The following is a 60,948-nucleotide window of genomic DNA, read 5'->3' as shown; positions in this document are numbered from 1 at the left end:
TGTGTGTGTGTGTGTGTTTGTGTGTGTGTGTGTGTGTGTGTGTATTAGTCATGTTGTAAGGACATAAAAAAGTAAGGGTGAGGCAAGTAGTGGTTATGATGAGAGTAAGTAAGGGTATACGTCTCCAGGATATGTATAAGTCAAAGTAATGTCCTCTAAAGTGATGGAATATGACTCTGTGTGTGTGTGTGTGTGTGTGTTTGTTTGGTAAGGTCAGTGGGCGGGCGAGACTTGAGCTCCATTTATAGACATACTGTACCAGGAGAGAGAGAGTGAATGTGAGTGCACATGTGCCCGTGAATACAGCTGCCACACAGTGGGAGGAAACCACGCGTTCAGTCCACACAGACTAAACTCTGAAACAGAATCAAACTGTCTCCTGTCAGTAAACAGAAGCGAAGATAACGTGTTGAATCATCACCTTATAAATAGAGATCATCTATCTGGAGGAGCTCAACTTGTAAAGTAAGTGACTTTAAACATGTTGCATAGTTTGGATTGAAGACAAACGTCCCCTCATAAAGCCTGCAGGGAGGATTTAGGACTCTTGAGGTAGTGCTGAGGTAGTGGTATGATGTCACAACTGTATTAGGATCAGTTAGTTCCCTCTCCTGTCAACCACAAGCTTGTCATCATTTTTTTATTTATTTTTTTTAACTTGGCCGATCCAAATCTTCCGCCACGTCCACCATTTGAAAGGCAGCTCTGATGATGAGGGATGGGTGTTAGGATTGTATCGATACCATTACTTATTGATACTACACGCTATAATTTGGTGCAATTATATTTTTGGTTTGTTTATAATGTCTTGCATGTTAACTTATATAATAGTGTATAATCATTTTCTCGTTCTCTGCTGCTGTAAAAAAGGAATTTTTATCTTAAAAGTTAAAGACATGACATACGAGATGTTTAGCTTTACAAAAGTTATTTTAGTACTGCTGCTAGCAGCTTACAGTTGGCACATAAAAACAGCAACCAAGTCAGTTGTGAACTTTCATACAAGCAATTGACACAAGTTGAACAAATTTAGTACTCACCAGCCTGCATGTGGTGAATCTGATCTGATGGGCCTGATGCTATTTAACCAGCAGCTAAACTTGCAATTACCAAACAGAAATAGATTCAATAGATTCCGTTGTTTCGAGTTAACTGAACTAATTAAAGACTTAGATATTTATAATGATGAGTTTTGCATTGACTTGACGAGGCTGAGACAGCCGAACGTCGGATTCAGAGCCGGGAGGCTGCACTGAAGACGTAACGTTGCTAACATTAGCTGCGTTGCTAACGCAGTCAACACGCCGCACTGCTTTAGATTTGTACTGTTTTATTTTAGTGTTTTGGTGTTACTCTCTTTCTTGCCGACTACATTTTTGCGATACCGTTTGTCCCGAAGCTTATCGGTACTCTGGTTCTGACCCAATCAGGTACCGCTACCAAACATTACCAGAACTCGATAATTACGATATAATTATATAAACATTTATCTATGGGTGAGTCTCACTTTGACTTGGAATTTATTTATTTATAAGAAACTGTATTAGAGTAACACTTCCTGTAGAGAGAAAGGTAGAATAATATGATGCCTTCGTGCTCACTGTGTTCATGGGAAGAATCCATTCCAACTGAAGTGGAATTCACAAACGGGATTAGTGGACACATCTATTTGTAATATCTCAGACTTTAAACAACGATGACGTATGTTAGTGCGCAAACGCTGTTTGGCAACAGAAGTACAGCAGGGTGCAATGTCTTTCTAGCTATGTAAGGACAAGAACCACCAACGGTGCTGAACGCAACCTAAACAAACTGACTTTCCATTAGCAAGACACATTGTCATAACCCGGCTGCAGACCGTGACACTTATGGAAAGGACCCAACAGAGAGAGAGAGCATGGTGTTGAGCTGTTTTTAAACCTCCAGAGCATTAAGCCCAGGTTTGGGCCCGCCGACACTGATCTCCATACAGGAAACAGGAAGCACAACTGGTCGTTGCAGCCTCAATACATGAACATTTACTTTGAAGAGAAGGTTTTCATGTTATCGGAACATGCTGAAGTCTGTGTTTTTACTATGACGATGCCTCTTCAGGCACATTGGTATTTCTTTTATTGTTGGTTTTGCCATGCTGGGAAGTAAATGTATCTGTTAATATAATGTTTTAAAAGTGGCTGGCAGTCACAGTGAGAAAAAAGAAATCATGTATAGAAACCAAATATTTAGATGCACTGAGATGGATCCATAATCGCTTTATAATCATATTATAGACCTCTGAATCGGATTGTGAGGAAGCGAGAGATTCACACCGCCAGTACAGCCAGTGACAAAGTGACAGTATTTGATTTGAGTTAGGAGAGTGTGTGTGTGTGTGTGTGTGTGTGTGTGTGTGTGTGTGTGTGTGTGTGTGTGTGTGTGTGCTTTTTCGGTGGTCAGCTGGACTCCCAGTGTGCAAACGTGCCTCAAACAGGTCGAGTCTTTCTAAAGCTTCTCTCACTCTCACACACACACACACACACACACACACACACACACACACACACACACACACACACACACACGTACACACACACACACACACACACACACACACACACACACACACACACACACACACACACACACACGTACACACACACACACACCCCACGGTTTTGAATTCAGTCCATCAAATATTTGTACACTCATAGCTGGGAAGGACACGGGGCCCATTGATTTGTAGTTGAACATGAAAGTTTCCATGTGTGTGCCTAAACGTGTGCACGTGGGTTGGATCAGTGTGTGACACTTGATAGCTGCAGCTACAGTCGAAGGTCAAGTGGGGTCTCGCTACACCCCCCCCCCGTTAACACTTGCTTCTTGTCAGCTCACAGCTGACACCACGTACAGCCTCAGCTTTACTGATGCAACACTGACTACGTTTACATCAGTAGATCAAATATTCTAGTTTCTGTCCATATTCCCATGAACGTTTTTTCTTACCATCTCAATGGAATCAGTGAATCCCACGTCGACGCCACTCTCTGCTGTGTTTGAGGGTCGATGTTCTAACACGTTAAAACAAATGGAACAACAGAAGCTGCCTGTCACATTTAGATACTTCACCTTTTCAAATTCCTCCAGCATGGTGATGTGTCAGACCGTGTGAACTCAGCTTCCCTCTTTCATTCCTTCAACCACCTTCGTGAAGAGGCTGGCATTTTATTATTTGTTCATATCCATAAACTCGTCGGTTCTCGTCCTCTTCGTCAGAGGAGAGTTCCTCGGAGCTGACGCCCAGACCGGTCAGCGGGAGGAGGTGGCTGAGGAGGCTGGTCCTGGTGAGCTGATCCTTACTGAAGTGGTCCACCACCGTCAGTATCGTGGTGACGAACACCTGAGGCATCAGGACCCTGCGATCCTACTCCGAACACCCTGCAAAGCGTGGTGATGAGGTGTGGAAGGAGGAACGGGCTGGCGTGAGTTGTTCCCACTCGGCCATCCCCCACAGCCAAGCACGACCCGTCAGATGGTTTATGGTGAACGCCATCCTGGCTTCCTCGGAGGCGAAGGTGTTTGGCTGGAGGGAGAAGAGGATGGAACAGTTCGTGAGGAATGAGTGACCCCGACCCAAGGCTCCGAGACGGGGCCCCGTTGGAGCCGGTGGAGGTGGTTCCGGGGAGGGTGGCAGAGCGATGGTCTGTGCGAGGGTGGTGGTGAGCTGCCCGACCTGGATGGCTAGTGTGGGGAACCCGTGCTCTTGGTTCACCACTGCTTGTCGAACCTCAGCTGTAATGGAGGCTAAGGCTTCAAGATGGCCTTGGAGTGGAGTCTCCGTCTGGCCCAGACGTGCCAGTGGATCGGTGGTGAGTGCTGGGTCCATGTCTGGCCAGTTTGTACTATAATGGGTGCGGGAGAGGACCAAAATGCAGCACACGCAGGCAGGCAAACACACTTGAGTTTACATGACAGATATATTTTAGAATTGTGTCTATGTTAATAAAAGGATGGAAAATGGAATATAAGGTCTCCAGTCTATCACAGGGCTGACACATAGACACAGACCACTCACATTCACACCTACAGGACATTTCAAGTCATCAGTTAACCTGCATGTCCTTGGACTGTGGGAGGAAGCCACGCTAACATGGTGAGAACATGCAAACTCCACACAGAAGGAACCCGGACCCAGATTTGAACCATCTTGCTCTGAGGCAATGGTGCTAACCACTACACCAGCATGCAGCCCAGGGCAGTGATTAGTCACACCTAAAAATCATATATTAAAATGGTATTACCACATTTTCTGCGAAAGTTTAAAACAGTGCTTTAGGGGCGGGGCCACCTTGTGATTGACAGGTTGCTACCTAACCAAGCAGTTAGCTACTAAGGTGACTTTAAGACTTAGCTGTAAAGTTGACCTTGAATTATGAAGCTAACTTTTCTAGCAGCTTCCAGATGGATCCAGATGGATCCGAATCTAAGGACCAAATATGGTCACTTCCAGTCACTGGTTACAAAAATTCCAAGATGGCAATGACCAAAATGCCAATCTCGAGGCTTCAAAACGTTGGTCCTCAAACCAACAGTGACTACTGGGAATTAACCCAACGTAAACGTTAGCGTTCCTTAAAATGGTCTGGCAATTTCAGCGTCGGCCATTACAAACAGAAGTTCCCGAATGCTATCATCTTAGCAGTTAGACCTTTCTGTCATCTTCATGTAAATGACCCCTCTTCTTCACCCTCGGATGATTGTTCTGGTTTCACACCAGCTGCATGATAGGGACATCATCATTCTGGAAAATGAGTGGCTCTATGGACTCAAACAGACTTTTTACTCAGTAGCTGGCAGGGCAACGTCCAGGTAATATGTCTGATAGGTTTAGGGTGGCATTGCATGTATGAAAGGTCCATAAGGTGCTACACGGTGCTACAAATGGAGAATATGTTGTTTCCAGCTGTTTTGTGGACTTATGTTTTCCTGTTCTTTGTGTCCTCAGCTGTCATGGCTCCCAGCTTGGCCCAAGCGTACAGGAGGAGGTGGTGGATGGCCATCACAGCTATTATAGAGAACCTGCTGTTCTCTGCGGTCCTGCTGGGCTGGGGCTCACTGCTCATCATGCTGAAGGGTGAAGGCTTCTACTCTTTCCTGTGCACGGGTAAGACCACCATCTCATACCTGGGCATGTTCAATGCATTTCTGGTGATACAGTAAATCTTCTGGCGCCTGACTTGTGAAGACGTGCTCTGACCAGGGTCCAGGTGGTGTTTCTGGGTTTTGGTGGATTTGTGAAGTCTTTATTCAAGGCTGATTTCACTGACGCATGTTACAACAACTCAATAATTAATTCAATAATAGATATGACTGTTATAGAAATAAACATTGCTGGATGTGTCTGGAAGTATTTGCTCCAGTCTTTGTATGTACCATTGTCCCTGAGCTTTTATTTAATTGTGTGTTCAAGCCACTTCATGAGGATTGAGGCCATTTTTCCATCTTCTCCCATCTTTGCATTGGTCAGACCACCGTTAAACATTTCCTTTATTTAGCTACAGAATTAAACTTGGGTCATTTTTAGTTTAGCAAACAAACACCATGTTTAAAGACCACGTCTTTATTATTTATGAGGTGTTACAATCACACACAATACAATCACCGGAAATATATGGTTAGGCTATAACATAAACAAACTGCAACATGGTTGAATATACTCAATACCACCCTGGAATCAGGAAAAAGATAACCGAACCGTGACTATGTCTCAATATTAAAGAAACATTATACTCAAATGCCAATAATTAATAACAATTAGGTGGAGGTCCCAGGAGAAAGAGAGAGAGTCACGGTTGGTCTGCTCAGTTAAAGAAGCAGAAATCAGCTCAGCCAGGTGCAACTTCTGAGTTCTACTGCAGTTGACCAATCACAGTGGAATCTGGATCCACAGGTGGATGTCGGAGATAGTGGGGCAGAGATCAGGCCAACAGGCAGATGGGGAGGGGGAGCCCCACACCCCCTGTACAGGAGTGTGACTGTGTTTTCACACAGAAGACTCTCCCATCTCAATATTCCCGAATAATTCAGTCTGCATCTGTGAATTATTTCATAGACACAAAACTTGAGGTCCCAACAGCGTCACTCATGCTAGATGCACCAGAGAGGAGGCGGGGCTTCCCTCCACATAGACACCAACCAGGTTTCCTCCATCACGGCTGAAATCACCACTATTGCTGCTTTGTACATGTTGAAGTCCCAGATCCACCAGGAAACCAAACACTGTCCTGTCTGGGTTATCTGGATCCACTGGATCTAGCTAGACCCACATGGGCTGGTTTACGACAGCTGGATAAACCCAAAATAAACGATTTAGCTGTGATTGAATAGCAATAAACAGATAATCATGATGCGATCGGTAAAAAGTCATGCTTTGTCAGGTCTGCCTGCAAGACGACAGGCAAACAACTTTTAAAATGCTTGTTTTCTGAATGGAGTCTGGATTGATGGGTGCTAGGCTATGCTAACATTATAGCTGCTCCATCAACACTCCAAATAAGGTCATCTTGGGCCATAGACAGTCTCTGGTTTCTCCACAAAGTCTGGTCTGGTCTCTGGACTCTGGTGGGAACTTGGGGACACAGACACAGGAGACAACATTTGTATTTAGGATTCAGCAACTTCAGGAGGACAATCTCAACGCTGAGAGGCTTTTATGCGTATTCATCTCATTTTCGCCAAATTTGTGTCTATTCATGTCCATAAGCATCTGTTACTTGACAAAATGTGCTTGGTGCTAACATTGACTTAGTTATCAGGGTCTCTCCTGTTAGTGGTATATTATGTTTATTTTCAGTGAGAGAGATTGGTTCTCTACTTGAACCTGTTGTTTTACGAACCCCTCCAGAAAACGTGACCGCTGACACCAACGTGACCTCCAGAGAGAGCGGTGATTGGCTCAGCTGTGTGGAACAGGAAGAGATGCTGAACCTTGGCTTCACCATTGGCTCGTTCCTCTTGAGTGCAGCCACTTTACCTCTGGGGATCCTGATGGACAGATACGGGCCACGCCCCCTGAGGCTCATTGGCAGGTGTGACAGACAGTTCTTTAATATTATAAATATTATTATTATTAGCTTTTCATCTGAATATCAGAGTTTAACATATATAATGAAAATAACATTAAAATCCGCACTCATGTGCTCTGTGTATATTTCAGTTCATGCTTCGCAGCCTCCTGTGCAATGATAGCTGCTGCTGCATACGACCCTGAAGGTATACAGTAATCAATATCATGAAACGCTTGCGTCTATTCAATCCTGCTACATATTCACAAAGATACAATACTTTAAGAAAAGGTGTGTAGTTTTACAATCATCAGTTTTAACATTAAAGAAATAGAAATTAAAACAAAATCATAATATTAACAAGAAATTCTGATGAGAAAATAAAATGTCTGATAAAGTGTTCTGTAAGTTGTAAAACAAAAAAATACTGAATGGATACGCATGGACTGGATGATTAGGTTCAGTATTTACATGTAACGATATCTCTGTACTGTAAATACAGTGTGTGTTATTTATGTTAAACTGACAGATGAAATATGCATATTTGGGAAAACAAGCAGTAGCACGACGCAACAGGCTTTGACTAATAAGAGAAGGAACAATTAACACCCACACTGTGTGTTGTTAAATTACATTTCATTACATTACATTGCATTAAGCTGACGATTTTATCCAAAGTGACTTCCAATAAGTGCATTCAACCTCAGGGTAACAAACCCAGAACAGCCAGAATCCTGTAAGTACCTTAGCTTTAAAGAAGCCAAACTTGTATTTGTTCCTAACTTGACTTCCTGGCTATTCGCTTTGATTATTTTTTCCAAGTAATCAGTGAAAGGAACTGACATGTTGGGGAGGTAGAAAAATGAACACCAACATTGTGAAGAAAACTGAATGTCATTAAAGTTTTGATGGTAATCTTGGTCTCCATGTGCTCCATCAGTGCTGTCCGGCCTCATCTTCCTTGCCGTGTCCTTCAACGGCTTCGGAGGAATCTGCCTGACCTTCACTTCACTCACGGTAAGATTCCCATTCACACACCGACGCAAACCAGCTGAGTGTCAAATGTGTTCATGAGCGAACCAGTGCTGAGAAGGGTTACTTTAACAATAGTTCCTCACACAGAACAATATACTTCCTGTTTGCCGGCCTAGTGCTGTATACATGCTTTGAAAGCATTAAAACATGAGTTTACAAGCCAGATGGATACAGGTGAAGAAAGGTTGCTGGAAAAAAGCCGAACACAAAAGTGAGAAACTGTAGTACACAAACCAATGGCTGAAGCCTCCATGACTACATCCACTTCTTCTACACGGTCTATGCTTAATACACAAGGAGGTGTCTACTCTGAACCTAACCCTGAACTCTGAACTCTGAACCCAACCCTGAACTCTGAACCTAACTCTGAGTTATGCGCGTGCCTGCCAACTATATAAAGCCATTATCGATGGAGCTCCAATACTACGAGTCATCATAGTAACCGAGGAAAAACAAGGTTGTCCTACTTCACGCCATTAGAGTTAGAAGCCCCTTTTAGACAGACGACCTCTGTTGCCTAATATTCAGTTGCCTTTCCGCCTCGGCGAGCGTTTAGACTGACGACGGGACGGAATAACGGCGGAATACTCGAACGAAAAGGCTGTCTGAAAAGGGGCTGTAGATAACAATACTTGTGTATGGAGAAATCAAGCTCATCCTTGGAAAGCAGAGCAACACAGCTGCATCTGCAAAAGAGAGACAGGTGATTTCCTCAATTGACTGAATGAAGTAGTCAATTAATATAACACTTCATAACATTTTCTTTTCAGCTACACAGTGAAGCACAGCGGTGTAATGGTTAGCAATGCTAATTCATGCACAGATGACTGGGGTTCAATTCCTGTTGTGCACAACTGGAAGTAGTGGAATGTAATTATGATGATTATTACGATGATGATTATTATTATTATTATTATTATTATTGATTTTGGTGCAATCCCACTGAGTATTGTTCAGATATATGATAGTTTGTTTGGACAAACAGTAACGTTCTATGAAGTAATCAACATCCTCTCGATGTCAGGCTGCTCCAATCATGTGCTTATAATAGTAAATGATGATTAAACAGCAGCTGTCTTTCAGCATGGATTTATCAACTAACTAACTAACTCTATCAACTAAAGTATTACTTGGAGGGTTAAGCATTTATAATTTGCAATGGTAAATAGAAAAGCCCAGAAACGATGCAACAAACAATGATATAATGTGAAAAGGCGCTATGGAGAAGGGACACAGGGGACACGGGACAAAGGTCTCTGCTGTCTGGACTTGAACAATATGCATCATTTGGTACTTTGCACAGACTGCTGCTAGGTCACCAGGTCGCCCCACATACCCACTTTTCCATCTGTCGACGCCAAAACACACCTGGTGTGACATCACAGTGTGGGGTGTGGCCAAAGGCTTGAGGGTTTCAGCAAGTCCTCTGACCGCTGTGATTGGCTGAGGCTGTCTCTGGAGTCCGGACCAGCTGTCTGCGGCTGTGAAGCACGTGTTGATCTGTGTGTGTTTCGCAGCACATGCTGTTCCACTCTTCTAAATTCTGCTGCAGCCTCTCAGCCAATCCAAAGAGAGGACGGTCAACACACCCACCTCTGTCTCTTGTCCTCCGACTTTCTGACCGAAACCATGTCCCGGTCTTGACATGGTCATTCCGGTCTCGCTGCTGTCAGGCCTGGTCTGGTGTGTATTATCTTGTTGATAAGCTCTTACACAACTGCTCGATGTAAACATTCCCAGCTAACCTAACCAGCTTCAAACAGGCACTCTGTGAACTTTGATAAGACAGTGAGAGTGAGCAGAGCCAGCAGTGTTGTTTAAAAGTGGCTTTAACTTATTACCATTAAGTAAATGTATGTACGTAAATTCCAAAGGGCCAACGGGGGGGTCGCAGGACATTTGATCAATCACCAAATACATTTGCAGAATTTCTCCTCTTTTATTTAAAGGAAAAGTTCGGAATTTTGGACATAGGACCTCATTTCCAACTTACCCGAGGTGATATAGGTCGGTGGAGACCGTTTTCAGCACAATTGGTCCAGTCCTTATAGTTGCACAAGTCACTGTTGCTAAACTGGTGTTGAGCTAGCGCACGTCAACGGTAACATCCAGCCTGTCTCTAAAAACAGCTTTAACTGCTCCGCAGAACACCCGAGACAAATGTATTATGACGTCGGACTATCGATGTACATGTCAGTGTTGGTAGAATCATTTAAAAAAATGTTTTAACGCTGCTACGAGTACTAGCTGTCACGACTGTAGGGCGCTTAGGTTTCGTTTTTACGCACTACTACTAACACGCAAAGTAAAATTCCGCTGCTGCTGAGAAACTAGTCCCTCAAAATGTTTTATCATTGAAAATGCAAGGTTGGTTTAATTTCTAAAATTATTCTACCAACACTGACATGTACATCGATAGTCCGACGTTATAATACATTTGTCTCGGGTGTTCTGCGGAGCAGTTAAAGCTGTTTTTAGAGACGGGCTGGATGTTACCGTTGACGTGCGCTAGCTCAACACCAGTTAAGCAACAGTGACTTGTGCAACTATAAGGACTGGACCAATTGTGCTGAAAACGGTCTCCACCGACCTATATCACCTCGGGTAAGTTGGAAATGAGGTCCTATGTCCAAAATTCCGAACTTTTCCTTTAACATTTCTATCTGCAGTTCACATTTGAGCCTCATGAGGGAGCCTGAACGCTCTGATAAGTACTAATAACATTGTGATAAGTAATTTGAAATGCTAGCATACATTCTGTTTGTTTTACTCATGAGCAGTGTTGTGCAAGTTACTCAGGAAGCGTAATAAGTTATTTTTTACTTAAAAGCAATAATATTACTTTACTTAGTATCGCAAGTAATGTGTTACATCACTTTCACTGAAAACGATGCTACAGAATAAACAGATCTCCACACACATCAGACTGGTCGGTTATAACTCTGTGCTTTGGTTGTTTGTGACCAAAAAAACCCTCTATTTATTAACAATCATAATAAATAATCTGCTAGAAAGAAGTGACAGGGTTTTATTTACGGTGGAGCTATAACAATTCTCAAACCACTTTTAGTTCTAAAAACTGTGTATAGTAAGAATAAAGGTGGTATGGACCCAAATGCAGATAAAAAAAGGTGAAAAAAAGGATTTATTCAAATAATAAGCAAACAAAAAATTCCATAAACTGGACAAAAGGGCAAAAACACGATACAAAAAAAAGGGAAACAAGATGATCCACAGAAAAACAAAATTTCCAAACAGTAATCCAGAAAAACTCCATGAGACAGACAGGCAGGACAGATCAGGGGCCTGTACTAAGAGGCGAGTTCAACATACCCAGGGTATCTTTCAGAGATCCAGCTTAAGTAACCCTAACAAACGCAATCGGAGATAAGCGGTCACACGAAGCTGGTTATCAACTCCTTAACTCAACCCAGGGTTTACCTGTCCAGCTATGAGCGCGTGCACATGAAAGAGGCGGGGTTTGCAGCATTTGACCAATCACAAACATGGATCAGTCTACGGCAGCGGAGCAGCGTATTTCACGTACGAGGAGCAAACCATAATCTTACAGAAACATCAACAACATCAACATCCCCATTGGGTACCATTAACCCACAGGTTAAAACAACTCTTTCCCAGCTTTGGGATTACACAGAGGGCCAAAACACACAAGCAGAGCACACAGAAAACTACTTGATTGTAGAGCCAAGTCTAACTGATGGGTTTTTGCCTGCGGCCCTGAGAGTCTTCGGTGTTTACAGAGGTGGAACAACACCGTGTTTGTCGAAAACAGTTGGTTTGTCATCAACAGAAAACTGTTCACCACATTTGCAATAAACCGTGACACTACAGATAGCAGCTAATTCAATATCTCTGAATATCATATTTACATATTTAGTCATATATACCAAAGAAATTACATTTTTTTTCTCACACTTCAATAAAATATCAGCTAGTACCAAACCATTTCACACAATAATATCATGACATCCATGCATCCATCAACCAATCAGAGATGGAGACGGTGGTGAGATAATCTATTCAATTCAATTTTATTTTATTTATAGTGTCATATCACAACAAACGTCATCTCAGGACACAGGACAACTAACCGATACAATCTACATAATAGGACCTCATGGTTAATGGTGTCAAATGCAGCACTTGCAGGACAGAAACCAGTCCTTTGTCAGAAGCAATTAGAAGGTAATTTGTCATTTTCACCAGCGCTGTCTGGGCTGCACGGTGGTGTAGTGGGTAACCAGGTCGCCTCACAGCAAGAGGGTCCTGGGTAGACTCCTGGTTCAGGTTCGGGTTTCTTCTGTGTGGAGTTTGCATGTTCTCCCCGTGTAAGCGTGGGTTCTCTCTGGGTTCTCCGGCTTCCTCCCACAGTCCAAAGACATGCAGGATGGACCTGTCTGCCTCTACATGTCTCCCTGTGATAGACTGGTTACCTGTCTGTCTCTACATGTCTCCCTGTGATAGACTGGTTACCTGTCTGTCTCTACATGTCAGCCCTGTGATAGACTGGTTACCTGTCTGTCTCTACATGTCAGCCCTGTGATAGACTGGTTACCTGTCTGTCTCTACATGTCAGCCCTGTGATAGACTGGTTACCTGTCTGTCTCTACATGTCTCCCTGTGATAGACTGGTTACCTGTCTGTCTCTACATGTCAGCCCTGTGATAGACTGGTTACCTGTCTGTCTCTACATGTCAGCCCTGTGATAGACTATTTACCTGTCTGTCTCTACATGTCGGCCCTGTGATAGACTGGTTACCTGTCTGTCTCTACATGTCTCCCTGTGATAGACTGGTTACCTGTCTGTCTCTACATGTCAGCCCTGTGATAGACTGGTTACCTGTCTGTCTCTACATGTCTCCCTGTGATAGACTGGTTACCTGTCTGTCTCTACATGTCAGCCCAGTGATAGACTGGTTACCTGTCTGTCTCTACATGTCTCCCTGTGATAGACTGGTTACCTGTCTGTCTCTACATGTCAGCCCAGTGATAGACTGGTTACCTGTCTGTCTCTACATGTCAGCCCTGTGATAGACTGGTTACCTGTCTGTCTCTACATGTCGGCCCTGTGATAGACTGGTTACCTGTCTGTCTCTACATGTCAGCCCTGTGATAGACTGGTTACCTGTCTGTCTCTACATGTCGGCCCTGTGATAGACTGGTTACCTGTCTGTCTCTACATGTCAGCCCTGTGATAGACTGGTTACCTGTCTGTCTCTACATGTCAGCCCTGTGATAGACTGGTTACCTGTCTGTCTCTATATGTCAGCCCTGTGATAGACTGGTTACCTGTCTGTCTCTACATGTCTCCCTGTGATAGACTGGTTACCTGTCTGTCTCTACATGTCAGCCCTGTGATAGACTGGTTACCTGTCTGTCTCTACATGTCTCCCTGTGATAGACTGGTTACCTGTCTGTCTCTACATGTCAGCCCTGTGATAGACTAGTTACCTGTCTGTCTCTACATGTCGGCCCTGTGATAGACTGGTTACCTGTCTGTCTCTACATGTCTCCCTGTGATAGACTGGTTACCTGTCTGTCTCTACATGTCAGCCCAGTGATAGACTGGTTACCTGTCTGTCTCTACATGTCAGCCCTGTGATAGACTGGTTACCTGTCTGTCTCTACATGTCAGCCCTGTGATAGACTGGTTACCTGTCTGTCTCTACATGTCAGCCCTGTGATAGACTGGTTACCTGTCTGTCTCTACATGTCTCCCTGTGATAGACTGGTTACCTGTCTGTCTCTACATGTCAGCCCAGTGATAGACTGGTTACCTGTCTGTCTCTACATGTCAGCCCTGTGATAGACTGGTTACCTGTCTGTCTCTACATGTCGGCCCTGTGATAGACTGGTTACCTGTCTGTCTCTACATGTCTCCCTGTGATAGACTGGTTACCTGTCTGTCTCTACATGTCAGCCCAGTGATAGACTGGTTACCTGTCTGTCTCTACATGTCAGCCCTGTGATAGACTGGTTACCTGTCTGTCTCTACATGTCTCCCTGTGATAGACTGGTTACCTGTCTGTCTCTACATGTCAGCCCAGTGATAGACTGGTTACCTGTCTGTCTCTACATGTCAGCCCTGTGATAGACTGGTTACCTGTCTGTCTCTACATGTCGGCCCTGTGATAGACTGGTTACCTGTCTGTCTCTACATGTCTCTCTGTGATAGACTGGTTACCTGTCTGTCTCTACATGTCAGCCCAGTGATAGACTGGTTACCTGTCTGTCTCTACATGTCAGCCCTGTGATAGACTGGTTACCTGTCTGTCTCTACATGTCGGCCCTGTGATAGACTGGTTACCTGTCTGTCTCTACATGTCTCCCTGTGATAGACTGGTTACCTGTCCAGGGTGACCCCTGAATACAGGATAAGCGGTAGACGATGGATGGATGGATGGATGGATGGATGGATGGATGGATGGATGGATGGATGGATGGATGGATGGATGGATGGACCAGTGCTGTCTCTGTGCTATGATGTACTCTTTTCAACCATCAAATCAACATTACATCCAGCCTCCTGTACTGATTCTCTGGGAGGATAGAGATGTTTCAGCTCCACTCCAAGATGCTTGATGTCCATCAACATACTGACTGCACTGCAGGGGGGGATGAACCCTCTGAATTACTGCTATGTATGATCCAACAGGAAGTCAGCATCTCACTGGTTCCCTCTACAAAAAGCCAACGCAATTTTTCCATTGAATTTAGGGTTAAAGTAGAAAATGATCTCTGTGCCAAGAAAAAGTTGAAAATGATAATTACACATTTTATCCAGCAAGATCATCTTTACAAATCAACACTGCTTTGTGATTTTTGAAGCATGAATAAAATCCCCAGAAGTTAAGGCTGTATGGGAACTACACCAGGATCACATGACTTCACATCACCACCACCAAGCTAAAGATGGACTAGCAACTAGGGATGGCGTTAAGTTGTCTTGTTAGCAAACACCCTTTTTAATCATTCAAAAAAGGGACTACAGGAAGAAATGAAACTACATTTCCAGGAGGGCAAAGGTCTAAGAACAATGGCGGATTACAAACACAACCCCAATACTGACACAAATCAATCTGACTCATTGATTGTATGTGATTTACTTTTGGTGATGGCAGAAATCATCCCCCAAATCTGAACCCAGCTCGAACTGAACATGAAGGCCTGGTGTGATGCTTGATTGGCAGCGCTCTGGCTGAAGTCTATATTTAGACACACACGCAGACAAACATACACGCACACACACACTCACACACAGACACACACACACACACACACACACACACACACACACCACCATCTGCATGGCCAGAGAATGTTCTCATCCACTCAAGAGGACAGGTGATAGTCACACGAGGACTGTGTGTATGGGAGGCGAAGCGTAACAAATATCAATCACCTCACCTTGCCTCCCGAGTGCCTGACAAGACTTCTGCAATGTGACCATGTGGCGTCGGTGGAGTGTGTTTTATTTAGGTTTAACTTACACCAAAATTAACTTAACAAAATTATGTCACATAGCAGCAGGTGTGGCCACAGCGGCCGGGCAGCACGTTACTTAACACAAATGTTTACAGGTTCATGTCGAGGCAGGTGTGGCGTATGTTGTCACAGGTGGGACACATTTTTCTAGGAAGGTTGTGTTTATCTAGAGAGATTAGTCTTCAATAAATGTGTTTTACTGCTGCAGCTGCTCAGCTTTCACAGAAAATGTGCTGAAGCATGTCGGGGAGCAAAAACGTTCAGACTTACTGAGCACACGTTGCTGCTCTGCCATGTGTGTGTGTGTGTGTGTGTGTGTGTGTGTGTGTGTGTGTGTGTGTGTGTGTGTGTGTGTGTGTTTGTACATGCGTGTGTGTGTGTGACCAGCCTTTGTGGCGTCTGCTCTATAGTAACCTGCCCTTGTACATGATATCTCTACTCTGGAGGTGTTTAACTCCTTTTTGAAGACTCAGCTCTTCTCCCCGGCTTTTAATTCAGGCTGAGCCAGACCCCCTTTTATTGTATTTATGTGTACCTTTCTTATCGTATTGTATTATGGGTACTGTTGCACTACCCACTCTTTATTGTCCTGTACAGGACTGTGTTAACTGTGCTTTATAAATAAAGTTTGGTTGAGTTGAGTGTGTTTATCACTGCAGCAGCACCACCTGGTGGTTGTCACTGAGAATGTATATGAATTCAATCGTCCCAGTGAATTCATCTAGTTTTGTGTGTTGTTTTATCGAAATGCATGACAAAGGTCAAAGGTCGCAGCTGAGTAACAGATTGGAGAGGAGTTTGACTGGATGACGTTTCCAGCTGACTGATGGTTGGTTTATTTGTTTGATATTATAGATGTTTCCTTTTTCTGTCGTCTAGCTGCCCAACATGTTTGGGAACGTACGATCAACCATCCTCTCACTGATGATCGGCTCCTACGCTTCTTCAGCTGTCACATTCCCTGGTGTCAAGGTACGCACACACACACACACATACATGACATACATGCAGTCAACTCAGCAAGTTCTCCTCCTTTAATGTATTGTCCTTCTCCCTCTTTCCTCTTCTGTCTGTCTCTCCGTACCCGTCTCACCGCAGTTGATTTACGACCTTGGCGTGTCATTCCGTGTCATCATGTGGGTTTGGTCTGGTATGGCCTGCCTCGTCTTCGTCAACTGCTTCCTAAACTGGCCTGCTGAATCCTTCCCTGCGCCTGAAGACACCAGATACACGTCAGTGCTCTCCACATCCTGTAGTCACATTATTGTACTTGTGGAAACACAAACACAACCATAGCTGAGAAACACAGCAATGGTTTAACTGCTCCACTCTATAACCTCCTTTATTTTAGGTTCTATTTGGGAAGTCAGATTTATTTATGATTAAAACTACTTAACACATGGGATTCAGGTAAAAAATGTAATATACAAGCTATGGCATGCTGGTTCAGTCCGTCTGTCTTCCAGGTCCAGGTGGAGCTGATGAGATCCCTGTGTGTAAATCCCTAATGAAGTGAAATTCAAAGCCATATGTCAAAAACATTGATGTGCCTGTTGGGCCTCCTGGTCAAGTATTGTATAATGATACCAGGATCTGTATTAAGAAGTGGACGTAGTCATCATGATGTCACACAGTTAGCAGTGTAACCTCACAGCAAGAGGGTCCTGTGTTTGAATCCAGGTCCGGGTTCCTTCTGTGTGGAGTTTGCATGTTCTCCAGTGTGGGTTCTCTCCAGTTCTCCGGCTTCCTCCCACAGTCCAAAGACATGCAGGTTCTATGTTTGTCTCTCTGTGTCAGCCCTGTCGTAGTCTGGTTACCTGTCCAGGTGAACCCTGCCCTCACCCAAAGGTCAGCTGGGATCGGCTCCAGCCCCACTTCTCTCCCCTTTGGAGCATCAAGAGGTTGTTCATTTAGATGTTTTATTACACATTTAATCTCGTTCGCTTTTGTCAACAGTAAAAAGGTGAAGCTGAGTGGAGTTGTGACCGAGGACAAGATTACTGGGGACAGGTACGTCACTCATGTGACTGTCATGGAAGACATGATGGGACCCAAGCAGCCGGAACCTGAGCAGACAGACGCCCAAAGCACCACCCAGGGTGAGGACCCGCTGTCATCAATTTACATCTAGATATTTGTGTTAAACAATAAATATGGAAATAGCATTGGTTATGTGTTGCTGTGTTGGTGTGAAATGTGGTAATAAGAAGACTGCAGTGAATTAGTATTGATAAGACACAGATTCTTTAAAATAATGGTAATGGTTTTATTTTACTGTAACACTTATGTCTTTATTATAATTAAAAGAATAGTTTTGGAATATTTCTTTATTTCCTTTCTAGCTGTGAGTTAGATTTTGAGTCAAGAGGTAGTTAGCCTAGCTTAGCATACAGACAGGCTCTCTGTACTAGCATGAAACATGCATACATTGTTTTGGGAGCTTTAGTTAGCTTTAATGGGAGCCGTATGTTTGAACTTTGGATAGGCTAGCTGGTCCCCACCACCTCTCAGGCTTTATGCTAAGCTAAGCTAACCTCTAGCTCCATAATGAATGCACGATTATGACAATGGATTCAATCATCTTATCTACTGCTCAGAAAACACACTAATAAACATACTTTCCAAAGTTATGGATTCAACACCGTAACTTTGATTTCTTGCAATATATCGCGTATCGCAGAATCGCAGTATCATAATATCATCGTTATCATAGGCGAAATATCTTGATATTATCATATGGTGAGTTACTCTGTGATTCCCACCCCTATTTTTGCATGCTAATAACTCCAGAGGTGCAAAAGTGCCATGAGAAACAAAAGAGAAACAGTGAATTCTGGGAATTTTCCATTGAAAACTAAAACTTTGGTTAACTTGTTTGAAATGTGTATCTCTACCTTGCACAGCAATCTCTTTTCTTTTCTTCAGGCTCGGTGCCACTCTGTCATTCTGTGTGCTCTCCCATCCTACTGTGGAGTCTCATCACCATGGCGATGACCCAGCTAAGGCTGATCTTCTTCATGGGTGCCATGAACAAAATGCTGGAGTTCCTGGTCACTCATGGCAACCCCAACCGTAAGTTTAGTAAGCTACATACTGGGCTTCAGTAGAGAGCAATATTTTTGCCTTACACAGGGCACCGATTCTGCTGGGGCTTCGGTGCAGTGACACACTTATACAGTTATATATAATGACATACTTATAATGTTAGAGAAAAAACTTTTTTATCATTTGTATTTTACGATTCCTTCCACGTTTTCCGCGTGGGGGTACGGCTGCATCCCCCGCCCAGCCACTTCCAACGTCTATGGATGATATAGGGCCCTATGAACTCCGTTGTAATTTTTTCCTAAATTCCGTGTTTTCCGTTTTTCACAGAATTCCACGGAATTGTGCGTTTTACAGTTGATTCCATTTTCATTGTCAGTTCCGTGATTCCGTCCACGTTTTCCGCATCTTGGAAATCTTAGCGCCCTAATGATAACATCCTGGAAAACCACCACCCTTACACCGAACAAAGTGAATCAACCTGTTCTGCTCATCTACCTCATATCATGTGCACTTCAATCTTACAGTTACAATATTGTTATTAATACATCATCATTGCACTGAACTGCTTTGCACTATATTTATATTTAATCTTAAATCTCAGTCTATACTGATACTGCACTATTCCCCACCCTCTTTTCAATTGTATATTGCATCCTGCGTCTTGCCTGTGCCTGTTGGGGTGTCCACGACCATGGCAACCTTGACAGGGACAACAAGGCCGTACTCCCACTCCGGACAATTGTATTACCCTATCCCACCCATAGCATCTATTTATTTGTAAATGTACATACTGTATTTATTCATTTATTCTTATACATAGCTTACTGCCCTTATTCTATTTTTACTGTTTTTTATGTTATTGTCAGATTCTGATTCTGAAAACGTCCAGATCACGCTGCCAAAAATTTGAAATAAAAACCAACACTTTTAGACAACATTTATCAAGTAAGGTTACCTGCCGAGTGTTCCATATGTATTTCTCCCATTTCAAGCCCTCACAGCCTCTCACACTCGACCACTTACCTGGTTAAGTCTCTGGGGGTTCAGGGTTTAGACTTTAGGGGGGTATTGGGATGTGGCCTCAGTGTTCAGCCTACCCTTATGTCTGTCCACCTGTGTCTTGTTGTCTCATTTGTGTCTGGTGCAGTGAACCCGTGGGCCCTAGTTTCGTAGACCAGGCGCAGTCAGCGCACAGCGCACCTGCGCCACGCCGACGGGGTGTGTCCGCCTAGCCTTTATGCACCACGCAGGCACTCCTCCCGTCACTCCCACCCACGCAAGTGGGAAAGAGGGAGGAGAAGAAGGCGTGGACTGGGATTAACACAGCCGATTCAGATCTTCACCAATCAAATGAGCTCCTCTCCTCCCCTTTAATACGCCAGGCGAGGTGCAGTGCAAGTTTCGTCACTTGACAACCCGATGACTATACGCACGCACAGCGCGCATCACGCGCTGTGCGTGCGTATAGTCATAATAATTATAATGCCAATATTATATCACTATAGAAATTGTAGGCACATTTTAGGCATGTCTATCACAAAGCAGGGTCAGGGCGCACAGCAGTAGACATAAAAGTGGCGAGAACACAGTGCCTGCATGAGCCGGCCGGACCATTCATTATCATCATCACTGTCTTCATCATCTGCGCTCCACAGCTGCACCGGATTCCCCGTCCAACACCAGAACGGCGGGACACCGGGACCTCATGTGCCGCTCAGACCAGCTGCAGCCCCAACTCCAGGACACAACAGGCTGCCGAGGCGCGAGACCAGCACGAGCTGCTGTATTTTTTTTAAACAATTTTTTCAGGCATAAACTAATTTTATTAGCAGTGGATAGATATGAACAACAGGAGAGAGAGAGGGAGATGTTTTGGTCCGAGAGGTCCAAGTTTCAGCTGTGTTAATTCAGTCAGGCTGAGTTTCCGTTACGCGTGCCATCCGCCTTTGATCTGACGTCAGATGTGACGGGACAATCTATATAGATATAAATTCATGTGTTGATTTCAATTAGTTGCATTAAATACTGTTTGTTGTGTTTATTTATTGCATTTAAATGTGCCTGGAACTGTGGAAACCTGCCTGTGAGGTCTTGGTGACGTGTGCGCACTGCGCACTGGTCAGCCAAACTGCCACTCCACCAGCTGTAATTCGCCTTGCGTCAAGAGTAGACCAGGTTGGAGCTGGCGAGCTTTCGGCGCAGTCTCGGCGAGGCTTTTTGCCACGAAACTTCCGCTGCGCCAAGCTGAATCTGCCCACTGTTGCGCCACCACACCCATCTTGGCGCAGGCGATCCACCAAACTGCCAAACTGACCGTGCGCAAGGCTGCACGGGTCGAAACTTGCATTACGCCGGCTCCGCCACCCTGCGCTGCGCCACGAAACTAGGGCCCCGTGTGTTTTCCTGTGTCAGTGTCAGTTGTCTTGTCTGTGATGTCTTCATTCCTGCCTTTTGTCCCTCATGTCAGTTGTGCCTTCGTCCCTGTCTTCATCATGTCTTGTCAGATTGTCCTCAGTTTGGTTCTTTTATTTGTTGTGTGTTTTGCCACTGTCTGCTCCCTCAGGTTTTGTTCCCTGTTGTCAAACATAAAGTATAATAAGTCAACATTTTTACTTCTGTTTTCACACAGGACACAAACAGCGGTCTCCTGTGTAAAGGTCCTGTGTTTGTTTGTCCATCCACCCAGACTTCCTCCCTATGTGGACTTTGTCACTCTTTATACTACATCACCTGGAGGCAGCACTGCAAATCCTGGCTCTTGAATAGTTTCTGTAGGTATAACTGATGTATTTTGTCTCTTTCAGCCTCAGAGGAGCTGCAGAAGGAGGTGGAGGAACAAGGTGAGGGTCAGGATGCTGAGTGGAGTTACTACAAGTGTCTGTTGTAGTTTGTGTGTTTACTGTATGTCAAAAGTCATCACCTATTTCATACAAAGTCAATGCAAAGAAGCAAATTTGTGAGGCAAATTATGCAAAAAAAAATATTTTTGCAATCAGCGTTGAGATTCTCCTTCTGTCATCACTGATTCAGAGACAAAACATATTGTAGGAATATTTTGTTGACCAGTGCAGAAAAATGCACTTCTGGTATGAACAGCCAGGCTAATGCTTGTGCAGAAATCAAGATTCACTTCTCAGAGCCTTGCTGCACTTCTGAGAGCTTCACCAAGGTTCCAAACGGTTTGCAGAACTACCAGTGTGAGAGTGGTGTAATGGTGCTTAGACCTTCGTATTGGCCTAACCCAGCCCAAGAAGATAAAATGTGACGAGCACCCAGAAACGGGGCTGAGATCCTGGGAGCTCTGCCATTCTGAGCCCAGCGCTGCCATACTTTACCTGAGACCTGAATAAATACTTTATCTGTGAACTGAAGAGTTCTCCGGTTTATCCTTGGACTTCCAACAAAATAACTGGGGGTTAATAATTTGGTGCCGTGAGCCCGGATTGGTTAGAACAAGAAGATGAGTGGCTCCTGTCTGTCCCCTTCTGACTTGTGTCCTCATGTCTCTATGTCTGCGTGTCCTCAGTTGGTTACTACTCGTCTATCTTCGGTACGATGCAGCTGCTGTGTCTACTCACCTGTCCTTTGATTGGCTACATCATGGACTGGAGGTTGAAGGACTGTGAAGAGGAAAATGCAAACACGCAAACAGAGAAGAGGTATGAAGTTGTATGTTATATGTATACATTTATGTACAGTACAGATGATTTTCATATGGACGGTTTCTCCACATTGTTTCAATACTCAAATGCGAGACGGTCCTCATCTCGAGATAGCTTTTGGTTTGTCCATGCCGTCCCTGGTGTGCTCCTTTCCTGGTCTACACTGTAAAAGATGAAAGAAACGCCACAGTTTCATACTGTACTGTATGTACACCTCCTTCAGCCAATCAGATCCCCCAAAGACAGACAGAAAGATCCAGAAACTGACCAATGCCATGAGAGCTTTCATCTTCACCAACCTTCTACTGGTCACCTTCGGAATAATCTCTTTGATTGACAACCTGCCATTACAGGTGAGACAAATGTTGCAGAGGAACGTATTCCACATATAATACCAACACAGAAGATATACGTTTAAACATACACAGGTAATGAATGATTCTTTATGAATCTGTCTTTCCTTCTCTATTAGATGGTGTCGTTTGTTCTGCATACCATAGTGAGAGGATTCATCCACTCCTGTTGTGGAGGTCTCTATGCAGCCGTGTGAGTGACCTCTTTAACGCTGCACTCATACATATGCTGTATTGACGATGGAACTACTTTGGACGGATGCAAACACATGTTCACGGTTTCACATGTGATGTTATAAGACTCTTCATGTTGCTAGCCTCTCCACCTGTGTTCTCTTGTCCCCCTGACGCTCTTTCACGCTGTGGCAACAGCTATGCAGTTGCTGAATCTGTCTTTATTTTAGATCGACAACGCTCAGTTTAAAAGATTATCGAGAGTTTGCGGGCGGCACCGTCTCTGGAAACTCGCCGCTCATTACACGGCTTCTTACATAGACAATGAATGGGAACATTCCCTCCACTATGAACTCAGGCAGGACGCCGTTTAGTTTCCCGGTGTGTCCGGGACTTCCACAACATGTACAAAGCAGTAAAAGTGTTTATTACGGCCATGAATGATGAAACATTATCGGTGTAAATGCAGCGGGTGCCGGTCGGATTTCTCTCTCACCCCGACTGCAGAACGTCCCCGATCCCAAACTGCTCGGCGATCGCTCACCACAACCCCCCCCCCCCCCCCCCCCCCCCCTGCTGACGCCGCAGCCTCAGCCAAAATCACGTGAGAGCCCTGCTCCATACCTGAACTGCTCAGGGCAACAAGCGTCTTGTCCGCTCGTAGTTTCAAATGTGGAAGTGAGTCGGGACGAGACGTGAGCAGGAGAGTGAGCGAGGATTGGATCGGAACATTTAGCCAATAGTAGCCATAAGGACCGAGGGCTACTATTGGCTAAAGTTTGACTCAAGTGAAAAATCTTAGACTAGAGCTTTAACAAAAAAATGTCCAACCTACTACACCAGTGTTTCATAGTGAATTATGACAATACATGGGGGAAATGTTATTTCTGTGTCTTTGTGTTGTAACGATTGTGAATGATTTCTGTCCAGCTATCCAGCCAACCACTTTGGGACGCTGACAGGCATGCAGTCGATGGTCAGTGCTGCCTTCGCCTTGCTCCAACAGCCACTGTTCATGCTGATGTTGGGACCCCTGAGAGGAGATCCTTACTGGGTAGGGAGCACACACACACAAACACACACACAAACACACACACACATACACACACACACACACACACACACACACACACACACACACACACAATCAGGATGCAAGTGATCAGGTTGATCACATTCACTAATGCATCTCTCCTTACGACAGATCAACTTGGGCCTCCTCATCTTCTCCCTGGCAGGCTTCCTGTTGCCAGGCTATCTGTTCTATCACCGTAGAAACCTCATCAAGTCAAATGCAGCGCGTGCTAGGTTGTCTGCCAGCCAATCAGACAAAGAGAATGCTCCTCTAACCCAATCAGATAGCGGAACTGCTAAGAGTCAAGCCAATAGGCATTCTGCTAATGGATACACACCAAATGGGCATCCTATTCAAGATGATTGACAGCAGTGAAATGATACATTTATAAAACAACGCTCGGTAGTTTAGGAATATTCTGGGGATGTAAATACAACCTCACTCTGCTTGGAAACTTGTACACGAGAAAAAAAAAGACAACAAAAATGTTGAGCAAAATCTCCTTTTATCTTTATTTAAAACCAACCAAAGCTTGTAGCCAGCAGTCGTGTCACATTTATGTTGGAACAGGAAGTCACATTGTTAACTGGCTTCTCTTCTCTGAGTTTTCGCTTTAAAAATGATATGTAACGGTGACTCAGCACTGTGTACATGTGATGGACCGGTGAACTGCATGCTGGGAAAGTTGACCCAAGCATGAAGTGATAAAAGAACATACAAATTCAAGGACCATATCATGTGAGCATGTTTTATCCTGATTTCTGTTAATCACACACAGTAGCTCTTCAAGAGTATTTACAGCCATTTAACTGAACGTTTTAGATTAGTGAAGGTGCTTGAACATTGGGTTGAAGGGAATTATGTCCATTTTCAAAATTCATAGATGTGTATGCTGTGTTCCCTCCAATCGCAAAGCCACTTTTGAATGGAGCAACTAGCAGAGCTAACATACTGATCATTATGGAGTTATTTCAGCATCTTTTTGATCTATTTATTGCTATTAAATCACAAATAGTTTATTCTGGGTTCGAGCTGTAGTAAACCAGTGAATCCAGCTTGGTGAAATTCACCGAGTACCTCTGGATGATGTCATGAACTCAGACAGGATGGAGTTTGTTTTCTTGGTGTATCTGGGACACAAAATATGTACAAAGCAGCAATAGTGGGGATTTCAGCCGTGATGGATGAAACCTGGTTGGTCTGGTCTAGTGTAAGTGATGCAAAAAACAAATGATCCCGCAAAAAATTTGGTTTGCATTTGGTGTAAACACAGCACAATAAATCATGCTTCATTGGTGTCACAGCTAGAGGAAGATGAACTTTCATTTTGTGTATATTTTGGCGGCCCTTGTGGACAAAAGTGGTAGTGGTTCCCAGATCCAGAGTTGCTTTAGAAAACCTCTCATTTTACTGCAGCATGGTCTGACAGTCTGCCTGGTGCAGTCCTGGTTCTGGTTCTCCTCTGCCTCCCTTCCCTCCAGTAGCCCCCCCCCCCAGAAAAAAAAAAAACGGATCAAAAAACGGGTGAAAGTCTTTAAATGGGGTCACACATCACCCCTGCACATGCAGCTTTAATACAACAGACTTAAAGAGTGAGGATTCGGCCGTTCATGTGGAAGTGTTTTAATGTGTGTAAGATGCATGTGCTCCACCATGGAGTCATGTGAAATTAATACTAATGATTTGAAGTGGTAGCATTCGTCTGTGCAGGCACAGGTGAGAAGTAGAAGACAAATGTTTCAAATGTGAGTAGATGGAGAGAGACTCCAGCAGTGAGTTTAAAGCTGATTTATTTTCCTGTTGCAATGAAAGAAGCCCAGCAAACATTTGAAACACTTCAACATGACAGGCCTGTTGTTCGGTGTGGGACCATCCCCTCGTCACATCCCCGCCGCTAGCTACCTCCCGTAAGATTTCCTCTTTGGGGCCCCGTGACCGACAGCGTTACACCAAAGTCTGTGACCCATCAGATTCAGTGAACGCAGAGGTTGCTGCTGCTAGTTTTCTGCATGTACAATATGTTGACAATGGGCATGAAGAAGAGCATATGCATTCGCCAGTTAATTTGGATGATTTCGGATTACCTTTCTGTGGAATCATTTTTGTGTGGATACCCATTTATTATAATTTTATATATATAGCATAACAATTCGATTTAGTGAAGGTATTCTTTCTGTGTAAAATGGAGGATTATTTATGTCTTCTATCTGAGTGGATTGTTTGATGTAAGTAACTTGTTTGGCCTTTGATGGTAACATTGTGATTGGAGATGGAAGTGTTCGCTAGTGATGTGATCTCAGCAGCTGAGCTGCCGCTCTTATAAAGATACGACATCTCCACATTCACGAACCTTGAGGTTACGAGGTCACAAACCTCCTAACTCCATTTTCTGTATTTTATTATATAATGACCGGTGCCTTAAAGCTGCATTCTCTCTACTGGCCATCAGGGGGTGACTCCTCTCTGATTGTATAGAAGTCTATGAGAAAATGGTCCTACTTCTCTCTTGATGTATTATCTCAGTAACATTCATTGCGTTCACATGGGCGAGCTTTATACGATCTTAAACCCATCCAAACCAAATCGAATTCATGTGTACAGGATAAGAAACGTGTAGGGATAGGATTTCTGAAGCCGATTGCAACCCCTGGCTTGAGTCGTTGTTTATCTGACTTGTGCTGCCTTGTGAACAAGATCGAATCGTGTTCATGTCCTGCGCATGTGCGAGAATTTTCGCCGACGGCGTCATAAATAACGCCGTCGTTTTCCGCGATAGCTTGTAATATCAACCGCAGACGGCACAGTTTGTGTCGTATCACCGAAACCAAAAACTGTTTGTTTGTTCATATGGTCTTCCAAACATTGCAAAATGCCGAACATGTACGCCAACACTACTCTGTCTAACTCCTCGAACGCCATCTTTGTCTGTATGCCGCCAGATAGTTTGTTATTGTTTTTAAGTAGCCGTGTACCAAAGTAGTTCTAACACCGTCTTGTAGAAAGGGCTACAGCGCCATCTAGCGAAGCGGAGTCAGCCAGGTCACTGACCATTATCGGAATTATTCAACGGCATGTGAACAACGTATTTCTTGGAATAACCAATACGATCTTACCATGTGACCGCACTGATTGTAAACATGAGTTTATGTCTCAATCTCTAGTTTCAAGTCTTCTTCAATCCAGCATGATGCTCATTTAGTACATTATGGTCCATTTAGAGTCCAACAGACCAGAAAACAGGGGATGATTTAGGGGGTGGGGCTACCTGCTGATTAACAGGTCGCTACCACACTACCAATGCAGTTAGCTACTAAGATAACTTTAACACTCAGTTGTAAAGTTGACCTTGAATTATGAAGCTAACTGTTAGCAGCTTCACACCAGAATCCACATGGATCCAGATCCAGTAAGGTTGCTGCTCGGGTTGCTGCTTGCGTTCATCAGATCCAACCGAACATGCAGCTTCAAAAACCTTGTCCCCAAATCAGTGGTTCACCTCACCGTGACGACGACCACTTCTTATAGACAGTCTGTAGATCTGTATCTGACCACATATAAAGACACAACTTTGAAGATGCACTGTTCAGTTATTTTTATTTTGTTTTTTATTACTACTGGTTTGGACACATGAGGTTATTTGTGCAACAGTAAAATCATGAATGTGGCAAAGCCAACGCACACCGTGATGAACAAAGATCTGAAGCTGTGTTGAATGTCTTCAGGCTCAGAGCACAACATGGCTGCCAGTAAAATCTGTGAATAGTAAGCTTGTATAGTGTTAATACAAAATATCATATTTAGTCATTAAATAATGAAATGTAAAATAGTGGAAATGTGTGTGTTTGTATGTGTGACATGCTTTGGAAGTGGCTTGTGTTGACACAAAGCATACAAAGGGGATTTAAAGGAGCACAAATAAAGAAGCACCTTGTTTAAAATTCAGGGGATTTTTTGTGGCATGCTACTCATGTGATAGACAGAATATACAGCAGGTGAACCCACACAGACACACTGGCCACATCAAGGAATCTGGTCAAGTCTGCAGGGATAAGAGCATTAAAGGCTTCAGAGAGGTCGTATTTATTGTATTGCATCACAATGTCACTTGTATTGTGTCCACCTACTGTGTGTTATTATTTAATCGTTCATCAGTGGTGATTAACATGATTCTGGTCGCAACAGAATCAACTGCTTGTGATGAAGAGTGAGTTTTTATTAAAGACATAATCCAAATCGAATGTAAGATGTTTATCATCTCTAAAGACTGAATGACCAGTGGGAATAAATTAATAACTGTTCTATGTAAATAACTTTTCTCTTAAGAGAAAGATGTATTTGGTGTTCCATTTATTTGGTTTCTGACTTGATTTGCATTATTGCTTTGTTTTGTTGTGGAGAAATGTAAAGAATTAAAAACTATGTTGTTGAGATTGTCTTTCTGTTCTTGTTCCCACATTTCACATTTCTAGATATAATAATATTATCCTTATATTTCCTGATTTATGATGAACTAGTTTGGTGGCTGTTGATAACAAGCTTCTTCACAAATAAATTTTTGCTGGTGTTGATGTTTGTAGCTTTCTGGAGAACAAACTGCACAAACAAACGACTCAGCGCTGAGGTTCATTGGCTCCTCACCAACCTGACAACACGTGACGTCAGTCAGGCTGCTCACAGTCAGAAATGAAATCCATCTGAATCCACTCTGGTTCAGGAAAAACACCAGGAGCAGACTTTACATTAAACCAACATTCATTGTACAGATCCACTTGTTGCTCCTCCACAGTCCAAATATGGTCACTTCCTTCACTGCTAGCAGAAAATGCTGAACTCAAGGCTTTAAAATGACAGTCCACAAACCAACAGAGGTGACAAGAAACGAAGTACAAATACTTTGTTACTGTACTTAAGTAGATTTTTCAGGTATCTGTACTTTACTTGAGTATTTATTTTTCTGATGACTTTTTACTTTTACTCCCTACATTTATACACAAAAATATGTACTTTCTACTCCTTACATCGTAAAAACAGACTCGTTACTTTAAAAAAAAAAAAAAAACCTCCACAGATGGCGACAATACATAAAAGCATACGTAAAAGACGTTACGAACTCGAGAGGGAAAGAGGGAGAAGAAGAGGGGGGGGGGGGGGGGGGGGGCAGGTTACCCCGGGAAGAAGTCGAATGAGTGACGGGACGGTAGAGACGGTAGAGAACTTGCACTGTAGCAGCGACATGGAGGAAGGAAGCGAAGCGGGGTCCGGGAGTTTTGCCGACGGCGACGCTTCAGAAGATTCAGAGAAGCAAGACATTCCCCGTCCATGGCCCTATTTAAAAGAGTTATTCGTTGTTGTCGGCTCCAAAAAGGACTCATGGCGTATGCGCTGTGTCCTGTGTCAACCGAGAAACCACGAGCTGCTGGCGTTCAAAAATTCATTTTTACTTTTTACTTTTACTTTGAAAGTACATTTCGGAGCCTGTACTTTCTTACTTTTACTTGAGTAAAGGAGTTGAATCAGTACTTCTACTTTTACCAGAGTATTATTTTTACACATGTATCTGTACTTCTACTTAAGTACAGAATATGAGTACTTTTACCACCTCTGCAAACCAACGAGTGACATCACCATGTCCACTTCTCATATAAAGTCTGTGGTTAATACTGAAACTTCCACCTTCCACAGACGTTAGGTATATCAGTATAAATATATCTGATCCAAATGGTTGGTACGTATAGTATCAGGTATTACTGAACACTATTGGAAGTGATTTTAATCCGGTTCAGAACACTGAACTTGACAGGTCATCCACCAGACAATCTTCTGTAAGCCAACGTCTTAAAATGTGGGATCAACTGGGCTTGACAGACCCCCGGAGAGCTGAATTCCCTGCCAGTTCTTTTAGCATGTCCATCATTCCTATTCAAGCATAGACTCCTTTTTACTGGATAACAAGCTACTTCATAATATTCTTTCCTGCAACTACTAGTACAGTCATTTCAGATCATGCCCCTACGTCTAGAAATGAGCTTTCCCCATACCCCCAAGCCGTGGAGATTTAACACACACCTGCTGTCTGAACCTAGATTTAAGGATTATCTTGCAATAAAAATACATGTTTTTCTTATAAATAAAAAGAACACCAGATATTAGTAGTGACATACTTTGGGAGTACTCCATGGCCTATCTCTGGGGACAAATTACTTCTTTCGTCTCCTATTTTCAGAATTTGGAACATGTCAAATTGACAAAAATATCGGATGCGATTCAAAAGCTAGATGGTCTTTATTAAACCAAGCCCTCAGCTACTACTTAATAAAAATGGCCTCAGCTTCAATCTCAATATTTGACTTGAGAGGCAACTTCTGCAAACCAAGCAAGGATTTTTGAGCATGTAGATAAGGTGGGCAAAATGCTTGCATATCAAGCACAGGTGGCTAGGGTTTCAAGATTGATTCCTAGAATAAAGTCACCTATAGGTGTCCCAACATCCATCCATCCATCCATTTTCTACCGCTTATCCTGTATTCAGGGTCGCGGGGGGGCTGGAGCCGATCCCAGCTGTCATTGGGCGAAGGCAGGGTACACCCTGGACAGGACGGGTGTCCCAACAGACCCTGTGAAAATGAATAACATTCATTCAACCGTCAAGGATGCCCTCTGTTATTGCTCACACTCGCCATCGAGCCCTTAGTTAGCTATCTGGCTTCGAAATGAACGATCTCTCCTTATATGCAGGTTCCTTGCTGTAATCCTTAATATCCTTGAACGATTTGGAAAACTTTCCGGTTATAAACTCAACCTCAGGAAAAGTGAATATCTTCCTCTTAACTCTGCGATGAAGGGATTCAACCTCTCTTTCAATTTAGAAAGGTCACAGAAGGATTCACGTACCTTGGAATCGTCCCTGAACTGAAACTTCCTTTTCCATGTGCTGGTCATTGTTTATTGTCTGATAAAGAGCTTGTTGAGTTGAGAGACTAGAGATGCAAGTTTAAGCTATCTTGAAACCAGTAAAAAGAAGTCATAGCTATAAAATGAAAAGGTTTTACTGGAAGCCATGCACTATTTTTTCTGACAATAAAAATCACAATCTTATGGCTTCTCATTCAGCATCTAAGACATTTGCCTGCTTTTCCCAACACTCCACATCATTTAAGACCCCGTCATAAATGAATCTGAACCAGGAAATAACATCATGTTGTTTAACTTTCTATCCACCATATCTCTCTGATCAGCAGTAAAATAAAAATAAAAATCAGCCTCAAATGAAAGCCAGTGCCTTTCTCTTTTGTTGTCCACATGGACTGTTAACCTCCATTAAACCACATCCTCCAGCCGATAAGTCAATGGTACTTGGACTAAAAATGGAAATCAGAACGCACTGACACCAAAATCTTGTCCTGTTGGCTTAAGACTGTTTATAGAGATTAACTTGAATGGAAATCCATCCATGTCATTAAAACATAAAAAAGTCCACTTAAGGAAGAGGCCTAGGTTTATGGGTGGGTTAGACAAACACAGGTCTTTCACCCAGTAGACTGCTGTTCATGTCATTCTAAAACCAGGAAGTGTTGACTTATTTGACCTTACTTTTGTGTTCTTACCTAATTCTGCAATTGTACATTACATAACAATAATACAAATGTAATGATTTTAATCCAAACCACAATCTTTCCCTACATTTGCTGCCTAAATCTCACCAAGTAAATCTGAAATCTCACCAAACCTACATTGGAAGTTTATTTTGAAAAGAGACCATATAATGAGCGAAATCCGACATAGCGTCTCTGCCACGTCCAAGTATTCGATGTGTCTGAGTGAGAACGTGCTGACCAGACTGAGCACTGAAGTCTTCACTTCACCTTTAGTCAGGATTTCATTATTGGTCTCCAATGTTCCAGAAGAAAAACTTCAAATGGTTCTTAAAGGTGCATAATTACAGATTGGGAGCATTTGATTGCCTCTCAACGACTCTCAACATGGCTATGCCTGAGCCAGTGTCTCGTAGCTAACAGTGCTAACAGTGCTAACAGGACAAACTAGGTCAAGCAGGCGAACAGAGCTAATAGGCGTCCATGAGCTAACCAGTGGTGCACACTCACGTGCACTAAAAGCAGACGCAGCTAGCCCGGCTCTCTGCTCAGGTAAACTTTACTCCTCAGTTTCTTCAATAGGCGATAGCTGTTGATGATGTATTCATGCTCTGAATGTCGTGTTTTGCTCCAAAGAAATCCCTGTGCTGCTGTCTTGTGATCTGATGAGAGGATAGGTGTGTCTCAGTTCACAGTAGCAGTAGGTCAAGGACATCTTTCTCCTCGCTCTGAAGGAGGAAATCTCCGAGATTATAAATCAATAGAAGAGAGACATAACACATTTATTTACAGCCGTGTAACACAGTCAATGACACAATGATTGGAAATCTTTCCACAAAGCTTGTGAGTGTTTTAGATCTTCTGTCATCATAAGAGTCCAATATGCAGCCTGTCAGTCCTAGATATCAAATGAATTGAAGCCTAATTGGCGGAGTTTCAGGAGCAGGTCCACACCTCAACAGCGCCAACTTCCGCATCTCTATAAATAGCCACCTGACCCTTTCCTCCGCTTCGCTCTCGTATCCTGCGCTCGCTCTCGTGTTCGTTCACTCTCGTGTTCGGCCAGAGATAAGAGCACGCGACTTCGCCTCGAGCACAACCAAACTTTCGCATGAACAAACACCAGCTTTGGCTCACCTCGCAGCTTAACTCACCTCACCACGGATTTCGTCTCTCCATCCCCGTCCGCCGACGATCCTTTCCATCGAGATCGGGACCATAATCCACCAGAAGCCGACGCCACCTCCGTTCCAGAGACCCCGACTTCAGTGGCGCAAACGACGTCCAGGACGCAAGCGACTTCGAAGAAAACCAACTCCATCTCATCCACGGTCAGTGTTCCGCCTAGTTCATCCCTTCTCAACAGTCAAGACTACCATAGCTCACCCGACGAATCCTCCGTGTCTCCCAGCCCACCTCCTTCAGCAGCTAAGAGAGGACGAGGAAACTCACGGACAGAACGTCGCTGTCGCCGGAGTTCGCCGACCCCTTCGCCTCCGAACATCACTCCAGCCTCCCGCCATCGTCCCGACAACATCGGCCGAACAACTCGCCGGTCGCAGCGTCACCACGCTCCAGTGATATCCCCCGACCAGTCTCCATCTTCAAAGAACCCATCCATCCATCCATCCATCCAAGACGCCAAAAGACGTTCCATCGATCGGACAATAAAGCAAACTCCACACTCGTGGCCGCCCGTTCCGTCAACACCAGGTCGCTTCCGGGTGACGTCATCACGCACACCCGTACAGGCCGTGACGTCGACGCTCTTCTTTTTTTTTTTCTTCTCACTTTGTTTTATGATGTGAAGCACTTTGAGTCTGCCTTGTGTATGAAATGTGCTATACAAATAAAGTTGCCTTGCCTTGCCTTGCCTTCTTAAAGGGACAGTACTTGTTTTGCACTAGTTTCGCATTCATTCCATTTAATCGTGTATTATTTCAAATGTGTCTGCGTCATATTATACATCATTTGAAAGCGGCGAGTCTCGTGAATCGAACGAAACAAGCCGTTTTAGGCTCACGGAAACGCATCAAAAGCAAACACAGCATGCGCGCAAAAAATAAATAAATAAAATAAAATTAATTAAATAAATAAAAAATAAAAAATAATAATAATAACATAAAAAAAAATAAAAACCCGAACGCCTGAAGGACAACACTCAAACACGATTCATATTACATTTCCGTAAGTCCACGTCAGAGACAACTGACCAGTAAGACTCGGTTGCGTGAAAGTTTAACTTCCGTACGGGGCAGTCCCAGCCCAAGAAGATAAAATGTATCCAGCACCAGGAAACGAGGTTCGTTCCGACCGAGATCTTGCTGGAGCCCTGCCATTCCGAGCCCAGGCCCGCCATACTTTACTGCGACCTGAACAAATTCTATATTCATGAACTGAGGATTTCTTCGGTTTATCCTTGGGCTTCCAACAAAACAACCGGGGGCTAATAGTACCATCAAACACAGCCCTAAGAAAACAAGAGAAGTAGCAAAAGCAGAGACAGAGATCCTCTGCCAGATCAAACAACTCCGGAGTTTCCGCCACCACTTCTCGTCATCTCTACAATCCAGAGGGAGCGCCCAGACGGATTCCAGGACCCTCCAACTTCCATCAGGATTGTCATCATCAGCAAAAGCAACCTACAACCCCAAGGGCAAACGCCACAGCGCCCACCGCCATCCAGTTCCAGCCGTCACCGCAGCTAACCTTCGCGGGGGCTCCTGGCACCGGGATGCCAGCGCCCCCCCGCCGTTTTTCCAACAACCACAGCAACTCGTTTCAGCCGGGGCTCCTGGCACCGGGATGCCAGCGCCCCCCGCCGTTTTTTCCAACAACCACAGCAACTCGTTTCAGCCGGGGCTCCTGGCACCAGGATGCCAGCGCCCCCCCGCTGTTTTTCCAACAACCATAGCAACTCGTTTCAGCCGGGGCTCCTGGCACTGAGACGCCAGCGCCCCCCCCCACCCCGCCGCCTTCCAACAACAACCGCAGCCCGTTCACCCGGGGCTCCTGGCACCGGGATGCCAGCGCCCCCTGCCATTTCTCCAACAACCACAGCAACTCGTTTCAGCCGGGGCTCCTGGCACCAGGATGCCAGCGCCCCCCGCCGTTTTTCCAACAACCACAGCAACTCCTTTCACCCGGGGCTCCTGGCACCGGGATGCCAGCGCCCCCCGCCGTTTTTCCAACAACCACAGCAACTCGTTTCAGCCGGGGCTCCTGGCACCAGGATGCCAGCGCCCCCCCCACCCCGCCGCCTTCCAACAACAACCGCAGCCCGTTCACCCGGGGCTCCTGGCACCGGGATGCCAGCGCCCCCTGCCATTTCTCCAACAACCACAGCAACTCGTTTCAGCCGGGGCTCCTGGCACCAGGATGCCAGCGCCCCCCGCCGTTTTTCCAACAACCACAGCAACTCCTTTCACCCGGGGCTCCTGGCACCGGGATGCCAGCGCCCCCCGCCGTTTTTCCAACAACCACAGCAACTCGTTTCAGCCGGGGCTCCTGGCACCAGGATGCCAGCGCCCCCCGCCGTTTTTCCAACAACCACAGCAACTCGTTTCACCCGGGGCTCCTGGCACCGGGATGCCAGCGCCCCCCGCCGTTTTTCCAACAACCACAGCAACTCCTTTCAGCCGGTCCCCCTGGCACCGGGACGCCAGCCCCCCCCCCGCCCGCCGCATCTTCCAACAACCACAGCAACTCGCTTCAGTCGGGGCTCCTGGCACCAGGCCACCAGCGCCCCTCGCCGCTTTCCAATAACCACCGTAGCTTGCTTCAGCCCGGGCTCCTGGCACCAAGATGCCAGTGCCGGGATGCACTAACTACATCGACGTCGCACTCCCTATCTCGCCTTCCCTCCATCAACCACCCGCAGACAGATTTATTGAAGGATATGAGGGTGCCCCCACTCTAAAGTGAGAGCACCCACACGTTCCAGAGAGCTTACTCCTACAGAGTTCGCTTGTGCCTTCTCCCTTTACAGAGACGCTCTTCTATTCCATACGTCGTCCTTCCTTCGGGCGATCTTCCATCATTGGGCCCCCCCCCCGTCATCACCACCCGCCTCTGGCCTGGCCACTCCGACTTCAGTCTTCTCCGACCTCGGAGTTACATCATCCGCAGAGAAAACAGAGGGCCCCTCCTCGCCAAACTCTGTCTGTGGCTCAACCTTCTCGCTAATCGGAACAAAATCACTTTCTTCTACGACGACCAACGGACTCACCCACATGACATCCATCTGTACATTGACGCTTCTCCTTCTGTCGTTTTTGGGGGCTTCTACAACGGAAGATGGTTTGAAGTAGTACGGCCCTCAGAGCTTGCAAACGAATGCCAGGTCACTTCCCTGTGCTCTTGAGATCTACCCTATATTAGTCGCCGCCATCTTGCGGGGACACAAATGGTCCCGCAAGTCCATCCACATATATTCAGATAACCTTGCAGTCGTAGACATAATTAACAAGGACGCTCCAACTCCCCATTCATCATGCAATTCACACAGAGCCTCATCCGACACTCCGTTACACATCAAATATGTTCTCCGCGCAGCTCACGTTCCCGGTCAAACAAACACTATCGCTGACTCTCTTTCCTGCTTCCCATTGCAGAAGTTCCAAAGCTTGGCACCTCACGCCGATACCTTCCCAACGCCATTCCTCCATATCACCCTCAACCCCTTCGTCCTACTTGACAACTCGGAAAAGCTTCCACCTCTTCCTCGACCAATACAACGCAATCTTTCCGTCGTTCGATCTTATCACCGTGACTCTTCCATCACTTACGCCCATTCCATCAGGGCAATCCAACTACACACCATCAAAGCGTACCTTAGTGGTACCAGCTTCTTCTCCAAGCTAATAACCGGCAGTTTGGGCCTGGCCACCAGCCATCCCCAGATAACTTCCCTCATTAAAGGACTCCCACGCCAAGAGCCAGCCACAAACCCTCGTCGGCTTCCTCTTACTGTCGACTTGCAGTCCACCTGCCTCCGCACGATCCGTTCCAGGTACGGCACTCCTCAAGTCGCCCAACCTCGGAAGCCATGTTCTTGCTCGCCTCGTTGGTTTCCTCAGATGCTCCGCATTCACCTCCTCAACCATTCGCTTCGACTCGTCTCGCTTTTCAGACGACATTATGGTGCTCCACTTACAGCTAAACAAAACCAATCAATTCGGTCCGCCCACGCCCGTCTTCTTTGTCAAGGTCCAATCACCACTGAATCCCTTCGAAAACCTCGCAAACTCTCGCAATTCCGCAAATCTCAGAGCACAACATGACAGATCCCTTCTTCATTTCCGAGTCCGGCCAAGTGGCTACACGATTCTAGTCCCACCATCACTTTCGCCTCATGCTCTCATTGTCTGGTATTTGGCCCGACAACTACTCTGGGCACTCCTTCAGAATCGGAGCGGCCACTTCGGCCTCCCGTAGTGGCATCCCAGAATACTTCATACGTCCCGTGGGCCGCTGGTCCTCCCAAACGTACGACCGCTACATCCGTTAAGATCTCAAATCCGCCCGGGAGCGGCGGCGGATTCACTACAAGAATAACCACAACGCACTCGAACGCTCAAGAACCAAGATCTTCGACACTTCATTCTCTTTGTCAATAATAATAAATCCTTAAACGCATCTCGTTGATGGTGTGGTCCTTGCTAGTGAATTGAAGCCTAATTGGCGGAGTTTCAGGAGCAGGTCCACACCTCAACAGCGCCAACTTCCGCATCTCTATAAATAGCCACCTGACCCTCTCCTCCGCTTCGCTCTCGTATTCTGCGCCCCTCCCCCCCACCCCATTTCTCTTCCCATTTCTTTTCCCATTTCTTTTCCCATTTCTACTTTCTATCCTCTCCTTCGTAGGTCAACGAGGTGGTCCGTCGCTGCCCGGGAGCGGCGGCGGATTCACTACAAGAATCCCCACAACGCACTTGAACGCTCAAGAACCAAGATCTTCGAAACTTCATTCTCTTTCTCAATAATAATAAGTCCTTAAACGCATCTCGTTGACGGTGTGGTCCTTGCTAGTGAAAGGTTTTTACTGGAAGACGTGCACTGTTCTTTTCAACAATAATCGGTTGCCTTCTCATGAATGATCTGTTATCTCCTCTTCCTTTTCCCAACACTCCACACCCTTTAACTCCCGTCATAAATGTGAATCTGAACAAGGAAACACCATCATGTTGTATCTTTGACTATTATCCCACCATATCTCTCTCATAACTGGTTAATTGTTACAATCAAAACAAATAGATTCCTCTTTTTCTCTTCTGTTTCCAAAACCACTGCACCAAACTTCCTTCAACAATGTAGATGTATTAAGTTTGAAACATTTGCTGAGCTGAAGCTGAGCACGGCCTCCCACTTGAATTCTGCCTCTCTCACCCAGACAACGATGAAACACGATACTCCTGACAAACATTCAGGACTTCAACAGCTCATATTTTAGAAAAAAATATTGTAGAAAATCTTTTCATGGACAGCAATGGGCCGAATTTAAAGAGGAAGAACCAATTATTGTCATTTGAGTTTAGTTTCAGGTCAAAAAGTCTGAAAGTGTTAGTTTGTTAACTGAGATCAATGTGTTCAGATGAGGCGACCTCAACCCTCCAAACACGAGGACACTGCTGATATGCCACTTCTTAGTTTGTTAACTGAGATCAATGTGTTCAGGTGAGGCGACCTCAACCCTCCAAACACGAGGACACTGCTGATATGCCACTTCTTCTCATGATGTCTTTGTCATCTTTCTCTTTATGACTGTTATTTATCTGGAAGGTAAACGTTAATCTCTCTGTATGTGGAATGTTAATGGAGTGTTTCAGCAATGTTTCAATGTTTAATGTCAATAAAGTCATTCTGTTCTAAATAGTCTGAAAGCCTCTCTTCTAATCCAGCTCCTTTCCATCCACGAAGACCTCCTACATAAACACATTTTCTACCAAAGTGAAAACAGTGCAATTGTTTTTTCATGTGATGGATTCCTGTGTTTCTTGTTCTGTTTTTTCTGTGCTCTTCTCATGGACATGAGATTTGCTGTTCGTGTCCTCAGGAGACGTTAAACTACGTGAATGAAACCACCACTACTGTAATGTCCTGCACTCAGCTGTCCCCCAGTCTCCCCTCCATCGCCTTCAACGGGTCCAAATCACTGCAGCAGGTGTTATTATTATAAAACAAGATCATAGAATTCAATTCTGCCTGAGTGCATTGGCTCCCAGCTCACTTTGGTGTTGATTTAAAAGGCTTTAAAAGGAGAGCCCTAGTTGTATGACAGACCTGCTGACCCTGATGAGACTGCCAAACTCTGGAAGGACTGACCTGCTGCTGAGGTTCGGTCTGCTTATTATTATTTTGTATTATTTATTTTTAATGATGATGAAATGAATCCCATGTTTTCTTTTCCACAGCAGGAACAGAAAGATTCCCAGCAGCCAGACTTCCCTTTAGATCCTTCTCTGAATCCAGTAACCTGATCTGAAAAGATCAGAGTTCATGGTCATGTGTGTTTGTGTCTTCATCATCTTCCTGCATGCAGAGTTGAGTCACAGACAAACATGGGCACGTTCCTGCACATGAAGGTGACTCCCAGTGGTTCAAGTGTGTATATAAAGAGCAGGAGAGCTGCTCATCATCACTCAGCTGACACCTGAACAACTTCACCTTGTAACTGACAGGTAAGACTGCTGGACGCACTTACACCCACGACATTACATCTGAGCGCTACAATGGAACAACTTCAAGTATACTTAGTACACGTACTTATACATACTAGTACAGGTACTTGTCCGTGTGTGTACTACTACACGTACGCAATATGTTGATTAATGGAATTATAGTTTTCTTTGCTTGTGTTATGATTAAAAATGTATCCAGTAACATGCTTATATATAAGCAATATTCACTTGTTGCTCAATTATACTTTTGGCTTATTCCAATTCATTCATTCATTTTTAAAATCATTTTCCAATGCATCATTGCAATAATCATTTGGAGCATATATTTAAAAAATATACCAAGTATATAAAAAGCTGATACAAGTCCGCTTTAGTAATTACACGTAACCTTCACTTAAAGTGTATTTTCCTTTAATATATTTATAGAAAGGGTACGATAGTCCAATTTTAAAAACATGTCTTTGTTATTATATTTGCAACCATTGAAAGTGTAAGTATATTTCTTGTTCAGCTGCTGTGTTTCAGCTGCTTTTCTGCTTGTTTACAGGTTTTTCTTCTCCACTCAGACCAATCTGTTGATCATCACCATGAAGACTGTCCTGGTCCTCGCCATCCTCCTCTGTGCTGCAGCTGCAGGTCAGGCTCAACACATTTCAACCCAACAGTCACACACACATACACACACACACCATAGTGAACTCTGCATGTAGTAGTGCATGTATGGAACTAGTGCACCAATGTTACTGACACTGTTGTGTGTTTCCCTGCAGCTCCGGCTGAAGACAAACAGAAGGCTCCAGGTCAGTACTGAAGCTCTTTAGCCTGACTGTAATGACAAATCCTCCTCACTAGAAAGAGTCTGATGAAGCTGTTGATGTTTCAGAGACGGAGGACAAGACGATGACCAAAGATGAGAAAGTAGTAGTTCCAGAAGATTCTGTCCCTGTTCCCAGAAACGGTAAACAGAAAGGACACATGTCTCTCTAACACGTGCCTCTGTGGCTGCTCACAGTCACCTGAGTGCTGAAATACATATTTGAGTTATATTTGATCAAGTACTGGCTAACTGTTCCACATAATGATGTTCTATAGAAACAAGTTCAGTTAGAGTGAAGACATTTGAAACTATTATCAGAGAATGATCTTAATGGTTGTGTTGACTGTGTCTCTGTCCTGCAGGTGTGTCTGAGGAGGCAGTAGCACCTGAATGTAAGAGCCACATCACTGTTTTCATCTTTCCTCATGATCCTTGGTGATTTTAGGTTGTCATGGTAACTGTCATGGTCTGTCTGTCTGTCTGCAGCTCGTTTTAACTTCTGTCCAGATGGCTGGTACAGCCTCGGCTCTCGCTGCTTCTTGTTCGTCAACACTGCCACTACCTGGTACAGTGCCGAGGTAACTGTCTCACTGCTATGTTGTTGTCACCTGATTCATTCAATTCAATGATGAATGCAACACGTTCTACTGGATGGAGTCTGGCAGCGCCAGTCCATGACAAGATGAGCTCCTCACCTGGAAGACAAAGACAAGGGCATGAGGACCTTAAATGTGTGTGTGTCCCACAGGAGCACTGCAACAGCCTGGGTGGACACCTGGCCTCGGCCACCAGCCCCAGAGAGTACAGCTTCCTCCAGCAGATCACACGGACGGCCGGTCAGAGCATCGCATGGATGGGAGGCTTCAACCTGCAGGTCTGGTTCCTTCAACAAATACCCTTCAGTCAGTCCACATCAAGTCCAGGACCTGGTCCAAAGGGTTCCACTTCCTTACTCTAATGTCCTTTGTCTGTCAGGGTCGCTGGATGTGGATTGACCGTGAGGGTTTCTATTACACCAACTGGTACTCCCAGTCCTCCTCCAGCAGCCTCTCCTGCATCCACTTACGCACCTCCTGTAAGTCCACCTGTCTGCTTCGGCTGACCCTACATGAGTCCAACTGTCACCACTGTTTTCTTTGCAGCGTTTCTCCCCGGAGACGATAACATGAAGCAAGCGTAGCTAATTTGTTAGCCTCACAGCCTCAAGAGGGTCACATCGCACACATTTATCAATATTTGTTTGGCTGTTGATGGATCAGCTGTTCAGTCTATCAAGTGTTCAAAGAGTGAGAATGCTTAGTTTATCAGAAACAGCAAAGAGAGGCAGCAGCTCCTTCCACTTTGGGAAGCTGGAGCAGCACATGTTGATATTCTTGCTGGATGAATGACTGAGCTGATGAATGGATGTCAAACTGCCTGGATCTTTTCTGGAAGAAGTGATGAGTTCATGGACCTTTGGTTGCAGCTCCGTCACCTTGGTTGATCTTGTCAGGGTTAGAGTCATATATTTGTGACTGTGACGCTGCCTCCCCTACAATATTTAACAGCAAACAACTCATCACAACAATAAATATGAGATATGAGATTGAAAAATGTCTTCAGTGGTAATCACTGCATCTCCCTACTCTGAGATGTCTCCTTCAGACAGAGTCTCTGTATTTAGACGTCTTGGTTGGGGACACTGACTTGCAGGACAAGGACCCTTCACACATTTTACACACTTGTTTTGGTCTGACTGCTGATTGACTCACTTGTCTGTGAAAAAAGTCAAAGAAGTGAAATGACAGTGAACATTCTGATGCACCATTTGTTAACTTGACATGGGTTTAGTGTTAATGTGGTTGTTTCTCCTGTTTCAAATCCAATTTCAGATGGTTGGGGTAACGCCAACTGTGGCTCTAACTATCGCTTCGTCTGCTCCAAGAACCCTTTCAGCTGTTAACTTCTGTCCTAAACATCTGGAGCAGCCGCTGTGGTTTCTCTCATGGACGTTGTGTGCCACTGAATTCTTCTCTTCCTCTCTGGATTCTTCAAAGCCTTAAATGATGGCTTGTTGAGTGACTTTTGTGTAGAAAGTGTTTGTGATTGTGTCCGTTTGCTCCTTTTCTATAATAAAGATTGTAAGAATGGAACAATGTGTGATCTTCCTTTGACAGCTTGGTTGAAAAGTGCTTGTTGAAGTGCAGCTGTAGTGTGAAGATGAACGCTCTGTTGGAGTAAACAGACCTCTGATTGTGTCCTTAATAAAGTCTTATTATTATTATTATTATTATTAAACAGAAAGTAGAAATCGTCAAACGCTGTAGGACTTATTATTTATCTTCTGGGAATCATACCACACAGCTCAGGTTCTCATCCTCTGGAAGACCTCAACCATTTCACCCGTACACAAAAACCCCCGCCCTTCAGAGCCCAACCACTTCCATCCTATTGCACTCACACCCATAATCATGAAAGTCCTGGAAAAGATCATGCTTCACCTCGTCCTGCCAACCGTCACACCACAACTGGACACTCAACCATTTGCATACAGGCCAAAACGAGGGACCGAGGACGCAGTGGCATGCCTCCTCCACTCCCTTGCATTATTGCTTTGTTTTGTTGTGCAGAAATTAAAGAATTAAAAACTATATACAATTTTCTTGAGATTGTCTTTCTGTTCTTGTTCCTACATTTCACATTTACAATTAAGAATTTGTTAAGAAAACCAAAATATTTTCCTTATATTTCCTGAATTATGATGAACTAGTTTACGGCTGTTGATAACAAGCTTCTTCACAAATTATTTTTTGTTTGTAGCTTTCTGGAGAACAAACGGCAGACTCAGCGCTGGTTCATTGGCTCCTCACTAACCCAACATCACATGGCATCAGTCAGGCTGCTCAGTCAGAAACACTGAAACCCACTCTGGTTCAGGAAAAACACCAGGAGCAGACTTTACATTAAACCAAAATTCATTGTACAGATCCACTTGTCGCTCCTCCACAGTCCCAATATGGTCACTTCCTTCACTGCTAGCAAAAAATCCAAGATGACGACGGACAAAATGCTGAACTCAAGGCTTTAAAACCACAGTCCACAAACCAACGCGTGACATCACCATGAATATGTCCATTTCTCATATACAGTCTGTGGTTAATACTGAAACTTCCACCTTCCACAGACGTTAAATATATCAATATAAATATAAGTATATATCTGATCCAAATGGTCGGTACGTATAGTATCAGGTATTACTGAACACTCCAATGGTCTCGGCCTCACCATATGTCCCAACTTGGGACAACAAAAAATTCATATCCAAATTCTTTGCATCGATACCTAATATTAATGACCACCAAATAATTATGGGAAGTGATTTTAATCCGGTTCAGAACACTGAACTTGACAGGTCATCCACCAGACAATCTTCTGTTTCTAAGTCAGCCAACGCCTTAAAATGTCATAAGGATCAACTGGGCTTGACAGACCCCCGGAGAGCTGAATTCCCTGCCAGTTCTTTTAGCATGTCCATCATTCCTATTCAAGCATAGACTCCTTTTTACTGGATAACAAGCTACTTCATAATACTTCATAGGGACAGTGGACTCGGTGGGACAGTGTGGAGAGGAGGAAGATCAGCTGGAAGGATTTGTGGGCCATGGAAGTGAGACGATTTAGTTTTTCCATCAGAGCAACATATGACGTCCTTCCAACACCAGTCAATCTTCACCAATGGTATGGCGAAGATCCGAACTGTGCCCTCTGCTCCAAGCCAGCCAACCTCAGACACATCCTCACAGGGTGTAAGACCAGCCTTACCCAAGGACGCTACACTTGGCGTCACAACCAAGTCCTTAAAAGCCTTGCGTCCGCCATAGAGGACAAGCGAACTGCCACCAATTCCATTCCACCACCAGCAGCCCCACATCCCCCTAGGACGACCTTTGTCCGTGAAGGAGCTAGACCACCAAAAAGCGTGTCTACACCATCGGAGCGAGACCAACTGCGCTTGGCCCGTGACTGGCAAATGCTAGTTGACGTTGGCCGACAACTTGTTTTTCCACCAGAGATCGCAGTCACCACCCTAAGACCTGACATGGTGCTTTGGTCCCACACACTTAAGAAGATTTTTATCATTGAACTAACAGTGCCGTGGGAGGACTCCATAGATGAGGCCTACGAACGGAAACATCTGCGGTATGCCGATCTAGCCGCTGAAGCACGGGGCAGTGGCTGGAAGACAGAAGTCCGCCCAGTAGTCAATGTTTGACTCAGGGAGAGGGACGCCCCTGCCATTCATAGTCTTAGGATGCTCATTAGTGTAGTTAATTGGGCTTGGGACACAAGCGTAGGTTTGATCACCCTATCGCTGGCCGCCTTTGGTGAGAGTGTATAGTGTGAAAGGCCGAAACACTCAATGAACCAAAGGTACACTACTGAGGATGTGCTCCCTAAATTTTCAATTGGACTCACGTTTCTATTTTTTTTTTTATCCGGCTCACTGTTTTTATGAACTCTTGGAAGTGCTTGCACAAAGGATAGTAACATATTATCCTGTGTTCTTGGAATCTGACTATCTGGATTCATCCAGTGACTGCTGAGAAAGATCAGCTGACGACAAGGGAAAGTCCTTGTGGCAGTACGGAGAGACGACTGACAGGAGGGAATAGACCCCATTGGGGCAGGCATGGGCTAGCTTCCCAGCTCTGTAGTTTCCCATGCTTCTCAGTATGTTGGAGACACCCGCAATAGCTACAGAAAGTCAACATAAGAGAATACCCCTAGAGTCTGCGAGAGCGGGGGCGGAAGATGACTCATCGGCTGACAACATGGTAACGACTGGACCGGAAATGACCACGAGTAATGAAAGCACGACACAAGAGAACTTCACAGCAAATGTTACAGGCTCTGTTGCAACAGTGGGCCACAAGCAGATGCAGGTATGTGTCTGTGGTTGGAGGAAAGTTACATCACACCTTGGGTTGAGGATCCACCAGGGAAAGAAGGGATGTTTGAGGGAAGAGAGACAGAGGCCTTGCATTGATTATTTTTTGCGAAATAAATCAAATCAGTCAAGTGAAGCACAGCAACTGGATGCAAACCACAGCTTGCAGTGCATCAGCACCCCTGTTATGGAAGATGTGAACTCAAGCACCGACGTAGCAATGGAGGTGGAAGTAACAACAGGAGTGGAACTCACCCAGCCTCCCAGTCCTGCAGTTGAGCGGAGACTACCAGAGCACAGACCGCATGTGAAGTGGCCCGGTTCCAGTGACAAGAAGCTGTGGGAAACAGTGAATACGGATCTCACCGTGACCCTTTTGAAACTTCGAGGCACATTAGAGAAGAAAATGGAGAAGATGGCAGACATCATTTATGAGTATGGGGCAATGCGCTTTGGAGTACAAGAGGCAAAAGTCAGAAAAAGTGTTGCAACCCCACCAGTTTCCAGGAGGCAACAAGAAATCAAGCGCCTCGTTCAAGAAAGGAGACAACTTAGGAAGCAGTGGAAAAAGGCGTCGGAAGAGGAAAAGGAGGGCATAGAGGCACTTCAGGATGACATCAAAACCCGGTTGGCATCTCTCCGTAGAGCAGAGAACCTACGGAAACACAGAAGGAAGAAAGAACAAACTAGAACTCGGTTCTATAAAAACCCCTACAAGTTCCTTGGAAGCCTTTTCACAAAGGAAAAAAGTGGAACTCTTAAAACAACAAAGAAAGACATGGAGGAGCACTTGAGAACAACAAATTTGGACTCAAAGCGACATGAACAGCTCGTCATCCCATCAGATATCCCACCAATTGAACCCCCCCAACATCACATTGAGACCACCCCTCCGACATGGAAAGAGGTGGAAAACACAGTACGACGGGCAAGGACAGCATCAGCCCCTGGGCCAAATGGAGTTCCATACAAAGTGTATAAGAACGCACCCAATGTCCTGAGGTTCCTCTGGAGGCTTATGAGAACAGCTTGGCAGAAGAAGATGATTCCTAAAGCATGGCGTAGGGCAGGCGGGGTCCTGATCCCTAAGGAGAAGGATGCGGTGAACATCAGCCAATTTCACCCAATCTCCCTTCTAAATGTCGAGGGTAAAATCTTCTTTAGTGTCATTGCCCAGAGAATGGGTGACTACCTCCAAAGGAATGCCTATGTCGACACATCTGTCCAGAAGGCAGGAATCTCCGGGTTCTCTGGCTGCTTGGAACATTCCAGCATGATCTGGCACCAGATACAAATGGCCAAGGTGAAGAAAAGGGACCTCCATGTCGTCTTTCTTGACCTCGCCAATGCATTTGGTTCTGTGCCCCATGAGCTCCTGTGGGCTGCCTTCAGGTTTTTCCATATACCAGACACAATTACAACTCTGGTGAAGGCATACTTCCAGGATCTGCAATTCTGTTTCACCACGCCAGAATTCACCACCTCATGGCAGCGCCTGAATGTAGGCATAATGGCCGGATGTACCATTTCTCCGTTGGCTTTCACAATGGCAATGGAGGTAATCATCCGAGCCTCCAAATGGGTTGTCGGTGGACAGCGAGGTGACTCTGGCTTCCGTCTCCCTCCACTAAGAGCCTACATGGACGACATCACAACTCTGACCACCACTGTACCATGCACCAGGAGACTGCTCAGGAAACTTGAGGAAAATATCAGCTGGGCCCGCATGAAGATAAAACCATCAAAATCACGTAGTATCTCAATTGTCAAGGGAGTACTATCAGACCTGAAATTCTTCATCGGAGATGACTCGATCCCAACGTTCGTCTGAGATGCCCGTAAGAAGCCTTGGAAGATGGTACGACTCAAACCTGAAAGACAAAGACCAGGTGCAACAGCTGCACAAAGACATCAGCAGTGGCCTGCAGTCCATAGACCACACTCAGCTACCTGGCAAATTAAAGGCCTGGTGTCTGCACTTTGGGCTGCTACCCCGGGTGTTGTGGCCCCTAGCCGTGTATGAGGTTCCAATATCAACTGTGGAGAATATGGAAAGAAAAGTCACATGCTACTTGAAGAAGTGGCTCGGAGTTCCACGATGCCTCACCACCATAAGCCTCTACGGAGATGGAGTCCTCAAGCTGCCCCTCACCAGTCTGACAGAGGAATTCAAGTGTGCAAAAACTAGGGTTCAGATGACAATTCATGAATCGCGAGACCCAGTGGTGAGTAACAACGCACCAAACCTGGCAACTGGGCGCAAATGGAAGCCAGAAGTAGCAGTCCAGGAGGCAACAGCAGCCCTCAGACATGCTGACATTGTCGGTCATGTTCAGCAAGGGAGAGGAGGCTTTGGGCTAACACCTAGCCGCCCCACTTGGAATAAGGCCACTGCACCAGAGCGGCGGAAAATGGTAGTGCAGGAAGTACGCCATCAGGAGGAGGCTGCAAGGCAGGCCAAAGCAGTTTCCCTTTCTAAGCAGGGACAGTGGACTCGGTGGGACAGTGTGGAGAGGAGGAAGATCAGCTGGAAGGATCTGTGGGCCATGGAAGTGAGACGATTTAGTTTTTCCATCAGAGCAACATATGACGTCCTTCCAACACCAGTCAATCTTCACCAATGGTATGGCGAAGATCCGAACTGTGCCCTCTGCTCCAAGCCAGCCAACCTCAGACACATCCTCACAGGGTGTAAGACCAGCCTTACCCAAGGACGCTACACTTGGCGTCACAACCAAGTCCTTAAAAGCCTTGCGTCCGCCATAGAGGACAAGCGAACTGCCACCAATTCCATTCCACCACCAGCAGCCCCACATCCCCCTAGGACGACCTTTGTCCGTGAAGGAGCTAGACCACCAAAAAGCGTGTCTACACCATCGGAGCGAGACCAACTGCGCTTGGCCCGTGACTGGCAAATGCTAGTTGACGTTGGCCGACAACTTGTTTTTCCACCAGAGATCGCAGTCACCACCCTAAGACCTGACATGGTGCTTTGGTCCCACACACTTAAGAAGATTTTTATCATTGAACTAACAGTGCCGTGGGAGGACTCCATAGATGAGGCCTACGAACGGAAACATCTGCGGTATGCCGATCTAGCCGCTGAAGCACGGGGCAGTGGCTGGAAGACAGAAGTCCGCCCAGTAGTCAATGTTTGACTCAGGGAGAGGGACGCCCCTGCCATGCATAGTCTTAGGATGCTCATTAGTGTAGTTAATTGGGCTTGGGACACAAGCGTAGGTTTGATAACCCTATCGCTGGCCGCCTTTGGTGAGAGTGTATAGTGTGAAAGGCCGAAACACTCAATGAACCAAAGGTACACTACTGAGGATGTGCTCCCTAAATTTTCAATCACAAAGGATAGTAACATCTTATCCTGTGTTCTAGGAATCTTTCCTGCGACTACTAGTACAGTCATTTCAGATCATGCCCCTATGTCTAGAAATGAGCTTTCCCCATAGTAGACTACCCCCAAGCCGTGGAGATTTAACACACACCTGCTGCCTGAACCTAGATTTAAGGATCATCTTGCAAGAAAAATAAAAAAAATTCTTTTAAATAAAAAGAACACCAGATATTAGTAGTGACATACTTTGGGAGTACTCCATGGCCTATCTCTGGGGACAAATTACTTCTTTCGTCTCCTATTTTCAGAATTTGGAACATGTCAAATTGACAAAAACATTGGATGCTATTCAAAAGCTAGATGGTCTTTATTAAACCAAGCCCTCAGCTACTGCTTAATAAAAATGGCCTCAGCTTCAATCTCAATATTTGACTTGAGAGGCAACTTCTGCAAACCAAGCAAGAATTTTTGAGCATGTAGATAAGGTGGGCAAAATGCTTGCATATCAAGCACAGGTGGCTAGGTTTTCCAGATTGATTCCTAGAATAAAGTCACCTACAGGTGTCCCAACAGACCCTGTGAAAATGAATAACATTCATTCAACCGTCAAGGATGCCCTCTGTTATTGCTCACACTCGCCATCGAGCCCTTAGTTAGCTATCTGGCTTCGAAATGAACGATCTCTCCTTATATGCAGGTTTCTTGCTGTAATCCTTCATATCCTTGAACAATTTGGAAAACTTTCCGGTTATAAACTCAACCTCAGGGAAAGTGAATATCTTCCTCTTAACTCTGCGATGAAGGGATTCAACCTCTCTTTCAATTTAGAAAGGTCACAGAAGGATTCACGTACCTTGGAATCGTCCCTGAACTGAAACTTCCTTTTCCATGTGCTGGTCATTGTTTATTGTCTGATAAAGAGCTTGTTGAGTTGAGAGACTAGAGATGCAAGTTTAAGCTATCTTGAAACCAGTAAAAAGAAGTCATAGCTATAAAATGAAAAGGTTTTACTGGAAGCCATGCACTATTTTTTCTGACAATAAAAATGACAATCTTATGGCTTCTCATTCAGCATCTAAGACATTTGCCTGCTTTTCCCAACACTCCACACCATTAAGACCTCATAAATGAATCTGAACCAGGACATAACATCATGTTGTTTAACTTTCTATCCACCATATCTCTCTGATCAGCAGTAAAATAAAAATAAAAATCAGCCTCAAATGAAAGCCAGTGCCTTTCTCTTTTGTTGTCCACATGGACTGTTAACCTCCATTAAACCACATCCTCCAGCCGATAAGTCAATGGTACTTGGACTAAAAATGGAAATCAGAACGCACTGACACCAAAACCTTGTCCTGTTGGCTTGAGACTGTTTATAGAGATTAACTTGAATGGAAATCCATCCATGTCATTAAAACATAAAAAAGTCCACTTAAGGAAGAGGCCTAGGTTTATGGGTGGGTTAGACAAACACAGGTCTTTCACCCAGTAGACTGCTGTTCATGTCATTCTAAAACCAGGAAGTGTTGACTTATTTGACCTTACTTTTGTGTTCTTACCTAATTCTGCAATTGTACATTACATAACAATAATACACATGTAATTATTTTAATCCAAACCACAATCTTTCCCTACATTTGCTGCCTAAATCTCACCAAGTAAATCTGAAATCTCACCAAACCTACATTGGAAGTTTATTTTGAAAAGAGACCATATAATGAGCGAAATCCGACATAGCGTCTCTGCCACGTCCAAGTATTCGATGTGTCTGAGTGAGAACGTGCTGACCAGACTGAGCACTGAAGTCTTCACTTCACCTTTAGTCAGGATTTCATTATTGGTCTCCAATGTTCCCGAAGAAAAACTTCAAATGGTTCTTAAAGGTGCATAATTACAGATTGGGAGCATTTGATTGCCTCTCAACGACTCTCAACATGGCTATGCCTGAGCCAGTGTCTCGTAGCTAACAGTGCTAACAGTGCTAACAGGACAAACTAGGTCAAGCAGGCGAACAGAGCTAATAGGCGTTCATGAGCTAACCAGTGGTGCACACTCACGTGCACTAAAAGCAGACGCAGCTAGCCCGGCTCTCTGCTCAGGTAAACTTTACTCCTCAGTTTCTTCACTAGGCGATAGCTGTTGATGATGTATTCATGCTCTGAATGTCGTGTTTTGCTCCAAAGGAATCCCTGTGCTGCTGTCTTGTGATCTGATGAGAGGATAGGTGTGTCTCAGTTCACAGTAGCAGTAGGTCAAGGACATCTTTATCCTCGCTCTGAAGGAGGAAATCTCTGAGATCATAAATCAATAGAAGAGAGACATAACACATTTATTTACAGCCGTGTAACACAGTCAATGACACAATGATTGGAAATCTTTCCACAAAGCTTGTGAGTGTTTTAGATCTTCTGTCATCATAAGAGTCCAATATGCAGCCTGTCAGTCCTAGATATCAAATGAAAGGTTTTTACTGGAAGACGTGCGCTGTTCTTTTCAACAATAATCGGTTGCCTTCTCATGAATGATCTGTTATCTCCTCTTCCTTTTCCCAACACTCCACACCCTTTAACTCCCGTCATAAATGTGAATCTGAACAAGGAAATAACATCATGTTGTATCTTTGACTATTATCCTACCATATCTCTCTCATAACTGGTTAATTGTTACAATCAAAACAAATAGATTCCTCTTTTTCTCTTCTGTTTCCAAAACCACTGCACCAAACTTCCTTCAACAATGTAGATGTATTAAGTTTGAAACATTTGCCCGAGCTGAAGCTGAGCACGGCCTCCCACTTGAATTCTGCCTCTCTCACCCAGACAACGATGAAACACGATACTCCTGACAAACATTCAGGACTTCAACAGCTCATATTTTAGAAAAAAATATTGTAGAAAATCTTTTCTTTTCATGGACAGCAATGGGCCGAATTTAAAGAGGAAGAACCAATTATTGTCATTTGAGTTTAGTTTCAGGTCAAAAAGTCTGAAAGTGTTAGTTTGTTAACTGAGATCAATGTGTTCAGATGAGGCGACCTCAACCCTCCAAACACGAGGACACTGCTGATATGCCACTTCTTCTCATGATGTCTTTGTCATCTTTCTCTTTATGACTGTTATTTATCTGGAAGGTAAACGTTAATCTCTCTGTATGTGGAATGTTAATGGAGTGTTTCAGCAATGTTTCAATGTTTAATGTCAATAAAGTCATTCTGTTCTAAATAGTCTGAAAGCCTCTCTTCTAATCCAGCTCCTTTCCATCCACGAAGACCTCCTACATGAACACGTTTTCTACCAAAGTGAAAACAGTGCAATTGTTTTTTCATGTGATGGATTCCTGTGTTTCTTGTTCTGTTTTTTCTGTGCTCTTCTCATGGACATGAGATTTGCTGTTCGTGTCCTCAGGAGACGTTAAACTACGTGAATGAAACCACCACTACCGTAATGTCCTGCACTCAGCTGTCCCCCAGTCTCCCCTCCATCGCCTTCAACGGGTCCAAATCACTGCAGCAGGTGTTATTATTATAAAACAAGATCATAGAATTCAATTCTGCCTGAGTGCATTGGCTCCCAGCTCACTTTGGTGTTGATTTAAAAGGCTTTAAATAAGGAGAGCCCTAGTTGTATGACAGACCTGCTGACCCTGATGAGACTGCCAAACTCTGGAAGGACTGACCTGCTGCTGAGGTTCGGTCTGCTTATTATTATTATGTATTATTTATTTTTAATGATGATGAAATGAATCCCATGTTTTCTTTTCCACAGCAGGAACAGAAAGATTCCCAGCAGCCAGACTTCCCTTTAGATCCTTCTCTGAATCCAGTAACCTGATCTGAAAAGATCAGAGTTCATGGTCATGTGTGTTTGTGTCTTCATCATCTTCCTGCATGCAGAGTTGAGTCACAGACAAACATGGGCACGTTCCTGCACATGAAGGTGACTCCCAGTGGTTCAAGTGTGTATATAAAGAGCAGGAGAGCTGCTCATCATCACTCAGCTGACACCTGAACAACTTCACCTTGTAACTGATAGGTAAGACTGCTGGACGCACTTACACCCACGACATTACATCTGAGCGCTACAATGGAACAACTTCAAGTATACTTAGTACACGTACTTGTACATACTAGTACAGGTACTTGTCCGTGTGTGTACTACTACACGTACGCAATATGTTGATTAATGGAATTATAGTTTTCTTTGCTTGTGTTATGATTAAAAATGTATCCAGTAACATGCTTATATATAAGCAATATTCACTTGTTGCTCAATTATACTTTTGGCTTATTTCAATTCATTCATTCATTTTTAAAATCATTTTCCAATGCATCATTGCAATAATCATTTGGAGCATATATTTAAAAAATATACCAAGTATATAAAAAGCTGATACAAGTCCGCTTTAGTAATTACACGTAACCTTCACTTAAAGTGTATTTTCCTTTAATATATTTATAGAAAGGGTACGATAGTCCAATTTTAAAAACATGTCTTTGTTATTATATTTGCAACCATTGAAAGTGTAAGTATATTTCTTGTTCAGCTGCTGTGTTTCAGCTGCTTTTCTGCTTGTTTACAGGTTTTTCTTCTCCACTCAGACCAATCTGTTGATCATCACCATGAAGACTGTCCTGGTCCTCGCCATCCTCCTCTGTGCTGCAGCTGCAGGTCAGGCTCAACACATTTCAACCCAACAGTCACACACACATACACACACACACCATAGTGAACTCTGCATGTAGTAGTGCATGTATGGAACTAGTGCACCAATGTTACTGACACTGTTGTGTGTTTCCCTGCAGCTCCGGCTGAAGACAAACAGAAGGCTCCAGGTCAGTACTGAAGCTCTTTAGCCTGACTGTAATGACAAATCCTCCTCACTAGAAAGAGTCTGATGAAGCTGTTGATGTTTCAGAGACGGAGGACAAGACGATGACCAAAGATGAGAAAGTAGTAGTTCCAGAAGATTCTGTCCCTGTTCCCAGAAACGGTAAACAGAAAGGACACATGTCTCTCTAACACGTGCCTCTGTGGCTGCTCACAGTCACCTGAGTGCTGAAATACATATTTGAGTTATATTTGATCAAGTACTGGCTAACTGTTCCACATAATGATGTTCTATAGAAACAAGTTCAGTTAGAGTGAAGACATTTGAAACTATTATCAGAGAATGATCTTAATGGTTGTGTTGACTGTGTCTCTGTCCTGCAGGTGTGTCTGAGGAGGCAGTAGCACCTGAATGTAAGAGCCACATCACTGTTTTCATCTTTCCTCATGATCCTTGGTGATTTTAGGTTGTCATGGTAACTGTCATGGTCTGTCTGTCTGTCTGTCTGCAGCTCGTTTTAACTTCTGTCCAGATGGCTGGTACAGCCTCGGCTCTCGCTGCTTCTTGTTCGTCAACACTGCCACTACCTGGTACAGTGCCGAGGTAACTGTCTCACTGCTATGTTGTTGTCACCTGATTCATTCAATTCAATGATGAATGCAACACGTTCTACTGGATGGAGTCTGGCAGCGCCAGTCCATGACAAGATGAGCTCCTCACCTGGAAGACAAAGACAAGGGCATGAGGACCTTAAATGTGTGTGTGTCCCACAGGAGCACTGCAACAGCCTGGGTGGACACCTGGCCTCGGCCACCAGCCCCAGAGAGTACAGCTTCCTCCAGCAGATCACACGGACGGCCGGTCAGAGCATCGCATGGATGGGAGGCTTCAACCTGCAGGTCTGGTTCCTTCAACAAATACCCTTCAGTCAGTCCACATCAAGTCCAGGACCTGGTCCAAAGGGTTCCACTTCCTTACTCTAATGTCCTTTGTCTGTCAGGGTCGCTGGATGTGGATTGACCGTGAGGGTTTCTATTACACCAACTGGTACTCCCAGTCCTCCTCCAGCAGCCTCTCCTGCATCCACTTACGCACCTCCTGTAAGTCCACCTGTCTGCTTCGGCTGACCCTACATGAGTCCAACTGTCACCACTGTTTTCTTTGCAGCGTTTCTCCCCGGAGACGATAACATGAAGCAAGCGTAGCTAATTTGTTAGCCTCACAGCCTCAAGAGGGTCACATCCCACACATTTATCAATATTTGTTTGGCTGTTGATGGATCAGCTGTTCAGTCTATCAAGTGTTCAAAGAGTGAGAATGCTTAGTTTATCAGAAACAGCAAAGAGAGGCAGCAGCTCCTTCCACTTTGGGAAGCTGGAGCAGCACATGTTGATATTCTTGCTGGATGAATGACTGAGCTGATGAATGGATGTCAAACTGCCTGGATCTTTTCTGGAAGAAGTGATGAGTTCATGGACCTTTGGTTGCAGCTCCGTCACCTTGGTTGATCTTGTCAGGGTTAGAGTCATATATTTGTGACTGTGACGCTGCCTCCCCTACAATATTTAACAGCAAACAACTCATCACAACAATAAATATGAGATATGAGATTGAAAAATGTCTTCAGTGGTAATCACTGCATCTCCCTACTCTGAGATGTCTCCTTCAGACAGAGTCTCTGTATTTAGACATCTTGGTTGGGGACACTGACTTGCAGGACAAGGACCCTTCACACATTTTACACACTTGTTTTGGTCTGACTGCTGATTGACTCACTTGTCTGTGAAAAAAGTCAAAGAAGTGAAATGACAGTGAACATTCTGATGCACCATTTGTTAACTTGACATGGGTTTAGTGTTAATGTGGTTGTTTCTCCTGTTTCAAATCAAATTTCAGATGGTTGGGGTAACACCAACTGTGGCTCTAACTATCGCTTCGTCTGCTCCAAGAACCCTTTCAGCTGTTAACTTCTGTCCTAAACATCTGGAGCAGCCGCTGTGGTTTCTCTCATGGACGTTGTGTGCCACTGAATTCTTCTCTTCCTCTCTGGATTCTTCAAAGCCTTAAATGATGGCTTGTTGAGTGACTTTTGTGTAGAAAGTGTTTGTGATTGTGTCCGTTTGCTCCTTTTCTATAATAAAGATTGTAAGAATGGAACAATGTGTGATCTTCCTTTGACAGCTTGGTTGAAAAGTGCTTGTTGAAGTGCAGCTGTAGTGTGAAGATGAACGCTCTGTTGGAGTAAACAGACCTCTGATTGTGTCCTTAATAAAGTCTTATTATTATTATTATTATTAAACAGAAAGTAGAAATCGTCAAACGCTGTAGGACTTATTATTTATCTTCTGGGAATCATACCACACAGCTCAGGTTCTCATCCTCTGGAAGACCTCAACCATTTCACCCGTACACAAAAACCCCCGCCCCTCAGAGCCCAACCACTTCCATCCTATTGCACTCACACCCATAATCATGAAAGTCCTGGAAAAGATCATGCTTCACCTCGTCCTGCCAACCGTCACACCACAACTGGACACTCAACCATTTGCATACAGGCCAAAACGAGGGACCGAGGACGCAGTGGCATGCCTCCTCCACTCCCTTGCATTATTGCTTTGTTTTGTTGTGCAGAAATTAAAGAATTAAAAACTATATACAATTTTCTTGAGATTGTCTTTCTGTTCTTGTTCCCACATTTCACATTTACAATTAAGAATTTGTTAAGAAAACCAAAATATTTTCCTTATATTTCCTGAATTATGATGAACTAGTTTACGGCTGTTGATAACAAGCTTCTTCACAAATTATTTTTTGTTTGTAGCTTTCTGGAGAACAAACGGCAGACTCAGCGCTGGTTCATTGGCTCCTCACTAACCCAACATCACATGGCATCAGTCAGGCTGCTCAGTCAGAAACACTGAAACCCACTCTGGTTCAGGAAAAACACCAGGAGCAGACTTTACATTAAACCAAAATTCATTGTACAGATCCACTTGTCGCTCCTCCACAGTCCCAATATGGTCACTTCCTTCACTGCTAGCAAAAAATCCAAGATGACGACGGACAAAATGCTGAACTCAAGGCTTTAAAACCACAGTCCACAAACCAACGCGTGACATCACCATGAATATGTCCATTTCTCATATACAGTCTGTGGTTAATACTGAAACTTCCACCTTCCACAGACGTTAAATATATCAATATAAATATAAGTATATATCTGATCCAAATGGTCGGTACGTATAGTATCAGGTATTACTGAACACTCCAATGGTCTCGGCCTCACCATATGTCCCAACTTGGGACAACAAAAAATTCATATCCAAATTCTTTGCATCGATACCTAATATTAATGACCACCAAATAATTATGGGAAGTGATTTTAATCCGGTTCAGAACACTGAACTTGACAGGTCATCCACCAGACAATCTTCTGTTTCTAAGTCAGCCAACGCCTTAAAATGTCATAAGGATCAACTGGGCTTGACAGACCCCCGGAGAGCTGAATTCCCTGCCAGTTCTTTTAGCATGTCCATCATTCCTATTCAAGCATAGACTCCTTTTTACTGGATAACAAGCTACTTCATAATACTTCATAGGGACAGTGGACTCGGTGGGACAGTGTGGAGAGGAGGAAGATCAGCTGGAAGGATCTGTGGGCCATGGAAGTGAGACGATTGAGTTTTTCCATCAGAGCAACATATGACGTCCTTCCAACACCAGTCAATCTTCACCAATGGTATGGCGAAGATCCGAACTGTGCCCTCTGCTCCATGCCAGCCAACCTCAGACACACCCTCACAGGGTGTAAGACCAGCCTTACCCAAGGACGCTACACTTGGCGTCACAACCAAGTCCTTAAAAGCCTTGCGTCCGCCATAGAGGACAAGCGAACTGCCACCAATTCCATTCCACCACCAGCAGCCCCACATCCCCCTAGGACGACCTTTGTCTGTGAAGGAGCTAGACCACCAAAAAGCGTGTCTACACCATCGGAGCGAGACCAACTGCGCTTGGCCCGTGACTGGCAAATGCTAGTTGACGTTGGCCGACAACTTGTTTTTCCACCAGAGATCGCAGTCACCACCCTAAGACCTGACATGGTGCTTTGGTCCCACACACTTAAGAAGATTTTTATCATTGAACTAACAGTGCCGTGGGAGGACTCCATAGATGAGGCCTACGAACGGAAACATCTGCGGTATGCCGATCTAGCCGCTGAAGCACGGGGCAGTGGCTGGAAGACAGAAGTCCGCCCAGTAGTCAATGTTTGACTCAGGGAGAGGGATGCCCCTGCCATGCATAGTCTTAGGATGCTCATTAGTGTAGTTAATTGGGCTTGGGACACAAGCGTAGGTTTGATCACCCTATCGCTGGCCGCCTTTGGTGAGAGTGTATAGTGTGAAAGGCCGAAACACTCAATGAACCAAAGGTACACTACTGAGGATGTGCTCCCTAAATTTTCAATTGGACTCACGTTTCTATTTTTTTTTTATCCGGCTCACTGTTTTTATGAACTCTTGGAAGTGCTTGCACAAAGGATAGTAACATATTATCCTGTGTTCTTGGAATCTGACTATCTGGATTCATCCAGTGACTGCTGAGAAAGATCAGCTGACGACAAGGGAAAGTCCTTGTGGCAGTACGGAGAGACGACTGACAGGAGGGAATAGACCCCATTGGGGCAGGCATGGGCTAGCTTCCCAGCTCTGTAGTTTCCCATGCTTCTCAGTGTGTTGGAGACACCCGCAATAGCTACAGAAAGTCAACATAAGAGAATACCCCTAGAGTCTGCGAGAGCGGGGGCGGAAGATGACTCATCGGCTGACAACATGGTAACGACTGGACCGGAAATGACCACGAGTAATGAAAGCACGACACAAGAGAACTTCACAGCAAATGTTACAGGCTCTGTTGCAACAGTGGGCCACAAGCAGATGCAGGTATGTGTCTGTGGTTGGAGGAAAGTTACATCACACCTTGGGTTGAGGATCCACCAGGGAAAGAAGGGATGTTTGAGGGAAGAGAGACAGAGGCCTTGCATTGATTATTTTTTGCGAAATAAATCAAATCAGTCAAGTGAAGCACAGCAACTGGATGCAAACCACAGCTTGCAGTGCATCAGCACCCCTGTTATGGAAGATGTGAACTCAAGCACCGACGTAGCAATGGAGGTGGAAGTAACAACAGGAGTGGAACTCACCCAGCCTCCCAGTCCTGCAGTTGAGCGGAGACTACCAGAGCACAGACCGCATGTGAAGTGGCCCGGTTCCAGTGACAAGAAGCTGTGGGAAACAGTGAATACGGATCTCACCGTGACCCTTTTGAAACTTCGAGGCACATTAGAGAAGAAAATGGAGAAGATGGCAGACATCATTTATGAGTATGGGGCAATGCGCTTTGGAGTACAAGAGGCAAAAGTCAGAAAAAGTGTTGCAACCCCACCAGTTTCCAGGAGGCAACAAGAAATCAAGCGCCTCGTTCAAGAAAGGAGACAACTTAGGAAGCAGTGGAAAAAGGCGTCGGAAGAGGAAAAGGAGGGCATAGAGGCACTTCAGGATGACATCAAAACCCGGTTGGCATCTCTCCGTAGAGCAGAGAACCTACGGAAACACAGAAGGAAGAAAGAACAAACTAGAACTCGGTTCTATAAAAACCCCTACAAGTTCCTTGGAAGCCTTTTCACAAAGGAAAAAAGTGGAACTCTTAAAACAACAAAGAAAGACATGGAGGAGCACTTGAGAACAACAAATTTGGACTCAAAGCGACATGAACAGCTCGTCATCCCATCAGATATCCCACCAATTGAACCCCCCCAACATCACATTGAGACCACCCCTCCGACATGGAAAGAGGTGGAAAACACAGTACGACGGGCAAGGACAGCATCAGCCCCTGGGCCAAATGGAGTTCCATACAAAGTGTATAAGAACGCACCCAATGTCCTGAGGTTCCTCTGGAGGCTTATGAGAACAGCTTGGCAGAAGAAGATGATTCCTAAAGCATGGCGTAGGGCAGGCGGGGTCCTGATCCCTAAGGAGAAGGATGCGGTGAACATCAGCCAATTTCGCCCAATCTCCCTTCTAAATGTCGAGGGTAAAATCTTCTTTAGTGTCATTGCCCAGAGAATGGGTGACTACCTCCAAAGGAATGCCTATGTCGACACATCTGTCCAGAAGGCAGGAATCTCCGGGTTCTCTGGCTGCTTGGAACATTCCAGCATGATCTGGCACCAGATACAAATGGCCAAGGTGAAGAAAAGGGACCTCCATGTCGTCTTTCTTGACCTCGCCAATGCATTTGGTTCTGTGCCCCATGAGCTCCTGTGGGCTGCCTTCAGGTTTTTCCATATACCAGACACAATTACAACTCTGGTGAAGGCATACTTCCAGGATCTGCAATTCTGTTTCACCACGCCAGAATTCACCACCTCATGGCAGCGCCTGAATGTAGGCATAATGGCCGGATGTACCATTTCTCCGTTGGCTTTCACAATGGCAATGGAGGTAATCATCCGAGCCTCCAAATGGGTTGTCGGTGGACAGCGAGGTGACTCTGGCTTCCGTCTCCCTCCACTAAGAGCCTACATGGACGACATCACAACTCTGACCACCACTGTACCATGCACCAGGAGACTGCTCAGGAAACTTGAGGAAAATATCAGCTGGGCCCGCATGAAGATAAAACCATCAAAATCACGTAGTATCTCAATTGTCAAGGGAGTACTATCAGACCTGAAATTCTTCATCGGAGATGACTCGATCCCAACGTTCGTCTGAGATGCCCGTAAAAAGCCTTGGAAGATGGTACGACTCAAACCTGAAAGACAAAGACCAGGTGCAACAGCTGCACAAAGACATCAGCAGTGGCCTGCAGTCCATAGACCACACTCAGCTACCTGGCAAATTAAAGGCCTGGTGTCTGCACTTTGGGCTGCTACCCCCCTAGCCGTGTATGAGGTTCTAATATCAACTGTGGAGAATATGGAAAGAAAAGTCACATGCTACTTGAAGAAGTGGCTCGGAGTTCCACGATGCCTCACCACCATAAGCCTCTACGGAGATGGAGTCCTCAAGCTGCCCCTCACCAGTCTGACAGAGGAATTCAAGTGTGCAAAAACTAGGGTTCAGATGACACTTCATGAATCGCGAGACCCAGTGGTGAGTAACAACGCACCAAACCTGGCAACTGGGCGCAAATGGAAGCCAGAAGTAGCAGTCCAGGAGGCAACAGCAGCCCTCAGACATGCTGACATTGTCGGTCATGTTCAGCAAGGGAGAGGAGGCTTTGGGCTAACACCTAGCCGCCCCACTTGGAATAAGGCCACTGCACCAGAGCGGCGGAAAATGGTAGTGCAGGAAGTACGCCATCAGGAGGAGGCTGCAAGGCAGGCCAAAGCAGTTTCCCTTTCTAAGCAGGGACAGTGGACTCGGTGGGACAGTGTGGAGAGGAGGAAGATCAGCTGGAAGGATCTGTGGGCCATGGAAGTGAGACGATTGAGTTTTTCCATCAGAGCAACATATGACGTCCTTCCAACACCAGTCAATCTTCACCAATGGTATGGCGAAGATCCGAACTGTGCCCTCTGCTCCAAGCCAGCCAACCTCAGACACATCCTCACAGGGTGTAAGACCAGCCTTACCCAAGGACGCTACACTTGGCGTCACAACCAAGTCCTTAAAAGCCTTGCGTCCGCCATAGAGGACAAGCGAACTGCCACCAATTCCATTCCACCACCAGCAGCCCCACATCCCCCTAGGACGACCTTTGTCCGTGAAGGAGCTAGACCACCAAAAAGCGTGTCTACACCATCGGAGCGAGACCAACTGCGCTTGGCCCGTGACTGGCAAATGCTAGTTGACGT

The 60,948-nt window shown here is 44.9% G+C and overlaps 3 protein-coding genes across 3 annotated transcripts; all 3 read left to right on the top strand.

The window, feature by feature from the left end:
* The first annotated feature begins 318 nt into the window (after positions 1–318).
* On the top strand, positions 319–25,290 carry slc43a1b (solute carrier family 43 member 1b). The gene is made up of 15 exons (XM_084005020.1): positions 319–465; positions 4,982–5,140; positions 6,881–7,064; positions 7,193–7,248; positions 7,981–8,057; positions 16,461–16,553; positions 16,680–16,813; positions 17,538–17,680; positions 18,507–18,653; positions 21,434–21,469; positions 22,156–22,288; positions 22,515–22,644; positions 22,764–22,837; positions 23,749–23,872; positions 24,023–25,290. Exons 2-15 carry the CDS (start codon positions 4,987–4,989, stop codon positions 24,257–24,259), a joined length of 1,722 nt encoding a protein of 573 aa, XP_083861146.1. The 5' UTR covers positions 319–465; positions 4,982–4,986; the 3' UTR covers positions 24,260–25,290.
* Positions 25,291–38,903: 13,613 nt separating this feature from the next.
* On the top strand, positions 38,904–42,076 carry LOC311010668 (ladderlectin-like). The gene is made up of 9 exons (XM_084005255.1): positions 38,904–39,164; positions 39,712–39,800; positions 39,935–39,964; positions 40,048–40,122; positions 40,344–40,373; positions 40,468–40,559; positions 40,730–40,855; positions 40,957–41,056; positions 41,853–42,076. The coding sequence occupies exons 2-9, from the start codon at positions 39,752–39,754 to the stop codon at positions 41,921–41,923; spliced, it is 573 nt and encodes a 190-aa protein (XP_083861381.1). The 5' UTR covers positions 38,904–39,164; positions 39,712–39,751; the 3' UTR covers positions 41,924–42,076.
* A 9,805-nt stretch (positions 42,077–51,881) lies between these two features.
* Positions 51,882–55,206, top strand: LOC311010852 (ladderlectin-like; the record flags this gene model as incomplete). Its single annotated transcript, XM_084005495.1, has 10 exons — positions 51,882–51,943; positions 52,226–52,288; positions 52,836–52,924; positions 53,059–53,088; positions 53,172–53,246; positions 53,468–53,497; positions 53,596–53,687; positions 53,858–53,983; positions 54,085–54,184; positions 54,981–55,206. The coding sequence occupies 10 exons, from the start codon at positions 51,882–51,884 to the stop codon at positions 55,049–55,051; spliced, it is 738 nt and encodes a 245-aa protein (XP_083861621.1). The 3' UTR covers positions 55,052–55,206.
* Between the last annotated feature and the right edge of the window lie 5,742 nt (positions 55,207–60,948).

The sequence above is a fragment of the Eutrigla gurnardus genome (assembly GCF_963514095.1).
Source record: "Eutrigla gurnardus genome assembly, chromosome: 3".
In the NCBI taxonomy this organism is placed as follows: domain Eukaryota; kingdom Metazoa; phylum Chordata; class Actinopteri; order Perciformes; family Triglidae; genus Eutrigla; species Eutrigla gurnardus.
The sequence above is the reverse complement of the archived record's forward strand: the minus strand, read 5'-3'. Positions and strand labels throughout refer to the sequence as shown.

What these genes read in the sequence shown, in the direction of transcription:
- slc43a1b (XM_084005020.1), top strand. Translation starts at nt 4,987, where the DNA reads ATGGCTCCCAGCTTGGCCCAAGCGTACAGGAGGAGGTGGTGGATGGCC. An exon ending in TGACCTTCACTTCACTCACG is followed by an intron (nt 8,058 to 16,460) that starts GTAAGATTCCCA and finishes TCTGTCGTCTAG; the next exon opens with CTGCCCAACATGTTTGGGAA. An exon ending in GGAGGTCTCTATGCAGCCGT is followed by an intron (nt 22,838 to 23,748) that starts GTGAGTGACCTC and finishes ATTTCTGTCCAG; the next exon opens with CTATCCAGCCAACCACTTTG.
- LOC311010668 (XM_084005255.1), top strand. Translation starts at nt 39,752, where the DNA reads ATGAAGACTGTCCTGGTCCTCGCCATCCTCCTCTGTGCTGCAGCTGCA. An exon ending in TGGGAGGCTTCAACCTGCAG is followed by an intron (nt 40,856 to 40,956) that starts GTCTGGTTCCTT and finishes TTTGTCTGTCAG; the next exon opens with GGTCGCTGGATGTGGATTGA. An exon ending in CATCCACTTACGCACCTCCT is followed by an intron (nt 41,057 to 41,852) that starts GTAAGTCCACCT and finishes ATCCAATTTCAG; the next exon opens with ATGGTTGGGGTAACGCCAAC.